This window comes from Vanellus vanellus, assembly GCF_965231255.1.
Source record: "Vanellus vanellus genome assembly, chromosome: 4".
Classification (NCBI taxonomy): domain Eukaryota; kingdom Metazoa; phylum Chordata; class Aves; order Charadriiformes; family Charadriidae; genus Vanellus; species Vanellus vanellus.
In genome coordinates, this window is record NC_138909.1 from 63,837,238 (window position 1) to 63,909,326 (window position 72,089).

General features: G+C 41.0%; 2 protein-coding genes across 2 annotated transcripts; one reads left to right on the top strand and one right to left on the bottom strand.

Annotated features, from left to right (window-relative positions):
* Positions 1-2,237: 2,237 nt before the first annotated feature.
* On the bottom strand, positions 2,238-36,389 carry SEL1L3 (SEL1L family member 3). The gene is made up of 23 exons (XM_082482574.1): positions 35,946-36,389; positions 34,224-34,350; positions 31,303-31,424; positions 29,788-29,903; positions 27,023-27,078; positions 25,905-26,037; positions 25,175-25,307; positions 24,279-24,425; positions 23,648-23,859; positions 21,923-22,102; positions 20,112-20,231; positions 19,426-19,566; positions 18,305-18,367; positions 15,595-15,771; positions 13,888-14,015; positions 13,139-13,222; positions 10,580-10,670; positions 10,383-10,467; positions 8,196-8,305; positions 6,802-6,929; positions 4,997-5,099; positions 4,830-4,902; positions 2,238-3,515 (listed from the first exon to the last, which is right to left on the bottom strand). The coding sequence occupies exons 1-23, from the start codon at positions 36,214-36,216 to the stop codon at positions 3,349-3,351; spliced, it is 2,967 nt and encodes a 988-aa protein (XP_082338700.1). The 5' UTR covers positions 36,217-36,389; the 3' UTR covers positions 2,238-3,348.
* Positions 36,390-40,105: 3,716 nt separating this feature from the next.
* SMIM20 (small integral membrane protein 20) lies at positions 40,106-46,252 on the top strand. Its single transcript, XM_082482721.1, has 3 exons — positions 40,106-40,223; positions 44,376-44,432; positions 45,732-46,252. The coding sequence occupies exons 1-3, from the start codon at positions 40,115-40,117 to the stop codon at positions 45,767-45,769; spliced, it is 204 nt and encodes a 67-aa protein (XP_082338847.1). The 5' UTR covers positions 40,106-40,114; the 3' UTR covers positions 45,770-46,252.
* The last annotated feature ends 25,837 nt before the right edge of the window (positions 46,253-72,089 follow it).

A 72,089-nucleotide genomic window follows, 5' to 3' on the forward strand; every position in this document is an offset into this window, starting at 1 on the left:
ACTGGGAAGCAGCACCATGTGGGGGTCACGAAGCCACCCATGTTCAGGTCTGGCCTGCTGCTGCCTTGCTGCAAAATTCAAAGCTGAACAAACTTTTCAGCGTAGTTGCAAATTTTCCATAACTGGTTTTGACCACTCAGAGCTACTCAACGTTTTTCTTTTTTTTTTTTTTTTTTTTTTTTTTAAGCGAATCTTCACCTCCCTCCCTTTCCCAATCTGTAGTTGGTATTGAATTCTCACTTTTTTTTCATAGCACTTTGATGCATTGTATATAATAACTTCTCTCACTTGGTGTAAACTGCGTTAATTTTAGATAATTGGGCACCTGTTTTGTAAATAACAACTCTGAAATTCTTTGTTGTCTCTGATTTGATTAGCTGAAGATGATTCTGGGCTGAACCAAGGGAGAAAGAGAAAAATGGCCACGACTTGCATTGCTTTAAGTGCTACCTGTGCCGTTCACATGGTTGGACTTCTATGAAATGTGTATAAACAAGCAGCACTTTAGGTCTCTACTTGTGACTTTTTATTTCCTCACTCTCATCCTGACCACTCAGCATGGGTTGCAGAAACTATAAACTTCAGTGGTCTTGTTTCACTTTAAGAAAAACTTTTTTTTCTTTTTTTTTTTTTTTTTTTTTTAACCTTCTTGTGGATGTAGTAGAACTCTGTAGCTGCTTTGCCTAACTAATCCTCTCTTTCTCTCCAGGAACTGTTTGATTCTCTAGGTTGTCAAATAATAGCCCCCTAGATCTTATAAGGAATGAAGGATAATAATGTAACTATTATTATTTCAGCCTTAAGTATTGCCAGTTTATTGTGGACCGTTGCTTATCTTAACATACTTTAAGTATACTTTGGTAGAAGGTCTGATGTAATAGCTAACAATAAACAAAGACCTAACTATTAACTGCTGGCGTCAAGAAATATATTGCAACTTCAGCAATTGTCTTCTGAAATACAGATGTGAAATCATGTTTCTGGCAAACCTCCTCAAATTAGTTAATTACTGAAGTTGAGAACGTGGGCTTACTTTTTAGAGAGGAAAATGCAGTCAGGCTGACTGCTAACGCTTAACTCTGACCCATATGTACACAACCTAAACCACTGCTGCTCTGAGAGCCCCATGATTTCAACATACAGGTTGCAAACATGCCACCACTGACAAACTCCCACGGGATTAATGTTTCACTAGAGGCTTTGGTTTTGCTACGTACAACCTAAGTATATAGTAAAATACATCCTGCGCATGTAGCTTACTATAAGGAAGGGTTGTTGTGTGCATGTCCGAATACTTTTTTGTGACCATCTAACTGTATTTGGTACCTGACATCATGCCTACGTTGTGACGATTGTCTACTCATCTTCAAAGGCTACACTTGACTTTATGCAATACTTCTGGCCTTACCATCTGAACCTGCCCCAGTTTTAATGCAAATGCACGCCGTTTTCTTTTATTAAGTGATAAAAGTTGACAGAATTTTTGAAATATCTATGTTTGTGTTTAAGGGATTTGATATAATGAAATTTAGCTGCACAAGTTTTTGCAACTCAAAACGGACTCAGAAATGCTTGTGGTGTTTGCAACGGATACCAAAAGCACACCATGTAACCTCTGTAAGTCAACAACGGTTTAGCATGTAGAAGTGGAGTTCCTTTGTCACTTCAAAATACCTATCTATACATAAAGAGAACAAAATACCTGTCTACAATGCTACTAAGAACAAAAAGTACTCTTTGCACTGTTCTTGCTCACATAAACAAAAAGCTCAGTGATGTGGCACAAAACTCGCTTTCAGATTATGAGGGTGGATGGGGGGAAAAAGCTTCAACATCTGTGTTTTGGGTTTTTTTCCCCTTGCTTACTCAGTGGAACTGCTGCTTCAAAGCATCAACTCTTCTCTGAACACCATTGAATGTTCAGTTTTCTGCAAGTGAAACATCCTGATGGTATGTGTATACGTACAGTTTTTTTTACATATATCATCTCTCTTGAAGGTCGGAGGTTTCTTCCTTTTGATTCATTCTGAATGAACTCCTGTGTCTTGACTGAAAAACAAAACACACTCCCGCAGGTCTGCTCTGTGAGAACACTCTATTCCTCAAAGAAAGCAAGGGTTGATCATCCCATTTGGAGATAAGAAAACAGATATCTAAGTAATGTTCTTGAGAATTTGCAACAGCAAGATATGACTTCACCTGACAGGTGCTTTAAAAAAAGTCCTTCACATACAGGCTGAATTAGAAAAATATTTTTATTTACAAGAGTAAATAATGTAGTGCAAGGAGAGTGGATTTAACCCTCAATAATGCATAGATTGATGCAATTTGTATCTGTGATCTGCCTCATTTTGCAGAGGTGCACGCACACCTGCTTTAAAGGTGAGACCTTTGCTGCAGCCACTTACCAGACAGCTTTAAATCAGACAGAAGGCATTTGCACTCCATACTTGTTATCCGTATATCCCATCTAACATTCTTCAGATAAACTGTCACTTAAATAGGTGTCTTAATTTAAGAGTTACCGTAGAACATGAAATAAATCCTGGCCAATGTTATCTATGGAGGAATCAAACAATAAACTGTTCATTCACTGTGTCACCTGTTCACACTTAAATATTCTTATTTATTCATTGAGGAAGCTACTTTCTCTAATTAGTGGCTCTTGGCAGCGCAGGAAATGTTTTGTTGTTCACACTTGTGAAACTTTGACCAAGGGTTAGCCAGCAGAACTACTACATTACGATCCTACTGCAAATCTTCCTGGTGTTTTTCTTTCAAAACAAAACACTTCTCGCACAAAAGAATTAGGATGGAATATAAAATGCCAAAAAAGTAATTATTATCACTGCAGGTACCAACATCCTGGCTGGTGTGTCATGGACCTTAGAAAGTGCTGGTGGTTGGATTTCACTTTTATCTAATTTCCATGCTTCCAACATGAAAACTCTGGTAACTTCACGGGTAAAATAAGCTCAAATGCAGTAAAGGCAATCTAATGATATATTAGATATGCGAGTAAAACTTCTTCATCAAAACCAGTGGGAGGTTTGCTCATTCTTCAATTAGGCAAAGACTTTGCGTGTTTTCTTTTAGTCCTTCAATGAAATACAGTATGAGCATGTGTTGTGTATAGTGAGATAATCTGCATTATCTGTTTGGAGTGCAAAATAAATTACAGGGATTTTTTTCCTCTATAGTGGAGAAATCAGATCAGTGAATTTCCCTACTTTTGGCTGCTGGACTGCATTATTAATGCCACTAATAGGGTTGGTTACCAGTTCTTAGATTTGTAGTTGTTCATATCCCACCTTCCCAATGGGATGTGAACCTTAAGAAAACTACACTTCAGCTTGTAACAGGAGGATTCTGAGTGGTTGACTCCTGCTGTGCTAAATTGTTTGAAAAAGTAGATTCATCTTGCTGTACGAGTCTGGTGGCATCCTCGTTACTATTCTCTGAGGAAGAAGGTTCATCTGACGATGGTTCTGATCTTGTTCCAGGAGAATTATGGGCTTCAGAAAAACATCAAAAGAAATTATTAAAAAAGACCCTGCTGTGTCTAGGAAGTCTATTCATCAATATTTAAATATTATGTGGACATAAAATCACATATAAAGAATAATACTTAAAGGTTAGGAAATACTGAGAGAAGAATATCTGTAACTATATACTTTGTACATATGTAGTATGATTCCCAAGTTACACAAATGATAGTAAGGAAAGAAAGCAGGGTTTCAGAGCTGTTTCCATAGTGAGCATATTATTTGCAGCTACACGTCTTAAATGCTATCTAGGAATTATAAAATTCAAATAATCTTTTTATATTTAATGGTATTTTTTTTTCTTTAAATATTATTCCCTATAGGTAGTCAATGTGGAAAGTAATTTTTTCTCTATTTTATTATAGAAATATGTCTGAAAACAGTATTTTCTGGCATAAGCTTAATCTGCCTACTGGGGTTAAACCACGACATAAGAAAATGTATTTAGCGGAAGAAAATCTTTTCACAACTGGTAATATTTATTTCACAACTTCCCAATCAAGATCCTGCCTTGTGATTTGAAATGAAACACTTGGTTGAAGCTGGCAATGCTTTTTAAATGATGACTCGTTATTTTTGCAGGTGATGTCAGGGTTGTTTTTTTTTTTCCCCTTTTCCTGTGCAATCTAGTTTTGTCTCTCTTTCAATATGGTAAGAAAATAATGGGAGTATTAAGAGACTGAAGTCTGGCATTTGGTTTTCTGTCCCTCAATATTCTCTGTCCCATCAGAGAAGGCAGGACATCCAGCAAACCTTTCTAGTTTAGGACAGGAGGAGTCTGCAAGTGCTGATTGAATGTATTTACCGATTCTGGTACTGGTCTGAAGAGGCCAAACTGCCTCCTCCTAAGTTACCCCAATGTACTAGCTCTCTGAACCTCAATTTTTCTCCCACCTTGTATCTGAATGGATCCAGTCATGTGAAACAAGGAACACAGTCTCATCGTGTATTGTGGAAACAACATAAGCAATCAAAGTCATGTAATTGCTATAATTGAATGTTGAGAGATGGGAAATAATCTCTTATTTCCAGCCATATCCTCCTGCAGTTAATGTTTTTATTAAGAATCTCCTTTACAAAGGGAAAGTCTCCAGAAACGAACAGGTTTAAACTTGCTTCGCTTCATCCACTCCTTTTCAATGATCAGAAAATGACTTGTGTGTCAAAAGTTGCTGTTCAGAGGTACCTCTACCAACTCTAGAATTCCTGCTTTTATTTTGGAAGTTTTTACTGAAATAAAAAGATCACTCTTCTTTCTTTCATTTTACAGTGACAAATACTTACCAGATAGAGACTGAAAATACTGCACTGCAAATGCAACCAGAATCGATAATAGAAAGGTTCCCATGAAGTAGATCTGTGACAGTAAGTTTAAAAACATAATTAGAGCTGGGTAAAACCAAGGTAGTGCTCCAGATGAACTGTGCATGTACCGAAGGAGCAATACATACCAGAGTAGATTGTAAAGTATTGCTCCAGAACACTCTCATGTGAAAATAAAGCAATGCTAATGAGCATGGACTAATTGATTCTTGGTTACTATTATTCCAGCACCTACAACAAGAAGATTAAAACAACTAATTAGGCCTCATCTACAGTTTTGTGACACGTGTTGCCTGGGAATCTAAAGTGGCTTTGCAGCAAACCTCAGTAACCCAGAAAAAATAAGCATTATCATCACTACGTCACAGATGGTGAAGTAAAAACTCATAGAAATACCAGATTAACTCCATTGAGCATAGAATACCTTACCCTAGGAGTATATTTTTCATTTTCTTATCAGTCAACAACGGGTCTAAGCATCCAGCCTACCCTTGCCAAGCAGTCATAGTACAAGGTTGTACTTAAGATGATTTGTTCTAACTAATGTGAGTCAACAGCAGTAGGACTGGATTTAAGATTAGATGTACAAAATTTAGATGCCTATGCAGGACACTGGTGCCTAAACCACCTTTAGAGACAATGCCATCAGAGCGTGGAAAGTGCTTGAGCTGACCAGTTATGAGGTGTCTGTTGTGGGGTGAGCTGAGCAGCTTTCTCAGTTCCATCAATTAGAACTTCAACTACTAGGGAAGTTTAGACAGCTAAATCACAGGCTCCAATTTTAAGCTACAATTGATTCTTTTCTACCAAGCTGAGGAGGGAGGGGTGAGTGGGGGTAGGGGGTGTGTATATATATAATTTTTATATTGAAAATTATATATAAATTATATAATTTATATATTAAATTCTATATATTTTATATACATTGTAAAAAATTACATGCCCTTCTGGACAAAAGTGTATGATAAAGGGAAAACCCTGCAGCACTGTCAACTCTGCAAAGCAGGTGGATTCAGCCCAAGTGAAGGCAGAATTCAGGCTCAAGCTTACAATCCCAGACAGCCCAGCTGGTCCAGAAGCCCTACTTATCTGACTGGTAATTTCATATGGAGTAGAGATAATTTAGGGTAGAAGTTCAGGCTAACTGCAGCGAAGAACAGTTTCAGCGGATTGTTGGTGAATCAACAAATGAGGTTTTAATATTGGTATTCTCTCCACTTTTGTTTGATCACACAACACTCAGTAGCAAAACAGAAGATATACCACTCATTCTTGGTTCACAGGCTCATGTATTAAGCATTAGCTCTTCCTTCTTTAAATATCTGAAAGGCAATTCCACAAATCCACCCAATATTGTGTAAGCTTCCCATTCCCACTGTGCTTTCCAATACATGGTAAAGGAAACCTAAGTTCTGTACCAGAACTTGAGGTCTCTAGGTGCTCTGTGCATGAACAGTGCTGGCACAGGCAGTAGACCTGTAACATTCTCACTTATCTATTGTGCCGCAACATCTGTCCCAGACTGGAACATCTTTGCAGAATAAATAGGAAGGACTGCTATTATCCCAGTTACATACTTTTACATTCTGTATTAAATGACACCATATTTATCATTAAAATATTGTTTTGGACTGTATACAACTTGTCAGTGCCTAACTTGGGAACTTAAGTACATCAAATTTGTAAAGACCTCCTGGATCATTAAATCCAGTCCCTGCTATTTCAGGTAATCTCATATAATCAGGTCTCTTTAACAGGCATAAACTGAAATATATTTAGGTCATTTAAGCATTTCAAGCATGTTGACCTTAACCTGCCTTGAATCATACAAGTGAACAAAGTTAATAAATTACAGGAGTTGCTGTTCTGCAGAGTAAATGCTACTCACATGGAAAAACAGAAGATGCTGATTAAGGGGGAAAAAAAGACCCACCTGTAATAAAGTTCCTGAAGAAGTGAGGTATTACTAGAATGCAATGCCTGATCAATTTCCAAGTGATCCAGAATGTAGGAAGGTATAGAGTTGCCCTCTTCCATGACTAGGGCCAAATTAAAGAAACCCTAACAATGAAAAAGCACACACGCTTTTTAACTATTACATTTTCATATCTATATTTAAGGTCTACTGTAAGCATCAAGTATCTAAGTAAGAGTAACTGTCTTTTAGAAATTAATTTAATATGACGTGATCTTCACTGAGAGCCTTCTCTCCTAACGATATACCCAGGTAAATATTGAAAATGCAAAAGTATTAGCATTCATTTGTTGTGAAACCATCTGAAAAAAGATCTCAGCTTTCTCATTTTTAGTTGCTCTTTAAACACAGCCACCATATCAAATTGTAATCTTTTACCTACTAGGGAAATACAGACTGAAAGCAGAAATGGATTCCTGTTCTGTTACTGTTTAATGCCCCTCCACCTAGTTCACAGTTCAACAGCAACCTGAATAGTGAAACTGAGAGCAGAAATTTCGTCCAGACAATTTAAGTCCTTAATCTTACAGTTTTGCCTACTTGGACAAGTCTTAGGCATCCCTATGTCTCTTCAGAGCTATGAAGATGAACACACATGAGACGTATTACAGGATTCCCCATCAGTTTGGCTTTCATACTTTAAAGTAACTGTTCACGCATCTCTCCTTTGCTAGTTTAGCAGTAATGTTTTGTCCCAATAACCTCAAAACAGAACCCAACTATGCTACCTCTAATAAATTCACATACAAGATACTGTCTGGGGACATTGTCATAGGGAGAGGGAGAACAGAATTTGCACCCAGGACACTTCAGGAGGGTCTGAAGGCAGTAAACTGTGTTGAAACACCACATGTCTTTGGTACTGGGATATGGCGTATCTTTTAACTATAACACACTTTAAAATGAAATTGTTGGTGGAGTGACAAAATTCACCCTAGAATTCACTCAATATATCAAGGGAAATGGGCCAGTCTTTTTGTTTATATCCTAAAATAGCAGAGGATAGGACTGGAATACAACTCAGCAGTCTACTAATTCTTCCCCTTGCAGTAGCAAAACTACCAAGGTCACAACTGAATCAATTGTGCCGAGGTAAGGTAGCACTGAATTAGGCCATTCACCTTTTGCTTTCAAAACAGCCCGATTCTAGGACTGTCCATCTATGCTAGGTTTACCTTCTTTTATCATGGAACAGCAACTACTGATTCATAAGGTATTTTGAAATAATTGTAACTTATTCTAGCATGTTTCTTCAGTGCAGATGTAGCCAAGCAGAATAACCAGTCTCAGAGAAATCCTCAAATTGTTCTAAACTCTGATGTTTTATAAACACATTACAACTGCAGACCCACCTGTGAATCTCCCTCTAATGCAGCTTGTGCGTACATCCGCATTGACAGCTCAAGGTCTTTAGACTGGTTCTGGTAACCATAGTAGTAGAAATCACCCATCTTCAAATAAGCTGTGGAAGAAACCAGTAGTAGATCATTTAGAGTACTTGTAGAAATAGAATTAACCAACTATTAATGCGATAGAGAACTTAATAGTAATTCTACTTAAAGCACCATATTAAAAAAAAAAAAAGTACACTTTCTCTCTGGTTGTCTCTGTAGCTACTTTCCATCAGCCTGCCCACTGAAAATATTTATCCTGGACGAAATTTCTCATGGTTTCTCTTTAATGAATTTAGTGAACGATGTTACAAAACCTGAGACTGAGATTTCATATCGCATTCTTTCTTCACTTGCTGAATCTGTCTTTGGGCAACCTGTAGCCCTATTATTCAGGTTACCATACTAGCTTGATGAGACCAAAAAACATGCTATCTAAGCGTTTGTTCTGTACCTGTCACTATGGTGGCTGATCCCATCCCAAAAGTTACAGAACTTTGCTTATGATAATTTCATTACTTTCAAACCCAACCCAGGACAATGGTAGGTATAGAATTTTCCTGGTCTAGAAGGAAGCAATATCCAGCAAATATTTTGCAAACATCTTTCTGCAATATTGCACAGTAATGAAATGTGCCAATAGAATGGGCAATAACCCAGACAGGAGCAAGCGTGACATTGCACTAATCTATGCTAAAGAGTTTAAGAACTCTCATGATCGTGTCTACACTTATCTGACCTAAGTTTTCCCCAAATGGTTTGAAACACTTCTACACCTTGCCTTGTGCATCTATGGCAGGACCTAGAAATTCCACCTGTTTTACAGTGAACTATAGCAGAGGTCTTCCAGGAAGCAAGTTGGTCACTGACCCAACAGCAAAGGCAGAAAGACTACTTAGACAGGCTAGTACAGATGCAGAGTGGAAGGCCATGAATGCTGTAGTGAATCATCAAGAAGAGAGTTCCCCTCAACTATACCAACTGTGTCATTCCAGCCCTGGCCTGGAGAGCACTCCTGCCTTGAGGTCAGGTCACCCTGTGTTGCATTTGATACCGCAGCCCTGAAAATCTCTGCTGCCAGGGTTAGACTCTCCGTCCCAGGCCCTACACCGGGGATTTGATCCTCCGCTACTGCAGAGAGGGGTTTGAGGTAAATACTTATGTGAGGAAGTAATAAAATCCTTCCCCTGTTCAACCTAGCAAGTCTTCTCTCCTTTATTTGAATGTAATCGCAGTCTCACCCCGTAAGTCTAACCTTCAGAAGCTTCTCTAATGTAAGATTGTACCAGTAGATCTGCCAAAGGGTCAACAAAACTGCACCTTGCTAAGGCGTCTACAAACTCCTCACGAAAGCTAACAGGGTCTCCCAGCTCCTGTGGCTTCAGGCTGCATCAATGTGGTATTCAGTTTCCATGCTGCTGTGTATTTAAATGAATACCTTGAATTCTTTTTATACTCCACTTTTCCACAGAGCACTTAAAACTTTTTGTGAGACAATCAGATCGATGTTTTCAAATATTGAATAACTCTTTCAAAGGCACCAAAATGACTTACTCACTAAAGTCATAGATGTAGTAAAATTTAAGGCTGAAGGAATAAACTTTTTTTTTTTTTTAACAGAGAATCCTTTAGTTCCCTAAGGTAAGCTGTGCCAATGTTGATAAACTCTGTACCCTAACAGAAAAACTCATAGTAAATTAGATAAGGAATCCTTTAGCCTTCATTAGTTTCTCATGACTCAATTATGATATGGAAGTATATTTGCTTTTGGATTTTCTCTTTGATAAACTGAACAGCATGAGCTCCTAAAGTCTACTACTATTTTTTTTTTCTTAAACCTTGAGTCAATTGCTCAGGCTCCTAAATATCTTGCCCTTTCTCAGGGCTGAACTTTTTTATTTTGTTTTATTCAAATTTTACCCATTTTATGCCATAAAAAGGAAATTGTCAGAAAAGCTGTGCTGAAACACAACACTTAAAATACATTTTTTTCCCTCTGATATTCCTATCAAAACACTAAAAAGGAAATGCATAAGCAGGTATTATTCTTCCCTTAACTTGCTCACTCACATGGAAGTTGTAACAAATGTAGCTTTTGAAATTTAAAAAAGTTAAAACTAAAATTCAGAAAGAATTCTCTACACATACCAAATGACGGTGCATTGACTTGAGAGACAGAGAAATTGTAGTATCTCCAAACACAATCAGTTGCTAGGTATTTCCTTGCTAGGTCCTGGAAAGAAAATAGTTGATCCATTCATATCACAGTTAAGAGACTAAGATCACATTATTATTAACAAGTGTTCCTTTTAGGATAAAGAGGAACTGTGAATACATTTACTTACTGGTCTTTCTTCACAGATGTGTGCTAAATTTGACTGTGACACTTCAATCCCAGTTTCAGCTGCTAAAATGTAATACAGCAGAGCTTCGTGCCTAATGTTACAAAAAAATAAATTAGTAAAAAAATAAGAAAAATAAGATGCATTTTAGTTACAGTTAAAAAAAAAACCACACAATAAATTGATAAAATCACCTAAGAGCAAATTTTTAGTACAAGGTTTAGTACAAGGTTTAGCAAGAGGTTGGTAAACACATGAAACAGCTACATCTACTGGCCATGAGTGGAGTAACAAGCCATACTGGATCTCCAGAACTTGCAGCGCTTTCTCTCTTGCACTGAAGCTAGACCGGCTCCAGGCTGCGTTTACTCTAAGTGCAAGACTGATGATAAACTTGACTTAATATTAAGCCAAATTATCTACTCAAATCTTTCCGGTAAAACATTCTTAAAAGACTCTAACCTCCTCCACTTAAAAAAAAAAAATCTGTAATTAACTTAGCTGTCTATATATTTGTCAAACATTCATCTGAGTACTTCTTTGGTATGCTTTACCCTTTTATTTCTGTGACTTGTTTGTCTTGTCTTTTTAGACTATGGTCTCTTTAGAACAGGAATTATCTCTCATTATATTTGAATGTGTGAATAAAATAACAATCTCAGTCCCTCTATGGACTCTAGGCATCTTACTGAATGTAAAGCGAGTAATAAAAGCTGATTTTGCATTAGCATATAGCAGTATAGCAATTCAGTATCACAGTACAGTGATACAGCACTGGTCATGATTCCAGAGGAGAGCACCTCTTTCTTGTGGTCTACCACTCATCTACTCAATATTATGAAGACTAAGCATTCAGAATTAAGAGGAAGTGTTTAAAATCATGTGTTTGGTTTTAAAATTACAACATTAAAATACACTTGGTGTACTTTTTACCTACTAAAGCTTCCTGTTAAAGGGTCATGCTTCCAGTGGTTTTCTCCACAACACGAAGCTTAAACCATTTTCAGGGTTCAATGGTTTGTTTAACTGAAAGCAAATATGGTTAAATACCCATTTGACTTCAAGAGTAGGTGCTTAAGCAAAGAAACTTTAAATGAAATTGTGAAAGCAGTTGCCCGTACAGAATTAGCAGGTGCAACCTCCTGTTTCCCAACTGCTTCTGCAAGATCGCAAATTCTTCCTTGTACTTGCCCTGAAAAAAAAAATCTGGGACAATAGAGACCTGGCACCACAGAAGGAATTCAGGATACCTAAGCTGGGAAGTTAGTTCTTCTGATCCTTAAGTCTCAAAGGGCAATTCAGAAAAGAAACTACATTTAAGGCCTCTAAATAAGTGTCAGAAAAGAAACTACATTTAAGGCCTCTAAATAAGTCTCTGAAGATCAAACTACCATGACTAAGAGGTGTGTAGAACACGTGGCTGCTAACAGCAACGACTGAGGAACACATATTACTTAGTCTGCTTGGCAGTGTAACAATTTACCCCTGTGCAAGATACATGAAAAAAATCTTTGGAAGCATAGATTTCAACCTGAACATACTCCTAAAACCAGAGATGACTAGGACCAGTTTTTATAAGTAACTACCCATACACTCCCAGTCACTGGCATCTCAAGTAGGACTCCAGCAGACTTTTCCTCCTAGCTGTTGAGACCAGACTTCCCAGGATCTTAATGCTCTACTTGTCACGTGCACAGGACTTTCGAGTGACTGTACGCATAATGAGCTGGGTAGAGTTGCAGGCTCGTACATCAGAACGTGCCACAAAAACATTAACTGAGAGTTTTTCAGTGTTGAAAAGTGAGGTCAAGTCTCAGGAGAAATGCCTGTGACAAACTGCATAAAAAGAAACTTCTAGGAATAGGTTACTCCAAAACAGTCCACTGACAGTTTCTTGTAGATCTCCTAAACCTGAAGCACTAATTAAGTACTAGCAGGGGGAGGTTGCAGGCTTAAACAAGCCATTGTCTTAATCATGTATGACATTCTGAAGCCTGCACATACAGTATCTGATGCTCATGCCTACAGGTCGCTGTAAAAATGGAGCATTAACCTGGAGGCTATTTTGAAACCTCTCAGTTGGCTCATCGGATATTGTAGCCATCTGTTATACTTTACAGAAAAAATATCATTAATCATATACAAAAAAAAGAACAAATCTAATCTAGCAGCCTGAGATTTCATTACATGGAATTATAAAGAAGAGAGAAAACAAAGTATGATTTTTGGAACAGAGGGAATATAAAAAGTGAAAGCTGTTCCTCTGGCTAATCCAGTGCACGTTACATGCTACAGACAGCAATCACACATCACAATCACAGACAGCACAACACTATTTCACTCTACAAACTCCCTCTTTTTCACTTGATTCTATCAGAACTATTGAATTATGCTTTGGGTCAACTCCTCCTTCCCTTTATGTCAATGGGCGTTTTGCTACTGATTTCAGTGGTGCTGCTATTTGTGTTTTCTTGAGGTGATGGCCCAATGTTAATTATTTCATCATACTACAAAGTAAGTGAAAAATAGAAAATGAACCTGAAGAGAACAAAACAAACATACCATGAAAGTTCCAGATAAGCATTGAGAGCTTTTCTGATGACATGACCTAAGTAGCCATTCTTCTCTGCAATGTGTTTTGCCCAGCTGTAGACAAGAACAAACCACAAGAAATGAACAGGTGTGCTCCAGTAATGTTATCCCAACTCACACTGACTCAAAAGACACAAGAGCATATGGGATCACCTTCTGACTTCTTCCATAAAACAAACGATGGGATTTCACAGTAATTGATGTATCAGTCTTGTAACTGTTGACTGAATGAGAACATTTATGTCCTTTCACCTCCATGAGCAGAGAAATCCTATGTTTTTTTCTTGGCAAAATTACTTTTTTTTTTCTTTTTTTTTTAAGAAAACAAACATAAGTTAATAAGTACAACAACTAATTATCTGCTTTTTTCTTGATGTAAAACACCAGTCCTACCACATCAGGAGCCTGATATTTCTTGAAAATCAAATAAGCATGGCTTTGTTAGATACAACCTCTCAGGGTTGTTCAATACAATCTCTCCGAGTTGCTCCAGAAAAAAAAGTACTAAAAAGTACTCAGCATCTCTCAAAATCTACTGTTTATTTAAATAATACACATATTCATGTGTATCAAACTTTACTGCAGAAGAACCTTTTGTTGAGGAGGTAAGCAGCACGATGAAGTACAAGATACTTAGACTATGGACTTAAAAATCACCAATAATCAAAATAACCCCACCAGAAAAATATTTTCCTTTAACAAATGGCTTCATTCCTTACATTACAGCTTTTTCTGGATCTCTAGGGAAGTCTTCCATATTTCCTGTGATGTAGTACAGAGAGCATCGTAAAGTCCCTTCTATATGTCCTCCTTGGGCAGCTTTATAGAAATAGCGTGCAGCAACTGTCTGTGAGGAAACAAGACACAATTAGCAACTCTGCATTATTAATGTTTATAGAGTTTCATTTCCTGGGACTCATTTCATTAAATGAATTAAAAGAGGCAATTGGCTAATGAGGGCAAACCAGTTTAAGTGCTTTTAATGTGTTTCGGTGAAATGAATTCCTTTCTTCTAAATTTTTAATAGTTTGGGCTGGAAAAAGGATTTTAAAACCATAAATTCCGGTAATGTACAGAATGTCAAATAGAAAAGCGTCTAAATGTGTAACTAACACCTGGTAGCATACCAGTCTTGTGCGCACTGACAAAAGTAAAATCAGTTATTCACTAGTAGGGAGATTAATAAGGGATCCTGAAGAAGAGACATGGAACAGGACCTCCTGCACTGGCGATGCTTAAGTGAAGGCTGGGGAGCAGCAGCAATGCTCAGTATGTCCAGCAGTGCACAGCCACAGTGCTCAAGCCTCTGAAACTGGTTTATAAAAGATAACACAGGCTGAGTGGGCAGGGCCAGAGCCGCAGAAGCAGGAGGGCTGTGTGACTCTCCATGTTTTACCCTCAGAAACAGTAATCTGTAATGTAAATCAAAGCAGAATACATCCTGAAATAATTTATTTCAGGAAAATTTTAACCATAGATACTTGTTTTCTGTGAGTGAACATGGACTTCAGAGTGCCCAGCACAGCCATAACAAAGTACTTTTCCTTCCCCATGGCTCTGGTGAATAACAAAATCTGGGCGCTTTTTGGTGTACTCTTACAATCAGTCCACTCTGAAATGTGTATTTTGGTCCCCAGAGAAGGACAAATGCACTTGTTGGCAGGAGAAACGCTCACTGTTTGGAGAATATCCAGGCCTCAGAACACACAGGCCACACTGGAAACATATTTTAGCTCCAAGCACAAGGTCTGCTTGCATTTATTACAGCCTATCTCACTATGTTCGTGCTGTCAGTCGTAAACTACCCAGTTAATTAAAAGAAATATAACCAAAGTAGACCATTCCTATTAGGGGAAAATTAATTTTGCACATGTCAATGAGAAAGGTAATAAATGGGCTGTGTCACAGAAAGACAAATTGAAATACTGCAGTCTACCAGGACTGTATTAAATAGTTACACTTGCAAGTCTGGCTCGAAGGTCTTTCACTGCATTTCTGAGGTTCACAGAAGCTATGTGAATGCAGCATAGCTGTTCACGAGATCAGGGACAAGGTTTTGCTGCTTTCATCTGTTATGGAAAGCATCCTTATACTTTCCAATCTAAAGCTGGGAGAAACCCAAAGGATCACACCACGTGAGAGCACACACTATCCCGGCTGGTGTGACTGCAAGGAAGAAAGCTAAACCTGCACCTGCTTTGTTTCTAAATTAAAGGAACACAAACACACGCACGTAGGTATGACTGAGGTATCTGAGTAACATCTCTCTCTCTAAGCAATCTGACCGAATTCCTCAGTATCACCCTTCTTTGTGATAAAAGGTATCGAAACCCAACTCAGAGTGAACACAGCAGTCTCAAGAGCAAAGCACAAACTTCTAAACTGGGCCCTAATGTAAGAAATAGTACTATTAAATATTTACTCACTTGATTTCTACCAGGTACTCCAGGATAAATCCCATCTAAATAAAGGACACCGAGGTTGTACGATGCATCTGGATTTCCCATTTCTTCAGCAATTAACCAGTGTTTGGCTGCTTTTCCGTAGTCTCTTCTAAAATTGTGGTAATACCATCCCAATCCATTCACTGCCTGGGGCAAACCCTTAGGGAAGGAGAACAGCAGTCTCGGGTCACATGTTTGATTCCATTTTGGGTCACTTCGTAATTCCAACCTGCTCCTTGACTTTGGGTGCTCTCGTGACCTTGCCTAGATTCTAGGTGCCTTGCACAAGGATCCAGCCAAAATTACACTGATTTAGGACTAAGGGATCTAAAAGTTTGGTGGTTTTTTTTTCCCACACTCTTCTTCCTCATGGCCTCACATTGAGAGCAAGAAATCAGACTCCAGTGTGATCTTACTCTGTAGAGTTTCACCTGTGTCTGCATTCATATTTGTACTTGTTGACAAGAACAAACTGCGACTGTCTTTCACGTGTTTCCTCTGCAAAGCCAAAATGGGGCACCTATTCTCATGAACACTCAGAACCTAGTTGAGAGGATTAGCATTAAAAAAACCCCTTCTTTTAAACTAGAATGTTTCCCTAAGAATAAATAGGAAGCAACGAACACAGAAATTTGCAATGCAGTTTTCAAAATGTATTTCACCAACGTCATACAGATCTGCTTAAGATAGTGCTACATGCTATTACTAAGTTGCATCTTTGCATCAACAATTACGGATCAAGAGGACAGTTTTTATTTCGGTTGCAATGAGTCACTGTCTCCTTACATAAACTGGTGGATCATACGGTGGCTGTAACTATGGCAGCAGTTCAAATTACTCTGTACCAATAAACATGGACATACTATTTACTCCTATTTTATAATGTAAGTTTAATAGAAACCATGCCAGAACGGTGACATAAGGTAAAAACTACCTAAAAAATCTCAGTGCAGAAATACACGTTATTTGCTTGCTACTATTGCCTTCTACACTGCACAGTCTCCTCCTGTAATCTCTGCAGAAAGAACTACATGTTACTGGCACTTACAGAGGTGCTCTGGAAAAGGATTCCTTCTCCTTTCAGATTTAAACAGTGTTACTAACTTACCCATTAAAATGCAAAAGCAGTTAAGCTTTTCAACAATTATGATGTTATTTTTGTATAGAAAATGTGCACCAGAGCATAAAAACATAAGTATATGGGTTCAAGGAGAGTAAGGAAATTGTTGCTGCTAGGACACTTCCTGGAATCTGCTCCTCAGATCCTGAATCAAGCGAATTTCAATCACACTGTGAAAGCCACTCGATTTATTCAAGCCTTTCCCAAACAGGCAGTAGAACAGGTAGCGTCTCCTGTTTCAAAAGGATGATAGAATCGGAACAATTCCTTTCTGATGGTGGTCAGCAGCAATTGCTGGTCTATTGCCATTGTCAGTAATTTAACTAGTTCTGGTTCTAGAGCTAGGAAGGTATTCAAGGTGTAGGTACTCCTACATTTTTATACTAAGGACCAGATATGGCCTGGGTAATCTGACTGTGCTAGATCATTAAATAGAGTGAGGCTCCTCTTCTCTCTGGTGCCTGTCGATGTTTCCCCCCCTGCTATGGAAAAAAACAGAAGGCTTTGGGACATCCAGGTCTTCTCCCTGAACTAGAGAAGAGCTGGCCAGAGAGATCGCATAGTCTTTTTCCAGTCACCAGCACCCCCTGGAGGAGTTCTAACTCTAAGCAGAGAGAACTAGCCATAAACCACTACAGTTCAGGGGTGGTGGGACAGGAAGCCACCACTGCTCTGCATTCAGCTCTTGCGTTGCAGGAATGCACCATCACTCATTGCAGACTGTGGAAGTACAATCCAGACCTTGGTTTTTACTCTTTTTCATTCATGTTCCAACTTTAAGATGCTCTGTTTTTACAGCAAAGCCTGCTGGCATGGATTTTCAAAGATGGTAGTTATCCCTGGCAGGCACCCCTCTGGAAAAACACACCTAGTATGATCTAGAAAAAAGTACTTAGGAATATGAGGCAAAAACATACTCCTGGATCAACTATTCACTCTGTAAGTCACTTAACTATCATCAAGTTCCAAAAGATATAAGTAGAGAGAACTCTTATTCTTCCATAGAAATTTTGGCGGATTTTGAGTGGTCATCTGGAGAAGAGGAGGCTGAGGGGAGACCTTGTCACCCTCTACAACTACCTGAAAGGAGGTTTTAGAGAGATGGGAGCTGACCTCTTCTCCCTGGCGACAAGTGATAGGACAAGAGGAAACAGGTTCAAGTTATGTCAGGGCAGGTTTAGATTAGATGTTAGGAAGCATTTTTTCACTGAAAGGGTTATTAAACATTGGAATAAGCTGCCCAGAGAGGTGGTGGATTCACCATCCCTGGAGGTGTTTAAGAAAAGGGTAGATGAGGTGCTTAGGGACATGGTTTAGGAGTGGTGGTGTTTTTATCAGGGTAGGTTAATGGTTGGACTTGATGATCTTAAAGGTCCCTTCCAACCTCACTGATTCTATGATTCTATGATTTTGTGGAAAGAGGGCTTTCACCATTCATAGTGAAGACACTTGGAGAAGCAGCTAGTATTCACACAGAATTATGGTAACTTGCATTTTATATAAATCAGAGGTCATTATTATTATTAGCACCTGGTATAGGACTTTTACAATAAAATATTTATTACATTTTACCTTGGCTGCTGCTTTCTTCATCAATTCCAAAGCAAGCTTTGTATTCTTTTTCACACCTTGGCCCTAGGAAATGGTTATGTGAAACAATCATTATTCACAAATACAGGCTGATGAAAATTCACATATACACATTCAAAATGCATTTCAACATTGACACTATTATTTACTAGGTGTTATTTGGCTTTAAACAGCTACAGCAAAAAAAGCAGCTTTGTGCTCACCCTTCATTCACAGTGTTACAAAATCTCAATGATTCAGTCTGGGAAAAATTATTTCACCAGTCGATCCAAGTGATTTTTATGGCTAAACAATATCACAGATCTTTAATTTTCGACAACTACGGAAGAATGAATTGCACTCAAAGCTACATAGATTGTTCATGATTTGGCAATGAGTTAGAGCTCTCGGCTTTCCTCAAAAAGGATGTCAGAGTGCCTCCAAAGGAAATATGCAGATATCATGCTGATTATGTCCATATAAATTAATTCCAGACCTGGGTAAACAGACTACAGGTGCTCAAAATTAACACAAGCAAAACTTAACCAAGCATTTTGTAGAGAATAGACCTCCACTGTCAAAGGAATGAGATGAAGACCCATGGGTTCTTCACTAGTATCTCTAACCTTTAGTAGTGTTAAATGTCTTACTGGTGACACTGCTTAGCTGATACACCTTATTTGACTCAGGTAGGGTTAAGCCTGAGTTTAGCCTCTGCAGTCTACTGCTTCTAGCAGTAGAAAAAATTCCCAGAGACCTAATAAAGGGCATTCTAGGAAAGGATTGAACTTGCACCTACACCTCTACACCAAGGGCTATGCCTACCAACTGGTTAGATTTTTGAGGTGACAAACCATTAGGAAAAATTAGGATCCCCAATTCAGATGGTATTTTGATCCTGAATCCAGCTAGGAACAAAGTGACTAAAATGCTTTTAAACTTGCCCTTTTTAAAATTTTTGTGCATAACTGGTAAAAATCAGCATTAGCTTCATAACTATTGACTGATTTTCAAAATAAATCTAAAAGCACTTCCACACACTCTCATAGTGTGTCACTGAAGATTACAAACATGCATGTCACAGGAATGATTTTTTTTAAGTGAAAATATGAAACATGACTTACCTTAAATAACACAATGGCATAATCATATATTAACACTGGATCTTCTGTTTCTATGGCACCCTTTGCATACCATTCTATTGCAGCTTCAGGATTTTTTGCCACTCCTTGTTGGCCCCAAAACAGCATCTGAGCCAATCGTTGCTAAAAGAAAACAACATAAACATGAATGTTATAAATGCTAGTATTGAAACTGGAATTGCAGAAGCAGACTTTTGCAGGCTCAAATGGATTTTAAATATGTGAAGAAATTAGTTATACGTCCTCTACAGTTTGAAAACAATTGGTTATTGGGAATATTCAGAGGACTTCCCAGTGGTAAAATGTACTGACATTAAATCTACATCAGGGTTATTTTTTATGGCTGTCAGTACCACAAAAGTCTGACTTGATTTAAGTGCAGATGTAAGTGATAAAGGCAGATTTGACATATGCAAATGTCTCTGTATTACAACATATTGCTGCTGGTCTCAGATCAGCAGCAATAAGTGCATCTTGCCAAATACAAGCCCAGGGAAAATGAACCGAGAAGGAGGTTGATAAGTCTTGACAACTCTTCCCTTTTGCCTTGCATCATTGTTATAGCTTTTTGCATGGTCACTGGATATTTTCAGACAGAAACATGGGAAATAGTTCAACTTCATAAAAAAGAAGCAATTCTGGGTGGAAAGAAACGTATTACTTTATACCTGTGCAGCTGCATTTCCTCTTGTTGCTTCATGTTTTAACCACATAAAGACATCACCATTTTCTTTTGTTTGAGCTTTTAGCAGTTCATCATCCATCAGCCTTATAGTTTCAACAAATGCCTGAAGAGTAGGTGAACAGAAAAAAATTATTACACGATGAATTCATACATCTGCCACGAAAATGAAAATGTTGCCCATTTCCTCTTTATCCCTAAAACTTTGTCATCAATTCTGGGTTTTAAAATTCTCACCACTCCCTGCTGGCCAGTGCATTAGGAACCATCCTTATATCCAGTGTAAAAACCGTTTACTGCTTCGGTACAGTACAAAACTTAAGTCCACTCTACACTGGAAAGATATGCCATGACACCGACAACTGAAAAAAAAAAAACCCACTTTTTTAGTTTTAAATGCACTTAATAATAGCAAAGAAGTGCTTTTAAGCCTTTTAAGGCTTTTTAATTTCTATAGAAATCTCTCTTAAAAGATAAAAAAAAATGGTAGCAGGAACTTGATGAAGACCTGCGCTACAGCACTCTTACCTAGCTGGCTGTATGCTGATTCTTAGTCCGTCAGTGTCCTGGTTTCAGCTGGGACAGAGTTAATTTTCTTTCTAGTGGTGGTGACTTCAGATTTGGTATGAAAGGAATGTCAATAATGCATATTGTTTTAGTTGTTGCCAGGCGATGTTTATATTTTTCAAGGACTTTTTTCAGCTTCCCATAGAGGCTGAGAAGCCTAGAGAGAATGATGGAATGGCCAATGGAATATTCCATACCATAGACACCACACCCAGTATATAAATGGGGTTGGCCGAAGGGTGGTGACTTGTGATCACTACTCAGGAAGGTATCAATTCACCAGGCAGTGAGAGTGACTTGTGTCATTATTATAATTGTTATTATTGTTATTTTCCTTTTCTGATATTGTTCTATTAAACTGTCTTTATCTCAACACGAGTTGAGATAAAGACAGTTGTTTGGTCTTTTTTTCATCCCTTCCCCTCCTTTTCTCCCTCTCCTCCCTTCCCTTCCTGAGGGGGGCAACCAGGGGTGAGTGAGCGGCTGCATGATCCTAGCTGCCATCTGAGGTTAAACCGCAACATTCAGCAGTCAAAATTTCTCTATTTTTTGTACAATAATAATTCTTTCTGATAAGCCAGGATCTTAGTACTGGCCTACCCTGAGTATTCTTTACAGATAAAGTTGTGTTACCTCCTATTTAGCAGTTCATTCGAAAATCATTTTAATGTAACTTTATCTCATCAGACAGTTATTTAACAGCCAAATCTTTACATCTGATTATAGAAAAGGTGTATGTATGGAGAGAACAATTCATCTTTTGCATTAACTTCATGATGTGTGGCTACTGAAACAGCAGATCACTGCTTAATAATAATAACAACAATTAAGCAATTATTATTGCTTAATAAACAAATCCAATTATATTAATAATTAAAAATCTGAGTGAGGAATTAAGGCCCAAGAATAAGACTTAGACCTAAATGAAAACCAGGCATGTGGACAATTCTGAGGATTTAAGCCTAACTTTGATTGGTTTCCCCCTTGCTAAGTAATGGAGTAGTGATACTTACATATAATTTGGGGGATTTTGCAACAATCATAGTCATAGAGTAGTTTGGGTTGGAAGGGACCTTTAAAGATTGTTTAGTCCAACACCCCTGCCATAGGCTAATATTGAGCTAATATTTGTAACTCAAGACAAAAATGTTCTAGCTACATAATTGATATTAATATATGAAAAGTCATTTGCACAGAAAACAAATTCAGATATACTTATAACTCTTTTACCTGTTCCCCTTTTATAGTGTGTTGATCCAAGGATGTCTTTATTGCAATATTACTGTAATAAGCATATGACAGCTCCAAATCAAGTGGATAGTTATTAATGCCTTGGTAATGTTTATAGCCAAGATTCATCACAGCAAGTCTCTCATTCCCCTGAGCGCCAATCAAACTGTACAGCAGTCCCTGGCGAAAATCAACAGACATAAACAAGAGTGAATTCATTGTATGTCTCATAAGTTTAGCACTTTGGTGCAGATTTACAGGGAACAGAGTGTTCATACTGGCAGCTGATATACTAGCTATACCATGTAAACAGAGTTACAGAATCAAGCACAGCCCTAAAGTAGTTAAAATGTCTTCTATATGTATAGAAAGAATTGAAAGAAAAACTAGACACTCTAAATACTTTTCAAGTATTGCACTTATTCTGCCACCACAAAGTGTGCAGCAATTTTTTAATGCCACTTTATTATATTGTTAACTATACTCTGACACTTTTTATACTCAGCAGTGACTTAACTAGTCTCGCTGATGTCAACTGGAGTTTTCGCATTAAATTCAGTGGAAGCATATGGAAGTTAACAAACAGCATTTGAAAATCTTATCCTACGGATCTGACAGGACTAGAACGATGAGACTTGTGCCTAACAAGGTTTTAGCACAAAGCTCCGTCAAGATACATGTTAATTGGTGCTAGAAATAGTCTAAGTACCACACATTTGCCAAAAGCATTTTCAGCACTACTATTATTTTTCACCTGCACAGTAGCTAAAACAGTGGTGTCCCATCTGCACTGGATATTAACTTATTTCCTACACTATCTGAAGTGGATCCAATAATGAGATTACTTAGCCTCCAAAATTAGCACTAGGTATACTCCATAATTAGGGTATAAAGAAGGCTCCTGTCTAAGGTTTCTTGTGTTTGAGAAACTGAAGTGAGCTTGGTCTCAGTTTGGCCTCTCAGGGGTTGTTCTGATTTAGTATCCTGTAACAACATTAGGCAGATCTGCTACTCTTTATGAGCGCTTTATATTACGCTATTATATCACAATTAAATATCTGTTGGCAATTTCAATATAGCCTTCTTCCAGTGACATATAAACACCTCCCCTTTATTTGACCTTGCAATGGAATTGCACGGAAACATTTCAGTTATGCACAACCTGCCTAAAAGGTCAGGAGTTCACATGCTCTGCAGTTGCTCAGCTGAAGCATGGTCAGGTTTTTCTCCAAAAGAAAACTCTTCTACTTTGGTTACCTTTAATCATTTGACCATAACATACTCAGTGCCACATTTCTGCACACTGTGAAATGGGACTTGTTTCCTGACCATACTATGCAACCTTTCCACTTTTGGAGATTTGCCTGACATGAGGCTTTTTTCATACCCGTCTACAAACGACTTGAGGGTTATTACCTCATCCTACCTCCTCAGTGATGGGGAAAAGCTGTTCACTTTACCGACATTTTCAGGTCTTACTAAATCACTGATTTCCTAGTTCTGGATAAGCAGGATAAAGATTCCAACCATCAGGACTTCATAAAGACTTCACTGCCATCAGGCTATTTAGGAGTATCTGTATTGGGGAATCCCTTCAAACACAGCCTAGATCCGGAGGCTCTTTCACAGTTTTTAATTAAATTGATCATAAATTCATCCATTTTCTAAACTGCCTTTACAGACAATTAATTTCACAGGCATAACCAAACATATTAAGTATACTACCTTCGTACGATCCACAGACACACCGAGCCCTGTTTCAAATATAACTGCAAGGAAATAGGAAGCCTTGTGGTATCCACAACAACTGGAATCCAGCAAGAGAGGAACAGAGGAGCCCATATTGCTCAGGCCATCAGCCCTGGACAGACCCTTTGCAACCTTCTCAAATATCCTCCGGCCAACTTCTAGAACTGTATCACTTCCATCTTCTAACACTAAAAATAAAACATAGGATGCACAGTTATTGCAAATGTTAAAATCAAGAAGTGATTTCCCCTCCTTCATTTAATCAGACTGGGACAGATTCAGTTATTTCTCATGCTGAACAGTATTCTCAATGCAGGCAACCAAGATTCCTAGAGATACAAGGTACTATTGAATAGGAAGTGTGAATAAGAATCAAAAAGACTGTCGCAAAGTAACTAACCACTAAAAATGTAAGGATGTCTCTGTTTCCTTCTACATAATAAGCCATCCTTCATTTGCAGCACAACACACAAGCCACATGACAATCCTTTACTAAGTTAGCTGATATGAAAAATATGTATAAAACATGAACTGAAGTCAAAGCATACTAACTTACATGACATATATTGTGAAGTTATTTGGGAACAATAAAATAAAATATGATTACCATCTGGAGCACTGAAATCCATCTCTTTTAACAGTTTGAACAAAGTGCGGTGCTTTTCCTTGAGCTCTTTTCCCCACATGAAGGCATCACATTTGGATTTTTCTCCATATTTGTGAATCAGCTCCAAATAATAGTTTTCATAGTAACCTAAAGAAAACAACACATTTAAGACATGAAAGCTGACTTGAATGGTCTTTAAAACAAGCTTCTGGTATAAAAAAAGAGATGTTTCTAGGGTAAACTAAAAATTAATGGACAAGATGAGCACATCCTTAACACAAAGTAGTGCTAAAAACTCATACAGCTAGCATAGGCCCTTTACAAATACATAACGTTTCTTCTACTCTCTTCCATACTCTGGTCACAATGCATGCAATCAAATTCTAATTGGAAACATAAGCTAGTTTTCAACTCACACATAAGCTATGTTACTGTTCCTTCACTAAAGTGGTTGCTTTGGTATAAATCTGTCAATTACTGCACATTAGGCAACTGTGGCAGAGACATTCTAGCAAAACTCACGCATTTTTGGAAAAGGGCTTAAAATACATGTGCCTTTAGGGTCATTTGGGAATGAAATGGAAGACAGGCAATTGAATAGCTTACATGTAAACTTAAAAGTGTTTCTTTGTCCCTTTATGCACCTCTCTTAATAGAGAAGAGATATCGAGAACATGATTTAAGTTTGCATTGCATGGCACAAAAGTCTTCACAGGGACAAATCCAGAGTTTTAGCTAACAGTAAGAAGGCTAAACGCTTCAAATTGCCTTTTTTCTTCTTATGGATGATTTAAAGTTCACTTTTGATGACCATTATCCAGATCCTGGTAAAATGAAAGAAAGTGGGTCTCCAAAGATCACAGTTTAAAATTCGTATCTCATAGATCAACACTTACAATTTCTTTGAGCTTTTTCGCCTTGGCTTACAATATATCTGTACTCATAAACTATTTCTTGAATGTCCATACATCTCTCGTAGTAGAGTTCAATTTGTTCCACTGTTTCTTTGTCATGAAGAGGGTTAGAAATCTATAAAAAGGCAAATGATGGATAAATAGCATCTACAGTATCTGTTGTTGTCTATGCTTGGCCAGAAAGAAGTGTTGTAGGCACATAACAAAAGGAAACAGATTGTTTACTACAATCAGCTTATCTGGCACATCATGTTAATGTGCCAGGCAACCTGATGCTGGCCACAATAGACTACAACTTCAAACAGTCAGCATAATCCCAGAAACCATGGATGAACTTCCAAAATTGACCAAGCCTACTGGTGACTTTTAGCACCAATTTCAACAAACCCATAAATTAATCAAGCGTGTTCAATACTGTATCATCAAAAACTCTAGGAAACAAAGCAATACTGGAAGTAAGTCCTCAAATATAGATTTAGGAACACTGCTTTACATATTTGCTTCTAGAAGCCTTATCTTTTAGCATTGGAAGTGGTAATTAACATTTCTAGATTTCAACAGAAACTGATCATATTTTGATTATATATCCCCAGGTACTATTATACTTCATAGCAAGTTTATCGCTTGGCCAGAGCTTCAGTTGAAAAAAGCCCAAACACATCCATAGCTGGCTGCTAATATTTAAACACTTCCAAATACTGCTTTTGTTTACCTGTTCTGTTTCCAACACATTGAGACGATAGTATTTCACAGGTCCAAAGAACGCTTCAATACCATTTACATATCCGCTGCCTCCAAGAACAAAGTATCCAGCAGTGTCATCATAATAGAAATCTTCCCTAAAACTGTAGAAAATGAAAGAGAAGTAAGCTGGCTACCAAGACGTACTATGAAAGAAAAAAAGAAATTTGTATCTCAGAATTTCTGTAACTGACAGCCTAAAACTCATTGGCAGTATCTTTTTCTCTTCTCATCTGTTTACTCTCAAAATCTACTCTGCAATTCAGTGTGATAAATTCTGGAGTAAATTTAACAAATGCCTTGTCTACAAACATAATAAACCAGCAGGGTGCTTTATTTTTCTGACCTGTAGTACCTTCTGGTGTTTTATGCATCATTACACAACCTCAAAGATTTCAGCTTCACCTCTTCCTTGCACTTTTCTAAAACTGGCATATGAAAATTTAAGTTATCTTTCTCCTAGAGTTACTATCTACAAATTTACAATTTCTGGTTTGTAAATCATAGCAGAGAAGGAACAACACTGAATTCTACCATGCAATTTACTGTTACATAGTTTCCATATTAAAAGATGGGGCTTTTTTAATTATTTGCACAAGGAAGAGTTAATATTAAATTACAGTGAAAGAGAAGAATTAAAGATCCATTTAAAAGAATTTATTCGGTTGCTTAGAATAAAGGATAAAGCAAGAACATTTTTGGTAGAAATTTTGCTCTCTCCCTAAACAAAGCAGATATCAATTTCATTGGTGAAATCCTAGCTCTCTCACAGGAACAGCAAAATGTCCCTTGACTTCAGTAAAGCCAAGACTTCATTTGAAGACTGATCCTAATGCCACTGACCTTCCAATCGGTTTTTAGTGAGGGTTATCACACTCTAGTACTAGATCATGCAGCACGTTAACTCAACTATCTCATAGCATTAACAAAATTATTCAGTGCATGCTCAATGCAAGCACGGAAATGCAAACTGGTTTTGTAAGCATAGAGTGGAAAAAGACCCCAGACACAAACTTGTGCTCTCCTCTCATTTTCCATATCTGAATACATAAACACATATTACTCAGAAAAGGGTAAAATGCTTCTTACTTAAAAGACTGGTGATGATGTCTTTTCAAATTCTTCCCAACACTGCTTACTTCTATCTAAAAGAATACAAAATATTAATTATAATAAATGAAATATTACAAGGCACATTCATTAAGTCACTTCAGCTTATTGCATCTCCTCTGCACTAAAGAGGATGGTGTCATATATCTGATACACATCAGAAGAGTTTAATGGAAAGCTTTGGCACTGGTCTGTCCTGGCCAACCATGAGCGACAAAAAATAGCACAAATAGCACAGATGTTGCCTACTACAGCTATTTCATTCCTGTGTTCAGTTATGAGACATCTGTACTTTGCTGAAGCTTTTATTCTTCCAAAGTGTGAAAGGCTCTTTTGCTTTTATATAGCAGAGATGCTAAATGAAGACAATATTGATCTCAAGAAATTGTAGCTTACAGGCAAAGAATGGCCATAAAGCTAATGTAACAGGCCATGATTTAAAAATCTGTGTTCAAATCCTATTTCTATGGGAGATGTACTTTCAGTAGACTTTCAGTGCCAGAATGGTTAAAGGAATTCAGATGCTTGAGAAGGAAGACAAGATAAGATTTTCATACATGTTTGTATTGTAAAAAGCTGCCTAAGAACTCACAAAACAATCCTGTAAAATTTTCTCAAGTGCCTAGGTATTTTTAGGGATTCATCCGCATCTTCAGATGCTCTTAAAATCTGGCTCTTGATTTCTTGATGCCTCAATTTCCCAACCCTCCCCAATTTATATATTTTGTCTCAGATCATGCTGGACTAAATGTATCTAAATCAATGGAAGTGAAATAATCATAGAATCATTTAGGTTGGACAAGACCAACTGTAAAGTTAACACTGCCAAGTCCACCACTAAACTACGTCCCTAAGTGCCACATCTACACGTCTTCTAAATACCTCCAGGGATGGAGACTCAACAGTCTGGGCAGCCTGTTCCAATGATTGACAACCCTTTCAGTGAAGAAATTTTTCCCAATATCCAATCTAAACCTCCCCTGGAACAACTTGAGGCTGTTTCCTCTTGTCCTATGTCTTGTTACTTGGGAGAAGAGACCAACCCCCACCTCTCTACAACCTCCTTTCAGGCAGTTGTAGAGAGTGATAAGGTCTCCCCTCAGCCTTCTTTTCTCCAGGCTAAACAACCCCAGTTCCCTCAGCCGCTCCTCATAAGACTTGTGCCCTAGACCCTTCACAAGCTTTGTTGCTCTTCTTTGGACATGAAGTGCCTGAATAAGAAGATTCTTCTGTACCTTTTGAGGATCATAGCATTTAAACCTTACTACAGGAAGACACGTCAATAAGATGGAACTGAAACACAGCTTTATCTGTTCCAGAGAATGGTTCTAAGTACCGATATGTTTTAAAGTTTGATCCTACTTCCTCTTTTTTTCCACCAGAGTGCTCATTAAACTCTTCATGGCTCCCTTATTTTGTCCAGAAGTGGATATTTATTGACCACAGGTTTTATCTCACACCTGAATAAATTCACTCTGCTCTGTGATGGAAGAATATTTTTTCTTAATCTAATCATACAAGCAATCCTCAAATTTCCAACAAGTCAAGACTAATATACCCTGTATATTCACAGTAACTTTCACATTTGCACCTGAAACTGAGCTTCATAATCCATGGGCTCTTCCCTTTCCCAAGAACTTAAATTATACCTACAATTTAAACAAATTAAACAATTTCAAATTTTCTGCTTTTAAGCAGAAAAAGGCAGTTCTGATTCTATAAAACACTTTTTTCACTTTTCCTTTTAACAATATATTTAAAAACATATTATATTAAAATTAAATACACGTTTCTACCTGATTTTCTTGCAAGACAATCAATCTGCTCACCACTTACATACTTAAAAAAGGTAGGGTACAAAAGGAATAGCAGTATTTTAGTCTGTACATTGCTCTCTCAGTACAGCATTGTTTCAGCTTTATCAGTCATTTAACTCATACTTTAAATGTGCTTGGTTGTTCTTGCCATTAGAAATTATTTTTACAATGCAGAATGTAATCTATTCAAGCATTTTCAAGGAGAAAGAAGTTGAGAAATAGAAGACAAATTTTTTATTATTTTCACACCCTAATATCTTAATAGCTGGAGGTTCGGACAAGAACTTGAGCATGGAGCCTGTGTTTTCAGAGCTGCTTTTGGAAGGTTTTGTGAAAAAACAGTTGTGATTTCTTAAAATGTAAATTATGTATTTTATTTACGAGAGGAATACTGCAGTATTTTTTTTTGTCTTTTACTGGTAGTCAGTCCTATGCCACTTGGTCAAATATGCAAATTTTGGAAACTGCACATGCTTCCTGTTAGCTAACACGTCTATGCAAGTGGCATGCTACTGTACAGAAGCCCAGACACTTAAATTTTCATATCAGAATGGTCAAAACACCTAAGCATCCAAGTGCAAACTCCCTCAGAGCTATTCACACCATGTGACTTAAAGTATCTCGATAAGGTATCTAAACCAGGAGTCCTGGTTGCCTGTACAGTCAATAGTCTCTGAAGAGCAACTGCAGCCACTGCATGCACAGTGATTCTAGGCTCTTATCTTACACATCTAAGTTGATTTCCCAAAGTCGGATGGTCTGAACATCCCCAGACAATTTTTAGTTTTAGATTTTTCATTCTTTTGCTATGCGAGCATATACAAATTACAGTACTTCTCTCAGCCTCAGCTATTAAGGGGTTTGTCAGAGGCATAATCAAATTAGACAAATCTCAGCCTTGATCCTATAGTTCAGTAGCATGCATACCTGTCCACCCTTAAAAGAGATATCCAGTCGTAACCACTGCTTCAGAGGAAGGCTGAAGCTAGTTTTCACTGCAAGGTCATCTCCTCTCATGAGGTGCATCTGAACGTGCACACAACCTGACAGAGCAACAAAAGAAGAAAAAGGAAATAAAACACCACAGAAATATCAACATTAAGAATGGGCTTCCTAATGTATTATGCACAGTGATTCTGTCTTCTTCATCCTCTTCATCACCAGCAGAGATCTTGGCACTCACCAAGCCATACATCAGCTCTCAGAGAATCCCAGGGAAATGTGCTCCACATTTCAGTTATGCATCTCGATACTAATGCCCAGGCTCCCACATGAAACCACAGATTCGAAGCCAACTGTCTGAAGGATAAACACACTAAACTTAGGGAAGACAGGGAGGGTGACATAGTTGATCCCAGACACCAGAAAGCAGGTATGACTTGCAGCAAACAGCAGAAGGGAACAGCAGACAATGGTATCTACTCAACACTCAACAGCTAGCATGTGAGCGTGCAACAATCAAGCACAAGATGAGTCTACCCTCCACCACTTGGACCTCCAGAGGCTAGGCTCATGGTGTGAGCTCTTAAGACTAGAACAGGTTATGATAAACTAGTTTAGACTGAGAATAAAACTGGCCACAAAACCTCTCCAAGCAAATCTCATATCAAGCTGATAAATCCCAGTTGAGCTGCCATTTTTGTTTGTTCTTCAAAGAAAAGTTTCTAAGGGACAGATTAATTATCTAGATTGGTTACAAGACAGAGAAAATAGAAACAGCAAAAATAACATAGAGCGAAACATGAGTTGTGAAACTTGCAAAGAAGGGGGAAAAATGTAATGTCTTATGAGAAAGCCAGGTGTGCACTCTTAAAACTGCACATTTATTTCCCCTGTGAGCCTGCCAGCCAGCAACCAGCTGCTGAATTTCATTCTCTATCAGAGGCTGAAGAGCCATCTTCTGGCAGGAATGTTCCTCTACTGCAAGTGTTGCTAGACTGAGATAGTGCTACCTCTTAACTTTTTTTTGGATCAGGAAAATAGACTGTGCTTCTTGAACACTACAGTATAGGCAAGACCTTGATTCATTTGGACTTCTTCTGAGGCTATTCCAAATTTTCAAAAATATTCTTGTAGCATGTATGTAAGAATTGAGAACAATATTAAAATAATACTTCAATAATAATAACAAAGGTTGTTCATTGAGATAACTGTTAAATCCCAGTGTACGTTCCTGACCTGTAAGATTCAACCTATTCTCCTAAAAAGCAGAAATTTTCTGAAGTTAACCAAGACTAGATGCTATGCAACTATTTCTCAGTTTTACCCTATTAATTTAGTAGCTGCTTCCTATTGAGACACTATAGTAAAAAAGAAACATTTTGCAAGGGATCAATTTCACCAAATAGGTCTGATAAATATATTTATGAATGTTATTCCTAGGCACAGATCTATAAAGACTGTATTAGAACCCTTCTGAAGGCTGATAATAATATCCCTTACCTTCCTCACTTAGAAATACAGCAGGAGTACTATACATTTCTTTCGGATCAATAAAATAGAGTATACCACACAGATCCTTTTCACAGTGACGGAGTAAATATAGCCAGATTGAAACGGTGAACCTGCATGAGCAAAAATAAACAAAAAATCCACTCCTGATGAGAAAACTCCCTGTATAATTTAAAAAGCATGCATTTCACTTTAATCTAGCAAACCTGTTTCACACATGTCATCTTCAGAACAGAACACATCCTCTGCAGTGAAAACCTTCAGAGCAACAATACTTAAGACTCTTGGATCTGTGATCTCCTTTTAACCGTGCACTTTTGTGGTACCGAAATGAGAGGAGAGTAAGGGAGTGTTATCTGAATGAATTCCAGAATGCTGGGTCAGAGCTACTGCCAGATCCCACATCAGTAGGGAACTGAAAACACAACCGAGACAACTTGGAGCCAACCTCCTGCATGCAGGCTACAGTACAAAATCCCCAAACGCATGATCTTGTGATCTTGATTGTGGAAGCCAGTAAAAATTAAGCTATGTCCTCTATACTAAATGTCAACTGTGAAAATGTGCTTGGGAGAAGCAGTTAAAAATGAATCCAGCCTCTGGGTAGTACAGTCACAGAGTTATCACAGGATAAATAAAGGTGGAGTCTGTGCAAACTATGGAGCAGTGCAAAATAAAAACCCAAAGACCTGACAACGCTATCTATTGAGAAATTTCTGTACAAAGCTGGCTGAGGCACTAAAAGAAGAATTTATATCAGAGTATCAAATTTTAAGGAGCTCCTCTGTGCCAGACTAAATCTGCTTTGGTGCTGTTAACAGGAACTTGACCACTTATTTCTGTAACATTTCCATAGCATTTAAGCCAATGCTGAATGCCTTTGAAAACTACCTCCAATGAATGTACAACCCAGCAAAGCATTTCAATTATTATCATCTCTGATAAAGAAGTTCTATTTTCTTAGGGACTTTTAGAAAAAGATACTATTTTTGTATTTCTATAATTAAGAAAAAATATAAATATTTGTTTATAATACTGCGGAATTGGGTCAGCTTAGCTTGTTTCTCTCTCAAGAAATTGCTAAACATACAGTACTTTGTATCTTTTCCTAAACTAAACCAATGTAGGTCTGAAAGCCTAACACCTGCTCTCCTGCTTAAAAAAAATAATGCAAGAGTGGTGAAGTTTTCCACAGTAGAGCCTACACCTTAAATAGCTAATAACACCATATCTTCCACAGATGGTACACGGATGAGGTAGAAGGGTTTGTAAATCATGATCACTTGTAAATTGATCGCTATGACCTTCAGGCAAACACTGTGCTTCCAGAAATACTGCTTATGCTTATATATCACTCTTTGCATCTTTCATTTCTGGCAATACAGCAAACTTAAATGCCACAGTCTCCATTTAATCCTTGATTGCCAGACTGAGCACATAGCTGTTCTGGACAAATGTCTTGGGACAATGCTGACTCATTTCACACACCCCAGTGCTGCAGAATGCCATACAGCATGAGTAGTCCCTTGCAGCCCATCCTTGCTGCAGGCTGTCCACAGCCTCAAACGACAGCTGTCTATCTCCAGTCCTCTTTCTTTACAAATCCCTGACTGAAGTCAAATGAGTAACTTCAGTTAGATCCATCTGCTTTTGTTGGCCTTTTGGCGCAGCGGGGAACCACTGCTCACATACGGACAGCTGAAGGAAAACTCTTTCTCGTCTTAACAGTTACCCCAGGCTGTCATGCAACCGCAATACAAAGGCAATGCTTTACGTTAACACTGGTGACACCATCTGAAGGCAAGAAAGGGTGGAACTGTGTGGAGCAGGTAAAGAGCAGCATAACTTCATGCCATATATTCTCAAGCCAGAGCTCCAGTGCCTCAATGCCAGAAGCAGAATGCAACCATGCTGGTGAGCAAAGGGCAGCAGGCTGTACAAACCAGGCTGTCACCCATCCTAAAGAAGCCAGGAGCTAAAAATTGCTCTGTACTTATGGCTTCAGAGTCTGAGGGCTAGTAATTTGTATGCCATCTGTGCTATCTGGCAAGTGTTCTTTGGCACTCTTCTTGTGGTCACAGGCCAAACACAACCAGCAGACAAGTTCTAGTTGCTGCAATCATTCCCTATTTCTGTAATAATGATGCCAGGGTGACAGCATCTGGTGGAAGTGAGACATATTTATACATCTATATATACTTTTTCTTCTAAAGTTGTAAAATACAACTGAAGAGTTGTGACAGTTTTGGGGAGGGGGAGAAGAGTAGAGAAAGATGATCTTCACAGAGTGATTCCTCTGTAACTGAATGGTGGGCAGGGACTAAGGGGTTTTACTCCTCTCCAACCAGGAGTTTACACAGGGATGGTGGAAGAAATAGTATAAACTCAAGCTGGAAGGCCACCTAAGGCAGGGAACTTCATCACTAAGAGTTTGTCAGCTGCAAAATAAACTAGAGTGTGAATTTATAAGTAAAAAGCAGCTCCACACTGCTTACCCTCACAAGAAACCCTACTCTGCACTTGGTTTGCAAATGATGTTTGAAATGCAGATCTCTCTGTAATGCAGAAAACCTCAGGCTAGCTAGTCATGAGACAGCAGTCTGATAATGACAGCACGTAACAGCTAACTTACCCTCCTAACTGTACCTGAGTAGCACAGTTACACCTAATGTTGGTCTCTTACACAGCACTGCACTAACACGTACCGTAAGTATCTTTCTGTGGTTCAGCTTAATCCCTTCCAAAACTGAAATCAGACAACAGGAGGAATTGCTAACTCATTTCATTTTCAGCCTTTTCTCAAATTAGTAAGCAGCATATCTTTAATTCGTGGTATAGCCTAAGAGTTTAAGTATATTCTGTAGCCTTCAATAATCAATTACAGCCCACTTCATTTATTTGCCTATACTTACATGGGATAATCAATCTGATGTTGCCTGACTGTCTCAAGTTCTCTGTTTTCAAATTGTTCAAATTTCTTCACGATTCCTGTTTTCTCCCCACTGGAAGCATATATGAAGTTGAGAATCTGGACACCATCTGCAAAATACAATCTTTCTTAATCTGCCAGAAAACAAGCATTAATAACTAGTTAATTAGTTCACACTTGTACAGTCAAACATTTGAATCACACAACAGATTAAAAATTAACACAAACCTTCAGTAATTCCATAAATACAAGTTCACTCACTGTTATTAAACACATTACAATCTTGGACCAAATAACCCATGGGAAAGTGAAATTGACTCCATTTCCAGCTGGTATTAAAAGCAGGGAAAGAACAGACTCATTTAAATCTAAGATACTTAAAGGACCAGTTAGTAAGGAAAAAATTTTCATTTATGTTATTTGTTTAAATCTCACCCTATCATTGGTTATGCCTACATGAGATTACTCCACGGCTCTTGGACTTGCTCTCCATTTTCAGCTCTCCATTTTATACTGTATGTATGAATAGATACCAATTCTGTTCTTAACTGATATGCATAATCCTGTAATAAATCTGATAATGCTGTCCCTGCTAAGAAACAAGAAAAAGATCTTCAAGGCCATTATGTATCATCAGCTTTCCTAGAAAAACTCCCAAAACAACAACTCCCCTCAAAACCCAAGCAATTTGTTACAAACTTATTTTAATAAATCTGAATAAAATGTTATTTCCTCCTATTTCTTGTTATAGTGTTTTCATCTATAGTATAATTAGATAAAACACAAGATGTTCACACTGTTGTGAGTGTGTTGTGAGATCACATGCTCTGCCTCCAGCAAGTATTTTAGAAAGCCCCTGAAGGCAGCAACATCATTGCTTCCCTGTTTGTTCCAGTGCATTTACATGCCAGTGTAGTGAAAACAAATGACACAAATACCATTATGGGATTTTCAAGGAGAGAATCCTTTAGAAGCAAATAACCTTTTTGCTTTTAGGTTCTGCTTTGAATATATATTGAGGACAAAAATAATTGTCAGAAGGTCTAAAGCTAGAGATAGGCAGACAAAAAAAAACAACCCAGAACTCTGAGAAAATCTAGAAAGCAGAGTTGTGACTTTCAGTAATTTACACAGTTGGGCAAGACACTTTTTTATTTCAGACTACTGATTTTTAAAACAAAAGTGATTGTCCATAATGGCTTTGGGACAAAAGAAAAAAAAGTACTATATAGTTTATTGCACTATAAAGACTTAAAAATATGTTTCTGAGTGTGTGGCTATCATCTTAAGCAGAAGTAGACTACTATGTGAGAATTATATATGTAACAACTGCAGGACCGACTCTGAAATAATTCAATAAGGGACTGAACAACTCTTTCTGAAGACAAAGGCATGATGTCCGCTGACATCAGTGGGTTTTAAATAAAGTTGTTTGAATACACTTAGAAAATAGAAGGCCATGCTGCTACAAATCTCCAGGCTGGCTGTGATGAAACAAGCTAGCTCCGAAGGACATGATGACTTCAGTCATTTGCAACTCTAACTCCACAGTTATGAAGCTTATATATTCAACAATGTTGGCCAAGTAAATCATTCTACATAACATTTAATATTTACTACAGTTATGCACTTTCTAACAGCTTACTAAAGGTGTTACTTGGGTCCCATTAGTTTCCTTGGGGAAAAATAGTGACATTACACCTACCGCTTTCATGAGGACACTGAGGTATCCTGTTTGCCTGGAGCATCCACAAATAGTCAGCACCCCACTGAAGACAAACTTTGTGGTCCTTATATGGGCGTTCAAAAGGTGGAACTGCTTCTAAAAAAGTGTAATTCTTGGCAACTGCATCCTGGTAGTCTTCATTTTGCTCAACATCATAGCTGCTAACTGATTTGTGACTAATCCATGCATATAATATCACACTGTGCACTATTATTGAGTTTCTGATGATATAATCATCTCTGTAAACCATGATGCTTGGAAATTTCAAATGTACTTGTCGGGTTCTGCTAACATAAAGGTTTTTCTCATCCTTCCATCTCCTTCTGTATACTGGTACACCAGTCCTGAATTCGGAGGAAGCTACTGCTTCCAAGTTGATGATACAAGGCTTAGAACATAAATACCGAACTGAAACCTCAGAGTTGTTAAGAACTTTCTTTTCTAAAATGTTTAAATGAATGAAGTCCACATAATCCATGTTTTGTTCAAACTGTGGATTAACTGCTGTTGTCCGTAATGTCTCCTTTCCAAAGGATGGCACCAAAATCTGGAAAAGAAAACCCAAACCACAAAACATGTTAAGCAGAGAACCTAAGTTTACGTGATTATCCTCACAGCAATAACAAAATACTGCACAAGCAGGTTTATATGCTATACTCAAACTCCAAAATACCAGGATTTTTTCACACAGCAAGCAGATGTGGATTACTGAATAGCGACCAGCAAGGCTGTAATGGTAACAACTCCCCTACACCAAGTTCTCAAAGTTACATACATGTCTACAAACAAACCTTGTTTACAGGGTGTATCCTTCGGCCCTTCCGCAAGTGGAATCTGGTCTAAGATACTGACTTACACACGTCATGCTATTTACACACGCTCCTAGGATCAGGACTAAAAAGCATATACTAAAATGTACTGGCATCTGTTCATCGTATTATTGTTCACTTGTGCTGCAACAGCCTGATGTTTCTGTATCTTTTTAAAGTTAGCTAATTTTATTACCTCTTATGGAGGTACCCGAATATCAGAAGAACAACAAAGGCAGCTCACAGTGGTTTCCAGGGAATGAATAAAATGTTTAGGAGCTTATTACAGAAACATTCCCGTCCTGAAGATGGACTCACAAACCTGAGCAGCAAGACCAGCAAGCAGCATTTGCTGGTTTTGATCTCTACAGCTACGTACGTTATAACGTACTCTGAGAGTGCGTGTTTGGATATACACCATGATTATCCTCTATGCTGAAGTTCTTGTCTCTAAGGCTTCAAACAGCTTTTCTTCTTTCTGCTCTGCAGTCAGCGTCCGGCTTGATGCACTGCCAAGGATACTGAGGATTACTCAGCTCAGAGGGCCAGCCACCAGCACAGCACTTCTGCCAGGTCCCCTGATCCGTCTAAAATATTCAGAATTGTCACTTTGGATTACCAGGGAAGCTGGTTGTTAAGATTGCTTATATTGAGAAGATCTGTCTTGGGTGGCTTTTAACTTTGCTAAGCTTAAACAAATGGAACTGAAAATTATCTTGGATATCCACCTCGGATTAATGGCTTTTTCACTACGATTCTCAAAATATTTAAAAGCTTCATCCAAGTTGTTAGTACATTTCTAATTATCGGAATTATGTGTCATGTACCTGGAGGACAAGACCTTGCCCATGATCCAATATAGGAATCAGTAAATATATAAGGCTAGCTTCAGCCATGCTTTCCCTTTACTGCCTTAGTACCTGTTCTGCAAAATGGCTCCCACAGGGTTATTCAAGAAACTTTTCTTTGTATTCTTTGGTGCTTGGGTATTAGTTGAGACATGTGCTGCAAAAATGCAGGAAGCACGTTTGGGTCTGCTTTTACACCACACCTAGCAAACCCTTCAGGAGGCTCATCCAGGAAGGAGCGCGGTGCAAAGACCCCTGAGTGACCTGGCACCGACACAGCTGTGGCAGAGACTGCTGACAGTAAAGTCTTCCAGACCACAGATGAGCCTGTTACCACCTGGTTGCCTCCACACAGTGGTCTCCAGCGCACTGCATAGTGTGCGCATTATCTAAATGTTCCCACTTGGTGAAGAACCCTAGTTCTTCCCTCCCCATTATCTCTGACAAGGCAGAGCTAATTATGTATAATCTCTGACTACAAAGTAGAGCGAGGATGAAAGGATTACACAATGAGTGTGATTATGAGATTTAAATATAAAAGTTTCCCAGTATAGTAAAGAGGCCAGCTATGCTAGATTCCAAAAAGTTACCGTAAACTAGGCAGAGCTCAACAAGAAAGATGTAGAGGCTTCGTTGTGTGGGGCAACTTAGCTAGAAAAGCCGTAAAAGATTTTTTCTTGATCTTTTTCTTAAAACCTGCTGAATGTGAAGGAGTTAGCCTAAGTCATCCTATCAGATGTTGGGATAAAAATCACTGTGGGAGGCAATCACAACTAGTAGGAAAGTGAAAAATTTCAGTAGCGTAATATTACAGAAATGGTAAGAAACCGTTCTTTCACTTACTGGAAAAAGATCTCAGCAGGACCCTCCCTGAGGTCACCCCCGCAGAAATTCCACATAACCCTGTGAAAGTGCACCTGTTTGCACAAAGCCCGAAGATAACCGTAGTCCTTTACGTGTCAACACCCGCCACGTCATGCTAGATTTTAAGACGTGTGAGAAGGAGACACGGCAAAATGGGTACTGATCTGCTCCCAATCAGCATCAGTATCGTACAGGCGTACAAAGACTTTAACTGGAGTTTGTGTTTAGCAGCACACAAAAGTAGTTTAATCGATGCCCCTAAAATGCAGTTGTTTCCATAAGCCATTGCAGCACCATCCTCACACATGTGCGCGTAAGTGGCTGCCAATGGCACCCCCCTTCTTCCAAACCCAGAAACTTAACGTCATCTAGCGCAGAAAGCTCTTTAACAGGTTGATTTAACGACCTGACATTCCCTAGCTCGAGAAGGCAGCGTAACCCTGGGGGCTCGGAGAGGGGGGAGCCGGGGCAGGCCGGACAACCACCGGGTTGGCTCCGACAGGCGGCCCCGGGCTCGACCAGGCGGCCGGAGCCAGCCCGGGCCCGAACCCGAACCCGAACCCGAACCCGGACCCGGGCCCGAACCCGAACGCAGGCCGGGCAGCCGCAGCCCCCCGCGCTCTCCCCGCTCCACCACCCCACCGGGGGCTGCGCCCTCTCCCTCTCCGCCCCGCCCCGCCCCGGTCGAGCGCGGAGCCCCGCCGTGAAGCCGCAGGGGTGTCGGGCAGCCCCCACCCGCGGGGCTCACCCAGGGGCGAGCGCCGGGCCCGCGCCCTCGCCGCGGCCACCATCTCCCGCCGCGGTGGCGGGCAGGGCCGGGGCTCGGAGGCAGGTGCGGGACCGGCCGCCACTCACCGTGAGGAGGAGGAGGAGAAGGAGCAGAGAGGGACGGCGGCGGGGTACGGCGGGGGGCTCAGCCGGGGGCCTCATGCTGCCGCGGCGGCGCTGCCCAGCGCGGCCGGTTGTGCGCGGCCGGCCCCGCCGACAAGGATGCGGCAGATCCGGCTTCCTGGAGGAGGGGCCGCCGCCCGGGCAGGGCAGGGCAGGGCAGGGCTGGGCCTGGCCCGGCCCTGCGCCGCCGCCGCAGGTGCGGAGTGCAGGAGAGGTCCCGGGACCTCAGAGCCCCCCACGCACCTCTGCACCACGGGCACCGGGCGGCGGCTCGGGAGCGGCGGGACCGCCGGGGGAGGGCCGCGTCCTCCCTCCTGGCGGCAGCGTGGCTCTGCCCCCGTCCCCACCCTCACGCCTCGGCTCTGCGCTGCCCGCTCGGGCCCGGCCCTGCCAGCGCTGCCCCCGCCCGGGGCTGGTCCCTCCGCTCCCGCTGGTGGGCGAGGCGCGGCCACGGGGCAGTGCCTCCTCAGAGCCGCCGTGTGCGGGGCGGCGGGGGCTGCCCGGGAGGTGCCGCCGTTCGCCTGGCCGGGGGTGACACAACGAAGCGCGGCGGGGAGGTAACGGGACCGTCCCCGCCTCACCGGGGGGGGCGCCGGCACCGGGACATGCCCCGCCAGCCCGCGCGAGGGCGCTACCTGCCGGAGGGGGCGGAGTCCGCAGGTGCTTCACCGCTCTGCTTCCGGTGTGTCCCGGAAGCGGCGGCCTTACAGCTTCCGGGTGGGGGCGGCCGGGGGTGATGGCGGGGCTGTCTCGCACGCTCGGTATCTTCGGCGGGTTCGTGGCTGTGGTGGGGGCGGCATTTTATCCCATCTACTTCCGGCCGCTGCTGCTGCCGGAGGAGTACAGTGAGTGCCTGCGGCGAGCGGGGAACGGGCCACGGCCCGGCTGCGAGCGGGTTTGTAGCCCGGCCGGGCTGCGGGGAGCGGCAGCGCGGGCGTGTCCGGGCTGAGGGTGCGCTGGGGGCTGCCGCTGGGTGAGCAACGCTGGAGAGGCTTTCCACTCGCCAGAGGGATCCTTAAAAAAAAAAAACCCAAAGCACGAAACCTCGTAGGACTCCTGTTTGAAGTTACTGGCTGGCATGTGGTCCAGAACACCCGTTAGCTGTTTTCTGAAGCGATTACGAGAGTTGAGATGCAGTTGAGGAAGTTAAGATCGGAGGGAAGGAGTATCTCTGTATCTCTCCTGTGAGGACAGGCTGAGAGAGTTCAGGTTCAGCCTGGAGAATTGAAGGCTCCCGCGAGACCTTATTGTGGCCTTTCAGTACTCAAAGGAGGCTTATAAGAAAGATGGGGACAGACTTTTTAGCAGGGCCTGTTGTGGTAGGACAAGGGCTAATGGCTTTAAACTAAAAGAGGGAAGATTCACGCTAGAGATAAGGAAGAAACTTTTTATGCTGAGGGTGGTAAACACTGGCACAGATTGCTCAGAGAGGTCATAGGTGCCCCATTTCTGGAAACGTTCAAGGTCAGGTTGCATGGGCTCTGAGCAGCCTGATTGAGTTGAAGATGTCCCTGCTCATTGCAGGGGGGTTGGACTAGATGACTATTAAAGGTCCCTTCCAACCCAAACCATTCTATGATTCTATTAAGTTTTTTGAGTTATGCTTTCTAGCTACAATTGAAAAGTTTGACTTAAAAACATGGTAATAGATTGTTTACCAATTGCAGTAATTTGCTAGAGCTGGTCTCACTCTGCAGAGTTTTCTCTGAAACTGCTGAGTAAAACCCCACTTCCCTGCCAGAAGCACAGAAAACCCGCCAAGGCCCACAGCTGACCCTGTGACCAGGGAGCTCTCGAGCACACGAAGGCACCTGAAGGTCGGGGTGCGAAGCCTCAGCAGCTGCAGGCGGACACTCCATGCCATGGGAACGGTAGAGGGAGTGCCCGTTACTCTTGAACATCTGTTAACCACTGCTGAAAGAAGTGGGGAAAAGTTCTGGTGTAACAGCCTCATGTCCTTGCTTTAACTTGTATAAAGCTAAGCAAGCTGTTGGAGATAACTTGAAGGTGCACATGGTTAATCTACTGAGACAACTAAAGAGATTTCTAGGAAGGGAAAAAACAAAAAAGGAAGAGGGTAACAAACTTACTGATCTTCTTGGAGGAACTTTAGCTTTGCATCAAAAATGAGGTAAAAGCTAATTTGCGAGCAAGTTTTTATTTAAGGAAGCTATGTTTGTGAAGTTGGAAACTGCCCACAAAGATAGGTTTTATACTTTGTGTTCCCATTTAAAAACCTTATTCTTAACTCATTTTTGCTTATGGTGCACTTTCCAAAAATATAATATTAGAAGTGTGACCCAGCATTAAGGAAAGAACAAAACTAGTGGACAACATCCTCTTTTGTACTTGTGAATTACATGAACAAATGTTCACCAGCAGGTTAGTGATTTATTTTTTAAAATCTCCATTAGCATGTAAGATGGGCAATGCGCAGTTAGCAAGCGGTCAAACTTGCTATTTAATACCTGATTCTAAACTTTACTTGTTGCATGCTGCTCAAACTCTCCTTTGATGTCACCTTTATGAATTTCCTATGTGCTTTTCTTGGTACTCATTGCTGCAGAATGAGAGAAGCACAAGCATTCGTTACCATAATACTTTAGGCAAGAACATGGAATCTGACAGTTGTGGTACTTGAGTGGAAGTATTTTAACCTTTGGGGTACAAAGAATTTGATTTTTCAGAGTACAGTCTAGTTAGCTGTTTGACAACAAAATTTCTATAAAAGCTTATACCCCTCATTGGCTTGAGCTGTGGATGAATACTCAGTAGTTCTGCGTTTTGGGACACTTGGATTAACGTCACATAGTAATCCTGCAAAAGGCAAGAATGGATTTTAGTTCTCTGGAGTGACATTCAATTACGGAAACATGAAATGCTATCTTTTCTTTCTTCAATCTTATTTTTCTTGTGTATCTCCTAAATTCTACACAAGTGAGGCACAATACATTCAGGAGGAAGACTTTACTGCACAATTCTCACACATCTTCAGAGGAGTTCCTAGCAATTTAACAAATAAAATGGAAGATACTTGGAAAAACTGTATGTAATCAAATTGTTAATATGTACCTTAAATTGTGCACACAGAGGTTTGACTTAATTTCATACAGAAGTGCTATCATTTTATAGGTTTTTAGTACCTCAGTTTGTGGCCTTGATGTTTCTAATATTTTTCCTTGCCGTAGCTAGCTTTAAAAAGGACTGTTTCCTCATATGAAACACAGTTTATTGGCACTGTTGGAACTTTGAGATCTTCAGCACAAACCTCTTCCACTTGGATTAATTAAAATGACAGGGTAGACAGCTTTGGATTGATATTGGGGAATTTTCACAGTAGATTTTGTGATTTTGCTCAACTGTGGGACTCAGCTCTTTCCCCATCCTGTGAGGTGGCTGTCCTCTCATCAAGACTGGCTCTTCCTCATTGTCTTTTTTTTGGCTTGCCTGCATTCCAAGTTGTTTCTCGACCCCACCCCAGTCTCCCTATTGACTGTTCCCTGTCCTATCTCTATATGTTCCCTGTCCTATCTCTTATCTGTTACTTCTCTGCACTCATTTCTTTGCCTGACCAGTTAACAGCTCTTCCTGTTCACCTCAAGTGTGTTCCCATATTACCATTTTGGTCTCTGCCTCTCTTCCGATCTTAGTCTCCACCTAAAACTAAGTATCTTTCTCATGTAGCGATAGGACAAGGGGGAATGGCTTTAAACTGGAAGAGGCCAGGTTCAGGTTGAACATTAGGAAGAAATTTTTCACTTTGAGGGTGGTGAGGCACTGGAACAGGTTGCCCAGAGAGGTTGTTGTGGCCTCATCCCTGGAGGTGTTCAAGGCCAGGCTGGACGTGGCCTTGGGCAACCTGGTCTAGTGGGAGGTGTCCCTGCCTATGGCAGGGGGGTTGGAACTCGATGATCTTCAAAGTCCTTTCCAACCTAAACCATTCTATGATTCTCTTCCATGGCCTAGAATAAGTCTGATTCCTTGCCCTAATTTATTCTGTTTTCTCTGTCTGGGTTTTGTACCTTATCTTTTAAAATCAGACAGTTCCCTGAGATTTTTGTCTGCTAAAAAGGATGGAATGGCAGTCACCGTGCTCAGTGAACAGAACTGGAGATCTGCCTCTAGTGCCTGTCCCCTTGCAAGCAGAATCAATTACTGTGATCTGCCTGCTAGTTTCTGGTAGCATCAGGCTTGTACCTAGACAGCCTAATAACATGTAGTGCCTGCGCATTCTCAGTGAGGTAGGATGATGAAAAGTTTCAATTTTAAGGTGAGCTTAGTTCTAAGTTTCCACTGAGAACATGCACCCTACAGCTTTTTTAAGGCTTAAAAAATTCAGTGGTGTGGGCAAAAGACTAATCCAACTGAGCTTTGACTTCTTGCTTCAAAGTACCACAGTGGTAAAGTGCTTAACTGGAAGGGGGGAAGGAAGAGGGGCACTTAATTAGGGGAAATTATATAGTTTTGTCCATTTCTCTTCTTGGAAGTAGTTGAATCTTTCAAACAAAAAAGAAAAGTCTGAGGCAGGCATGTTGTATGGAAAGTATCCCTCTAATACTTAATTTCCAAAGCAGTAATTTTGTAGATGCTGTCATGAAATCTACTTGAGATAAGATGCAAGATGCCTGAGAATAGGGATCACTGGTTCTGGAAAGAATAAATCATTTGAAGAGTTTTATGTTGAACATATAAATGATAGCTCCTTAAAGTATTAGTCATTCCATAAGTGATGGGATCGTGGTAGGTATTTTGCATTTCTTATTAAACAGTAGTCATTACTTTAAGATTGTTATCTGATTGCTTGTAATCTCTCAAAACAGACTGTTAGTTTCTCAGTGAAGTGCGAGTACAACATTCACATTGTGTAGGTGGATACTCACCAGAATTTTACCGTGTAGCATCCAGAATGAAAAAAATTTCCATATTTGATTGCATGCAGTCAAGATGTCTGGTATTTTCTTTTTTTTCAGTGGTGTTCTTTATGTTCTGTTTTCCAGAAAAAGAACAGTCAATAAACCGAGCTGGTATTGTTCAAGAGGATATTCAGCCTGCAGGTATACTTGATTCATGTGTTTGCATTGATAGTTTTAAAGATCTTCTTGAAGTAAGACCTGAATATTTATATAGGTTCAAATAATAGTGAAGAATACATATATAATAAACTTACCATGAAAATATTTTTTTTCAGGCTAATTCTTCACTTGAAAACTATGGATTTAATAAAACTTGTTTAAAATTGACTTAATTGGCCAAATAAGTTGTAGAGATTCTGTTATCTTCACATTTTCTTAAATAGATGCCAGTTTCCACACCAGAAATTAAGTTCTGAACCAGCTCAGAGCAAACAAGAACCATGGGTGGGCTGAGCTCTAGCTGTAAAAAATACTCTATTGCACGCTGGTTTTGTGGAATACTGCTTTACAACTCAGCTGAAGCATGGTTTGTGAGTGCTTTGTCAGTACCTTCCGGCCTTATGGGTGGAGAGGGAAGGCAGAAATCCGCTACATGTAAAGGAAAATTTGGAATGCAGTGCTAATAGCTGTTTGATCCCTGCTGCTGCCAGTAGAAGGCGTAGAAAAGCATATGAAGGGAATAAAAATTAAAGTATGGCACACCATCCTTAATAGTTCATTGTTTCATAGGTAATGGAACTGGTTATTCATTATGCAAGGTTGGCACTTCTCATTTAAAGACATGAGAGTGCTTGTCTTGATGAAACAGTTCATATCTGAGTATGTTAAAGGGTAACTTATTCCTATTTTTAGAAAAGTCTAACATCAGCAGCAGGAGAAAACCAAATAGGATTAATGCCATGTCCTTACTACACATATCAGTTAAATCATCAGTGCAGGAATTACTTTCCAGGAAAATGGTGAAATGCTGAAGAAGAGTAGGAAGGGTATTGTGAAACAGAAGTCTGGTAAACCTGCCTTTTTAATTAAACATTAAAGAGGACTGGATGGGCTCAGAGATGCAGGTACTTGACGACCAGTTGTCCTCATTATAACTTTTTTGTCTAAATTTAGATGCTGATGAGAAGTTACGAGATCCGCTAGTTGAAAGTGAAATCTAGACAAATTCAAGTGCAAGGTGCAATTCTAGATGGTTGTTCCAACAATATTAGAACACCTTACCTATGGATGTGATAGATTTTTCCATTATCTGAAGCTTAAGATCAAGATGAGGTTGTCTTTCTAAGTAATTTTGCAAGCTTAAACAGAGGTGTGAGTTCCATGCAGAAATTGTTAGGTTCTTTCCTTGTTTTGTACAGAAAGCTGGAGCAGCAGACCTGTTATTTTGTTTCTCCAACAGTCTAGTTATGAACTGCTGGTATTCTCATATTTGATTTGTAGGGTTAAAAGTGTGGTCTGATCCATTTGGAAGAAAGTAATGTTGGCGACTGGGTGTATTGCAAGGCAAAACTGAAGATGGACATCTTCAGCTGTTTCTTCTTTCACTGAAGTGTGTCTTTGGGTGTCACTGGAGAAGAATTCGGAATATGCTGTGTGGGCACGTGAGGAGCAACAAACGCTACTGGTTGGAATCCCAAGAGATAAAAATGTGCTAGTTTTGACAGAGGATGCTGGGGCACAGTGCACAGACTATTAGAGAGCTGAATGATTCTTGAGTTTAGAAGTGAAATTTTTATTTCCTTGAGAAAAGGGAAGAGGAATTATTTTTGTGGTTAACCTGTAAACACTTGTAGAATAAATTATGAATAGAATAAATCATGCAGACCGCTGCAGTTTCCTCCCTAGTTTGAGAATTACTATTTGTGGTTTTATTATGAAAACGTGATAGAAGTATATACTGACAGATCAGTGCAGAGGATATAATGTGGTGAGTGTAAATTTTTACATTAAAATTTCTTCCTTTTAAACCAATGTGTATTTTTTTCATTTGTTCTTCAAGTAGTTGTGGCTGGTTAACGTTGGCTGGATGGATGTAGTTTATTGCCAGTTAAAATAGATTTGGATAGTGAGAAACAAAAACCACAAAAATTAAAGTAACACCTTCCCGCTGCCTCCCTTTTTCCAGGATAAACTTCACTCCTGAGTCCTGTTTCCTTCCCCCGGTCCCTTCAGTGGTGGATGGAGGGGTTACACTCAGTTTCCAGCAGTTCTTCTGCTCCTTCTTCCTCACGCTTCTCTTCTGCTCCTGTATGGGCTCTTCATGAGCTGTAATTCCCTCAGGAAATACCCAGCTGTGCTGGTGTGGGTTCCTCCCCAGGCTGCAGTGTCAATATCTGCTCCAAGGTGGTCTTCTCCATGGGCTGCAGGGAAATAACTGCTCTGGCGCCTGGAGCACCTCTCCCTCCTTCTTTTCTGACTTTGGTGTTCATACAGCTGTTCCTCACTTTTTTCCCCTCATTCCTCTGCTTGTCTGTTATTTTCACAAAGGTGCCACCCACTTGGCTGCTGGGCTGAGCTGTGTCGTGCAGTGGGTCCTTTGTGGAGCCAGCTGGAACTGTCTGTGGCTCACAGGGGGCAACTCCTGTAGCCTGCCTTCCTTCCTGCCGAAACCTTGACCAGTACACCTGATACGAGAGGTTAACACCAAATGTTGGGGTGGAAAAGCAGTTACTTTAAAAAACCTTTTTTAAAAGGCACTTTTTCATGGTAAGCATAATGATCATTAGAACAGGCGAGTAATGAATTGCCCCTGCTGAAAATCTTTACCCAAATTGGATGTCTTTCTTAATAATAGGTTCTGAATAAACTATGTGTTTCCAGATTTCAAAAGAAAGAAACAGTCTGTAACATATAGTTACAGTCTATAACCTAAACAATATTGTTGTTGAGTACAGGTGTAGCATGTACATTTAACCTGAATATATTATCTTCTTTTCTTGATTTCTTTTTAGCATTTCATCATGGGATACAATATTTTAAAGACCATTGCAGGATTGTGTGTGTTATGAAGAACGTATGTGCAATGAGTGTTATTTATAAAGTTAGCAGATGTTAGTTTGTTATTTTTTTCAGACATCGCAGTTTTGTTAAGACAGATGAAAGACTTGACATTTAGAGTGTTCTTTTCCAAACCATCATTCTGTTACTTGCTACTCCTTTTCTACGTGTCATCATCATCTTTCTCCAACTCGGACACGTTTCTTCTTGTGAATTTTTTTTTTTTTTTTTTTTTTTTTTACTGTTTTATTATCACTGTAAGCATTACAGGATTTTTGGTTTGCTTGCTGGGAAAATGTGACCATATTTGATTTTTTTGAGTTCTCGGGTGATTTCACATGATGGCTGAAGCCAGAATGAGTGTACACATTTACTGTAAGGATGTTGGCAGAAGTTTCATTGCATAGCATAGTGCATCACTGTAACAAAGCTAATTCAGTGTTTGCTGGAAAAAGAAGAATCAATTAAATTGAAGAAAAAAGAGGTTTTTATCACTTAAACCTTTCTTCAGTGAGACTGCAGAAATTAAGGAACAAAACGTTATACTGATGGATCAGACAGTTTCAGCACAGTTGTTTCTTTTAAAATATCTTTCCAGCAGAAATACAGCATTACTTAAATGCAGATAGTCCATCTATAACTGACTAGCTGCAAAACAGAATTTTAGGAGAAACTGGGAATTGTTCAGTAATGCTGCTTCTGTCTCTTGGTGACACAAATGCTTCAAAAACCTACATCGTGGTAATGTGAAACAATTATTAAACCAGTCTTTCAGGATAAATGATCTGACAGAGGATATTAAGTTACTTACTTTGGAATTAGGAGATAAAATGATCCCTGCTACTCGTTTACTTTGTGAAGTTGAGCAATTCGCTGAGTCTGGATCTTGCCTAGAAAAATGTTAGATGGTTTCAGAACAGTGGCTGTGGCTGGCAGGTGCTGAGCCTTTTGCCTTCATATTACTTAAATGTTGCAAAACATTTGAGTACATTAACTCAATTATTTAGCATTTGTAGAACTGTACATGTCTGTTGGTCATGATCTCTGTCTAGTTCATTCCAGTGCAAAAATCAGATATGCAAATAAGCTTGGTGAGTTTTGTAATTGCCTGTGCACAATTTGCAGTAGTGCATATCTGTAGAATACTCCTGAAGTGAATCTAAACTCTGCAAACGGTGTACATTGGTTTTAATGATCGTCACTTCTCATTTGCTGTGTTCCACCTAATAAATTGGGCTGATTGGCCGTGTCTTTAAAGTGTTAGGATAGGGAATGTCTTTTTCAAACCTTTGGTATTCTGTCTGGATAAAACTAATTACTCTTCTTGGAAATCAATACAGAGTAAAACTGTTTAGTCAACAAGGAACATACTGCAATAATTCTGGAGAATTTACACTGAAATTGTCTATTATTGCTCTGACATTTGCCGGTTGCCTGGAGACTTACCTGGGACTCACGTGGGAAGTGCTAATCCTGCAGCTGGCTTTCTGGGCTTCATGACACTGCTTTGTTCTGCTCATGGGTACCGGACATCAGCCTCTCCTTCTCCTAACTGCCCAGTGACCTGTGAAGTTGGATGGATAGCAAATTGTGCTCCCCAGGACACTTTCCTTATCTTGCTCTGGAAATAGGAGTTTTTCCTGCTTTTGTAGCTTGTGAGAACTATTATTTTTCAACACAACTATACAAAGAAGTTAGGTGTTTTATAATTATTCATAGTTTTATGTAATTATTATTACTTGGGAGGGACTAGTTTGCCTTTTGCAGAGGAACCGATTTGTGAGATTTGGTCCACCTGTCCTGATTGTTCTGATAGAAAATTTGGGACAAAACACTTGATAAAAATATCTTCTTAAGAGTGTTTTTAAAACAGTTATCATATCTCTTCTGTAGTATGAATGCATTTTGCTTATTTATTCTAGCTGGAGTATGAACAGCAAATAGAACCTCAGCCTTTGGAGGACTGGAGAAGTTTTAAACAGTGCTTTGACATCCCAAAGGAAACATCTGGTTGTACTAAGTTTGGGGCCTTCTGTTGTCTGCTAATAAGTTTTGAAATTATTAAAACTTGTGCCATGAAGAGCAAGTCTGGCATTTTTGGTCTAAACACAGCTTAGGTTTGAAGCATTAAAGACTGTTGATGATGCAAGGAAACACTCAAGCAGAAATGCTTCAGGAGGAGTAAATAAAGCAGAAGATATTGGCAAGTTGCCAGGTTACACACACGAGAGAGAAAAATGTTTTTTTTCTTGCTGAGTATTGTACTTCATGTGTTGAGATTGTTCCTGCTTCTGGGAGGGGATTTTTTTTTTTCTTCTGTAATACTCAAAGCACATTGAATAGCCTCGACTGATCATCGCAAATTTTTCTGTACAGGTGCCTTCCCACGAAAAACAGTCCAGAAAAAGAAGCCGTTCTCATGATTTGCAGTTTTCTAAACCAAAATAAATCACATGTATTTTCCCTTCTTGCAGTCTAGCAATAATTAACTACTCATTTTCTCAGTACTGTGTACACTCCTACTGACCTTCTTCGTGTTAACGTGCAGACACAGCAGTAAATGAAAAGCTGCATTGACTTTTTCTGTGGTGCCACACAGCCCAAATAATGTGTTTGCTAGGGGAAGGAAATTATTTTCCAGCTTCTGAGAAAGTGCTGCAGAATATACAGTTTCCATGTGGACAATGTATAACAGGAGAGAGCAAAAAGCAAAGTGCAGGTCAAAGCATAGCAAGGCTTTCATTTTCACATATTAGCCTATGTTCCGAGGTGTGTTTGTGCATAGTGCAGACTGTGGGCCTTGCAAGAAAAATGGTGCAGTGTTTAAGACACTGTCTTGGAAATTAGGACTGGTGTGGTCAGTTCCCTGTTCCACCACTTTTGTCTGGTAGCAGGTAAGTAATTTAGCCTTTGAGCTTCAGTTCCATCTGTAAAATAGCAATACTACTACTCCCCTTCCTTGCAAGACATGATGAAGGTAAATACAAGGGTGGGGTTTTTCAGTGTCCTAGAAAACATTTTGGGTTCTTGTATGAGAAGTTTTCTTCATGGTTAGAAAAAATAGGTCTGGATTTGTGTGGGAATCATATATTTTGGTTCCAAGAACTTAAAATACTTTGAAGAATCTTTTTCCAAGAGGAAGGAACTTCTGAAATGTCCCAGGACTTTATACTGCTGTAATATTATGCTCTGGATATGGAAATTTTATATTTTGGGAGTCAAACAGAAAACTTGCCTGCTTTTCACAATATTAATGGTTTTTTAGACGATCTCCAGATATGAGTATAAACTTCTACATGTAAGTTGAAATGCAACCCAATATGAACATTATTACAGTTGCACAAAAGAGCAAAAAATGCATCAGCTGTTGATACTGGCCCAGGTGCCACAGCAATTTTCAGTATTTTGACTTGCCACTTCCCTTGTCTTCTGTAACAATGGGTCCTCCTTTCTGACCTTTGCATGCCAAAAAAGTGACTAAAAGTCTTCTAAGAGAGCTGCAAGTACTGAGTGGGGGAAGCTGAGAGGCAGTTAAAGGAGGTGAGGAAGAACCAGTGATACTGCAGGGAAAGCACTACAGGGTCACAGCCCCTCCAAGGCTTCCTCCTGTAGCCCTGGAGGAGCACCTCAGAGGTAGGGTGGTGGATATGAAGAGGACATAGGGCATACTGGTCAGTTGAACGGGCAGGAGCATGAAGGACATAGGACATAAATCCATTGGAATACAGCCTTCATAGGCTCTGCTGCTCACAGAGAAAATAATTGGGATACCTCTTTCCCTCTTTTCTGTTTCCTCCCTAGCAGATCAGAGAGAAACATTTCTAAAGAAAGTTCCTAGTCAAGACAAGGAGGTTATCGTGAGAAGAAGGCATCTAAGGAGAAATGATATAACTGTCCTTCACTGTAGCCTACCTTGAGAGGTCAGAAAAGAGAATAACTTGGGTTGGAAGGGACCTCATGCTGAGAAGTATGTTTCAGGCCCCAGGTCACAGGGAAAGGTGCCTCCTTCCCTATCAACTTCTTCCTGTAATTCAGTACCTTGAATATCAGCAATACCAATCAGGGTAGAGGAGGAAGGTACTCCCATTGCTTCAGCAGAAATTCCTGTAGGAGGAGTCCTCCTCAGCCACCCATTCACTCCCAGAACTGGGTGGCTCAGGCACAGTCTAGGAATGTATTTTTTCGTCCACCCTGGATGAAAAGAAACCACGGTGGATATTAACCAGAAGCATTTGCTCCCTGATCTAATATCTGTGACTTTTGGGGTGCCAGTGATTGTAGCAGGCCAGCTCTAGATCCAGATCTCCTCCCTTCTACAGATAAGAGGAAGGTTCATACAGGAGCTCTAACTCGTGCCCTTACTGGCTGAACAGCACCATTAGGAGTCCTCTGAAGCCTGGGAAGCAGGTAATCTTGGTAACAGAATCTTCACTGTCTGCTTGTAGCTTCCTCTGAAATGAGCTCCGTTCCCCTGGTGCTTCTTATAGTCATCCTGCGTGTGGCTAACACAGGCTTGCTGGATGTCCCATATAACAAAGAATTTCTCATAGTTCAGGCCAAAATCCCATGTGCCACATCAAGAACTTGTGGGGTATTACTTCTCCCCGCATTTACTGTGCGTTTTTAATATGGGTTATGTGATTTTGTGGCCTCTGCTCCCTGCCTACCTCTCTGCCTCTGGATCAAAACAACGATGCCAGCGGCACCACTAGCTGAAGGAGCCTGGAAGGAGCTGTGAATGTCTAAGGGAGGCATTCCCGTACATGAAGTCTGGCAATCCTCCTAGTATGTCTCAGAATTGCTCTTAGTTGTTTTCAGCTGACAAGCTTTTGGTTCATAGCAAAAACTCTTGTTATTTCCCTATTGCACTTAGCACCGTTAAATTTTGTCCCATAGCTACCATTCCAGCTATTCTTTTGTGCTGACATTGCCTCCCAAGTTGTTTAATCAGAACATTTCATTAGTATACTGCTATTTTTGTGCCAAACAATTATGTTAAATTTGTCCTGGGACAGTTCTTTGAGGAACGCCACCAGTAAAATCCCTCGAGGCCAACGACTTCCCGTTTGTCATTTCCGCTTTAGCTACTTCCATACTTGGCTTACAATTCTTGCAGATACTAATTGTTTCCCATGTGACATTGTTCCAAATGCTTTGCTATTCCAGGTGGAATATATCCCCTGAATTTTTGCCATGTTGACAAGCTGGTTACCTGATTAAGTAGCAAGATTAATACTCTGACATGTTCTACATTGGGAATTTTCATTTGTGTCCCCACTTTTCATTACTTCGGTTTGCCATGATTCTTGTGTGCTCCTCTGGAAAGAATAACAGCTAGGTAGATGTTTTCCAAAAGAAGTCCCAGAAGTACCCTCGCATCTCATACTCTTTCTGTCTGGATGCATCGTAATGCATATAAAATGAAAGACTGGGTCTGTTAGAACTACTTAAACATCGTGAGAGTGACCTGCCTCTCCAGTCCAGGCAGAGAGGAGAGATGTTTGCTGCTGCTGGTTCCTTTCAAAAGCTCAGAAGTTTATATTCATCCTATCTCTGTGTCATTGATTATTGGCTCATAAGAACCAGGCTGGGCTAATAGAAAATGGCTGTAAACGTTGTACAAGAACACAAGGTTGGTTTTATTTAGTCAGAAAACCCAGCGCTCGTCAAACTTGCAGAAGAGTAAAGGCAGTTAGCAAGCCTTATTGACAAAATGTGATTAAGTGAATTGTCACATCTGCATTCATTAGCAAAAATAGTCAGGGGGATGCAAAAGAGTTTACACCTGGTTCTGGTTTCCACAGGTCGTTGGGTGCATATCACTTAGAGAGGCTCCTGACAAGGCAGGCATAACATCCAGATAATGACTGCTTTGAGGAAGATAAGAAGTTTCCCTTTTCTTCAATCCTTTGGAATCACAGAAGAGATAAAGGTAAAAACATATTATTTCAATTGTGACAATGGTTTTACTGGAATGGTACTGATAGCACTTTGTGATTCATTCATGAACTGTCACATCCTTTGGGAACTACCCGGAATATGATCTGTATGCTCTGCTGGGTCCTAGAAATTCTAAAGATGACTTACTTTATCCAATTACATGCCCTATTTACAGTCAGTCGCTTTGCCACACCCTTTTCCAGGAATCTTCCCATGATGGCACGTTCTAGCTAAAGTTCTGATCATCTCTAAGTCTCAGACGGGTGAAAGATATTTTGTTCCTGTTATTTTCTATTTTCCAAGATAAAAAAAGTTTGCATGCTACTCTCTGTTGAGACTATCAGGAATCTTCAAGACCAGGTTCTAATTCTAGCCCTAAATCTATGGAAGATTTTTCATCTTCTAGATTATTTTTCCCATCTGCATTTGCAGGCAGGCAGCTCCAATACTAGAAGTGTCTATGTTAGGTGTTCTGCTGGTAGTGCAGAAATGCTTAATCACAACCACAGTTTAATTCTGAAGAAGCATTTAGTATTACCTTGCTTAGGAGCCTGGCTCTTGTGGCAAATGTCTACAACAGGTATGAGGCTCTGTACCACTTAATTCTTTCAGGATTCAGCAATTTTGTCTCCTCTGCAGGTTTTGGGATAAATCGAGGGAAATATTCCTACTTATGGTATAGAGACCTTCTTCGCTCATGGTCTGTCTGTTCTGAAATAGATCCTGAGCGGGATTTTCAGATCCCAACTATCTGAAAATACCTTCTGGTATTTTCAAGACCATGTTCTGGGTGGACAGCCTTCTTTGTGTAAGAAACAGCTTATGTTATTTCTACTGCATAAAAGCAGTATGGAAATATTTATGTCTGCTTTGCTGATGCTACCTTGATGGGAACAGAAGTTTTACCATCTGTTCCCTTGTGTTAGTGAATGTGTTGACTATCCTGTTACCATTAAAATTCTTCCTCGGAAACATAGCAAAGGAGAGCCCTTAAAAATATCTGCATATTCTAAGTGCGTATTCTTTATGGTCAGATTCATATTAGTATTTCTGAGTTGAATGTCAGCTGTTATAAGTCTTCCTCATAATTCTAATGGATTTACCGTCTTGTGTAATTGTAGGAAACATCACAGTAATACTTTATATAAAGTAATGAAGGAAGGGCCATATCCACTTAAATTTGCAGAGGCCGCGCGTCTGGGGAATTACTATATTTAGTACAATGTCGGTCCACATATTTGCTGTTGTAGGAAGTGACAGAGAGTTTTTGAAGAGGAATTATGCATAGGAAAGGACCCAAGGCATTCCTTGGTCAGCGACACAAGCCATTGACTGGATGTATCTGTCTTGCCAGGAGGCTCCATTCAGCCTGCAGTATCTTCAGGGAAGTGCGAGGTCACGGTGAATTCTCAGTCTTTATCTGAGTAGGGGCTTGTCCAGTGAACACACTTGTTATGTGTCTAGAGTGCAAAGAAAAGCTAGAGAGCTGTATTTGCTTTTCCCACCACCGATGAGGGAGTGGTAACCAGCAGTTACTGCCTAGTGAGAGTACGGATGGAATGGGCTTTCAAAGAGGTGTTTGCGCTGCCAGGAGAGGCGAGGAGCTATTTCTGGGCGAACCGGCCAGCCATGCTCCCTTTTGAAGTCTCACTGGCAGGAGGGCTTTGGCAGCTGGAAGGCAGCCATGCAGCGGGGCACGAGTGATAATCACACCTCTCCGCACCCAGCACAGCAAGAGCCACAGTCACATTTGTGCAAACTCCTTTAACTCCCCAGCAAAAGAATGGGGGCTGCTCAGCCCAGTCCAGGACAAGAGAACCATCCCTCCAGTGCTCCTCAGTCCAAATGGTCTATTGATCTTCAGCCTAGGCAGTGTCACTAGTTCTCTGAAGGAGGACTACTACCATTTGGAAGCCCTCTACGCAAGCTCTTTCCAAACACTCCTCTCTCATTTCCCTTGGGCTGGAAGTCATTTTAGATTTGCCAGCTGGGACTCGGCCCCTGGGCTGATTCCAGCACCTGAGCCTAGTTCTGTGTCAGAGCGAGCTGGCTACTCCCGTGGGACGTTACAGTGTGCCCTGCCGCAGGTGGTACTCGGAGAGGTGCTGTCGGACTTCTGCAAGGAGGAGGTGGGAAGTGACAGTGGCAAAGCAGTGATTTTCAGCTCCTTCTGATGTTTATATCCTGGTGAGTGAGTGGCATGTTTAAGAATATTCTTAGCGCTTGTAGCGGTAGCAGGAAGTGATATACTATTTGCTTTGCCTATGCCTTTTGTTCTGAATTTATAATATCTGCGACTAAAGATATAGTTACGCCTGCACCCCAGAAGAACCCCCAAAACAGAGACTAAGCAACTGGATAATTGCCCGCTCCTAAGTGTCGGAATGTAAAATGAAACCTCTGGTTTTGTATTTTCTGTGCTGCTTATTTTCTAGTCAAAGCAAATTGCCTTTTCATATAAAATACACGGTTCAGTCTCTATGGAACCCTGTCTTTGTATTCTTCTTGTGCGTTATTATTATTAAAAAAAAACAAAACCAACCCAACCAACCAGTAGCCTGAGTGATCACAGCTGAAGAATGCAGACTTTGTTCCCAGGAAGGTAAAACAGAAGAAAAATTGCATTCAATTCCGTTATGTAACCAAGAAAATAAGTTATTTCAGAGAAGAACGGTGCTAGATTTTCCCTTTCAAAGGTATTGTATATAACTAACATAATTAAGTACAGAATTATTCACAACCAGGAACAAGGATGTTTGATTCACTTATTTTACAAAAAAAAAGGGTCCTCAATCTGTCGAATGTCATGCAAATAGCAATTGAAGATTGTTTCTGAACACGGATAATGGGGCAGAGATTGGGAAGTTATGGGACGAGGAGAATTGTCTCACATACCTTGATGGCAACAGAAAAAGAATGGTTTATCTGCCGTCGTGTTCGTAGCATTCAAAGTCTGTTTTATATTCAGAGCTCTCGCCAAACATTTGCTTTTCCCAGTTTCTGGATTATTTATCAGCTCAGACTGACATAATAAGCTTTGGGCCCGTGATGTAAGTCAGATGTCTAAAAGCTGACCTTGTATAGGGAACAGTGTGGGTTTTCCCAGCCTACCCAGCCAGAACTTGGCCTGTCAAAGGTGTCTGCCATGAAGGACTAGAGAATTAATGAAGTCTGACCCTTTTCTGTGGAAGCTGCTTTTGAGAGTGATACTTCTCTGCTGTGGCTAGTAAAACTGGGCCGGCATCCTTTTAGGATCTTTCTTCAGCAGAGTCACCTCTTTCATGGCTACCTGTTATGGCTCCTTTTCCAGCAGCTTCCACCCGACCAGCTGGTCTCAGCGGGTCCCCCCAGCACAGCAGGTCTGAAGCTTTTGCTCGGGGGGTGGCTGCTTGGGGAGCTAAGTGCTGTGCCGTGCATCCTCACAGGAGGGAGGAAGCTTGAGCTGTTGGGAGGTATGTTTCTCTGGGTGGGTCTTGACGCGCAGGGAGCTGTGCGTGAATTTGCAAGCCCAGGCACAGCCGGCACCTGTTTTCTCAGGTGTAAATTCCGGTCCCTCTTCTATCAGTCAGTGTTTTGTAGGCTGAAGAATTGAAATACTCTTTGAGTTGTGCTACTGGTCCCACGTGACTGAGGAATTCCTGAGGAAGCCAGGCGTGCTTAGCTACAGGGCTCACAAAGCACCTGCCCTGGAGGAAGCCAGCTGACTCTGCGGGTGGTTCTGGGCACTGCCTGTAGTTCATATATCTCACTGTGCATCGTCCTGGGTGACACCTTAGCTCTCAGCTGTTTGCTTCCCCTGCTGTCTAGTGCAAGTACGCCCGAAGCTGTGTGCCTGCAGGGAATCTCCCAGCAGGCGGGGAGGTAGCCCTCGGGGCCTGTCTTCTGTGAACTTTCCTTGCAGACACTTCTGGACTCGGACAGTGTTTCTTCTACCCCAGTCCCTGGGATAGAAGTCCTAGGTGCTAGCTATTGCGTGCTTCATCTGAGAAATCTCTTGGCTGTTTTTGTGACCTCTCTAGGGATGTCAGGTAGAAATGCTGGATCCCAGCTTACACCACAGTTGTGAGGCTGTACAAGCATTTGCTCCAAGACTTTATCATCCATTGTTTTTTCCATTATAGTCTTGGACTCTAGCGACTGCAGAAACATTTGACCATACCCTTAAGACAAAAACCTCAGCCCAAAATGTACTTCTGGGAGGAGGCTAAGCAAACCTTTCCTGATAATCTTCAGAGTAGTGCATGTGCTTTATGAACTTGTGTACAACACCACTTGGTGTACCAGGAAGTCTCGGTCTGCTGCCCCTGACTTCTTTCCTTGCCTGCTATAGGAACGATATATTTAAAGTAGTCATAATTGCTTTTTGTGTTTATCACCTGAGATACATGAGCCTCAGTGAGGATGCTGCTCCTCCTGCTCCTTTACAGTCTTTTCTGCTGTGGCCAGTTTATTCTTGCAGAGTTTGCTGGGTAACTAGTCATAGCTTGTTAAGATAGATGGTTGCACTTGTGCTTTGCCACCTGTGCTTCTTGAAGACAATGTTGGGCTCTGCTCTCTTAGAATGATGGTTCATCATCCTCTGTTGTGGTTGTGACAATACTCACTCCTCTGTGAGCTTTCATGCCTGGGTCTAGGTAGACATGCTGATAGTTTAGTCCCATCTCTGCTTAGGCTTTTCAAGACACAGCAGTCCTTTGGGAGAAGACTTATGTGGCCTGCAGGAAGCGTAGTTACTTGCGTACTGAGTATCTGCCTAAGCAAACTGCCATAGGCTCGCTGGGGTTACGTGGAGAGAGCATGGCTGGCTGTAAGATCTCATGGTGAATCAGCTTGCAGGTGATACTGGGTTACCTGGTGGGCAGCTTGCTGCCATGCTTTTTGGTGGCCTTTCTGTTGGCTGCAGCTTCTCTCTAGGCACATCTGACTGGACCTGCAACCAGCGTGGGAGTCACGGAACAGAGGGACGTTACAGTATGAACGCAGGTGCTGCCCTCAGGGAACGTGGATGAGAGTGAGGCGTGTGCTCTAAGCAAGACATCTTCCTACGTGGAGTAGGGTAAAAGGCCCCTTCAAGTCAACCCAAACTTAGGAAGCATTTTTTCACTGAAAGGGTTATTAAACATTGGAATAAGCTGCCCAGAGAGGTGGTGGATTCACCATCCCTGGAGGTGTTTAAGAAAAGGGTAGATGAGGTGCTTAGGGACATGGTTTAGAAGTGGTAGTGTTTTTATCAGGGTAGGTTAATGGTTGGACTTGATGATCTTAAAGGTCCCTTCCAACCTCACTAATTCTATGATTCTATGATTCACATTTTCGCTCTAGACTCCAGCCTGTCCTCTGAAGGAACAGATACACTTCAGAGGGACAGATGTACCGCGTACACTGACGGAAAAGATAAGGTCAACAGAGCTTTAGGAAATTAAGCTTGCTATTTAGTAAATAAATACTTCTAAAAACAAAATCCCTAAGTAGCCACAGTAACCTTGTGATCACCTTACTGGGCTGCAATGCATATGGCTGCTTTGCGACAAGGGATTCTGCAGGATGCTGCTTTATAGTATTAAATGACCTTAGACCCCTTCAGAACAAAAGAAGGCATATTAATTTATTTTTTCATGGTTAACAAGCCAGTGTTACTGAACAGGTTGTCCTAGTATTTTCTTTGAAAAGAATGCTTTTTCAGAATGAAAGAAGTCCTTACCCTGTTCCTGCCATGATAAACGATCAGCCTTAGGCTCCAGTTCGGCAAAGCATTTATGTGTTTACTGAAATGCTGCTGTCAATGGCATTTACGCATCTGTTTAAAGGTAGAAATGAGAACTTAAGAATTCGCTGAATCGGGGCCTCGGTGGTAATGCTTTCAATTGTAGTGTAAATCCAGTCTTCCCGTTCACCAGTAGATGGGGCAAATGAGCCTCCTTATAGTTATTGTCAAGATTTTTCTGAATCCAAGGTTAAAATGTAGCTGTCGTTGGCTCTTAGTCCAACAGTCTAGTTTGAAGGCTCTTTACCTTTGTACTGTAAGGGTAAATTACGTACTTTGACGCAACTAGACTATTTTCTTTACAAACATGTGTCGTAAACAATTGTTCTGTTCCTTGAAATTCTGAGATTTAAAATGTTGTTCCTTTCTTTACACAGGGATGGAAACTAATCTTTTGAAGGTTTTGTTGTGCGAAGATATCAGAATGAGTGTTCCCTCCCCAAAACTAGCCAATAGTTAGGTGTTTACATCGCTGACGGGGATGCAAAGGATCCAAGTTTTAGTCCCTGGTAGTCTTCCATGTGCCGGTAGAGTGTACCAATGACAAGATCACCTTACCTGCCTTTAGGTCATCTTCTCCAATTCTCTCCTCCAAAAGCAGTCGTCACTCGTACATTTATTGGTGCACCAGACTTGTATACACTACATGAGTGGCCACATTTGCCTTCTGCTTACGCTTCTGGCTTCCTGTTCACACTTCATGTGATGTACGTATCCAAAGAGAGACTAACTCTCAAAATAAGTCAGTCCCTGGATTACTGCCTGTTATAAGGAAAAAAAGCTTTTTCTTGAACATGTAGAAATGTAGAGTCCACAGTTTCCCTTTAGCCACAACCAGACTTCTGCCTGTTCTTCTACACATTAGCTCCCTAAGCGTGCTCTGCTGTGTCCCCACTCCTTGGAGCTCAGCTTGGTAGTGTGAGTCCTGGAGCTGGTTGTGTTCTTGCAGGCAATGTGGTGCACGTGCATGAACCATTTGCTGCCTTACACTCCATGCCGTACATTCCTTATAACTCCTGTGAAGTTGGCCTTTTGTGGGGCAGGAGCTTCTGCAGGTGCAGAGCCCAATGACGGTGGGGAGCTTCTGCTTGTCCTATAGATGACATATCATTGTTTGGTTAGTTGGGTGTGTCTTGCCTTTGTGCAAAAAGCCCCCACTGTTCAGCCTTGAGTAAAAGGTATTGATATACCTATCCTGGTTTATTTTTCAATGGGGCAAGCTTCCTGAGATAGTTGGGTGGAGGAATGAAGAAACCTCTATCTGTATTAAACTGGATAAGCCAGACAAACACAACATGCTAATATAAAACAAACCAGCTTGGCTATTTTTTTTTTTTTTTAAAAGAAAAACAAACAAAACCCACCACAACTCTTTCTCCTCAAACTTTCAAAAACTGAATCGGGGGGGAGTAGATGTGAGCCTACCTTCTCAGATATGTAGGGAAAGCCTCAGCTGCTGGGCTTTGACTAGTTTAGCATGGGGAGCTATGTGCCTCCATCTGTCATTACCCGTTTGTGATATCCAAAAATTTTCTGAGGGTGGGAGGGAGTACTGAGAAATTCTTGGCTGGATTAGCATGACTTTGTGCTCTTGCTTGAAGCTGTTACGTGGTTAAAGCTGAGATGGGTAACACTGAGTATGGAGGGGGACAAGGTTTAAGCTGGTGTAAACTGAGAGCAGCTCCTTTGCAGACAGTGAAAGTAACCAGACTACAGACATCTAAACTGGTAAGAGTCTGGTTCACCTTCTCCTAAAGTACGTTGTACAGAATCTGGGCATACCTTAAACCGTTCCATATTTTGGAGGACCAATTTGTGTTACCTTTTCCTCATGTCACTCAAAGTTTGCTCCGGGTTCTCCCTCTTTCACAGCCTCAGGCCTCATCTCTAACGCTGCCTCCTCCACGGTGAGCAGCCTGACCCAGACCGGGCTTCTCGCAGCCAGATTCCTACAGCCTGCCACAGTTCTGCTTTCTTTACTTTCCGTTCAGTCTACTGACAGTCCTACTGCAAAAATTCCTTTGGCTCCTGTCATATCTACCTTTGCCTTTGAATGTTTTCATTGGCTCACTATGTTTTGAATGAAATGTAAATTCCTCAGTGCATTTTCAGCCAGTGTTTGCGTTTTGTTCATTGGGTGTTTCTTGACCATCTGACATCCTCTGACTTCACCCCTATCCTTGTGGTCTTCCTCTCTTTATTTTCTTCATATCCTTCCCTGTTCCTGAAGAGATGTTCTCCTAATAAGCTGAGCAGTGTTACTAGCACTCAACCCCCCTACTTTCACACTCCATTCCTGACCTTCCTTCAAGAGCCGGTCATTTTTCTCTTAATTTTCTGCTTTGTGGATGGAAAGAACTGCTTTATAAGAAACGTACTGCTCCCGGGGTAGGTATAAAGCGTGGCTCAGACTGCCCAGGCTCCTCAGGAACGTGGGCTGTGACACAAATGCAGCGTGAGGCAGCTGGAAACACCTACAGCACGCGGTGGTTTATAGTAAGCCAACTGTTCAGTGACATGCTGGCCTCCGAGGAAAGCTATGCGTGCTGTTAGCCAGAGGTTTCTCAGGAGGATTGAGAGTCTGTCTGCTATTTGGCTCCTCACGGAGAGCAGATGTTCCGCGAGAAGGTGAAACATGCAATAAATGACTGTATTTACTTGAAGCAAATCAGAGCCCAAGAAAAGGCAGCGGTCCAGCCAAGTGTGTTTACTGCTGCAGGAATGCTTTTGTGCTGATGCAGCATCTTTCACCCAAAATCTCTGAACATTCTGAAAGGGCTAACAGAGGTAGGCTAATGCCACTGTTTGCAAACATTTTTGAGCCAGCTTTTTACTGCGTGTTTTGGAAACTGCCATCCATATAGTCTAGACTGAGTTTGGTACTGCTATGACTACTTGGTGGAGTGTTCCCTTAGCTGCATAGATGGTTTCTGCAGCTGGTGCTGAGCTGAAGCTGACGCAGCTACCTGGGTAACAGGACATGAGTGGACCACTGCATGGCCAGCTCAGGTAGGTGCACGTGAGCTGTAGTCACCTGAGTGTAAAGATGCATTTGTCCTATTTTTAGGAGGAAAACCCAAAATCTAAGCTCTGGACTGAAGACAAAAGGCAAGTCACAAAGATGCGTCTCTCTCTTCTACTGCTTCTTCTGAGGGGAGGGAAATGGAAAAAGTGAAATACTGAGTAGGTTATCACTAGTAAAAATAGGCTCAGGCTAGGTTGTGCCATGTCTGCCTGCTGAGTGAATGTTCAGCTAATGTCTAATGCAGGGAAATGTCCAATGACCCAGAAGGGAGAGAATTAGTCTCTTCACATGCGTGCGTATTTTCCTCATGGACCACCAGATAGCTCTTTGGATGCTTATTTCAAGATCCAAACATCACTTGTTATTTTTCAGTGACAAACAGAAGAGGACTGTATCTTTAGCCAAGAGCAGGGTGTTCATGCAGGGATTTCATATTGTTTTTCTAGTAAAGAATGTGTTGCCAAATAAATATCACCTGGTTCTGGCTCCATGCCAGGGGTTAGGCGATGAGTTAGGAGCAAGCAGAACTGCACTGCCCTGAACAGTGTCTAGCAGAGCCCTGCTGGAGGCCCATAGCTACAGAATGACTGGGGGATGGCTCTTCCTCTGCAATGTATCCCCAGAAAATTCTGGTGGATGGTTCCTCTGTGATGGTGTGGTGGTCCTCTACTCGCTTTTCCACACCATGCAAAAGGGGGCAATCTCTGAAAATTCTTGGGATGGACAAACAATTCATGTCCTTCCCACTTGTTTGCTTTTTTACTGAGCAACTTGCCGTGTTCCCTTCTCCTTCTTTTGCTCAGCTTGCTCCCGGTGGCTTTCTGCGGACATTTTCCCCAAATGACCTTGCTAGAACCAAAGTGCAACAAAAGGCCCTACCCACTTTCTGCTCTGAGTTCCTTAACTACAAAATGTTTTCAGTCTGTGGAGAGGGGTTTTTTCCTCTCTCTTTCATTCTCTCTTCTCTCTGGCTGCCCACAGTGACAGCCGTATCTGTTTGATTTGAGGGAAGCCTTGCATGTGCTCTGACTGGCTCCTTCTGCTAATAATTTGTTCTCTGGAGCCTGTTGCTGCACTGTGTAAATAAATTTCACTGTTTAGTACTTTCCCGTTTTGTTCCCCTGCTGCTGGCAGAGAGTTGACCCACCCTGTTTTGTTTTTCAAGTTTATCTTTCTTTGCCCTTCTTATATGAGACAAAATCACAAGATTAAGTTAATAAGAATGCATGCTTTTTTTTTTTTTTTGTTGTCTTGTGTTGCACTAAATGTTCTGCATAAAACAGGAATTCAAATGCAGCTGACATCCTGGACCAATACTCAGTTTGGTCCTGGGACAGGGAATAAGACTTTATCCTGCTTCAAAAAGTCTGATGCTGTGTGCTGAATAGACATTGTCTCCGTATGAAAAGCATTTTTCAGCCATTCTGTCATGTAAGCTCAGCCTTTTTATAAACAGTCTTATTTGGCCCATTCCGTGTGTGTATGCTGCTAGAATGACCAGGATGTTTAGCACATCAGACTTCGCTTTGCAGTGGTGAATGTAGGTACTGGAAGTTCTCCAGTTGTGGTAGTATGCATGCCCCTGCAACCTCTAGCTCACTGTAGGGTAAATATTTAGAGTGGCTGAGCCCAATTTGGGCTCTGCGCTGTTTTAACTAGATTGTTCCTGCCTAATTTAAAGCTGGCTTATGCATTTCTCCACCACACCAGGATCACTGCTGGGTACGCGTACCCCTAATTGGGTATGATGAAGGCCACAGTCATGTTTTTCATGGTTCCAAGCCTGATGCTTAAGAGCACTTGAGGTTGTTTTTACTGTGTGAATGTGACTGCATGTGCATTTTAATACAGGGAAAAACACACTGCGATAGACTAATTGAGTCAATAGCGTGGTTACATTTGCCTACTTTCTTGGAAATCTTCATCATTCCCGTCTTCCTTGGGATAAATGAAAGGAATCTATCAACACAGATGATATTATTTCTGTATATTTTGAATCCTTTTATAGCATAAATAGGTTTCAAATAACATAAATCAAGCAGTTTTTGCTTTCTCTTCCACTGATTTTGTCCAATCAAAGGACATCTCCATGCCCAGGGTAAAAAAGGCAAAGAGAAACTAGCCCTTTGCCATTTGCATTTTACAAACCAGAACTTGAACAACAAAAAAAAAATTACTTGAAGGAGGGGAAATTTGTCACCTTAACATTGCAAATGATGTGAAACCAGAATGTCCTCCCACCACAGCATGTGTTTGTGGTGGGTAGGCGGGGGAGATGCAGGGAAGAGGTGATGGTATAAAAATACCTTGTAAAAAAAAAAAAAAAAAAAATGTTTGGCTAGGGGAGAGAGTTTGTCACTTCAGCCAGACTAGAGGGGGGAAACCAGACAGACAGGGGGCGGATGAGGGGGGAAGAAATTATGTCACTTCTGCAAGGTAAATAACTTGACAAAGTGTCTCAGAAATAGCAGTCAAATAATTAGCATGAGAAGATCAGATACTAAACAAGTAGGTGGCCTAGAAAGTTAAGAGGAAGGAGTAAAAGCTATTTAAAAGAACTAGGAAGGCTGTAAGAAACAGTTAAACATGTGGCAAATACCGAGCAGAAGGGTGACAGGTAAAACCCCGAGATAAAGTGCACGAATTTGCTAAATAGCCACTCTTCCTGCACTTTCATGAACTGCGAAGAATGATTTATTTTTTTTTTCTCATTTATCCTTATGATAATTCAAGCATGCCCAGTCTAATACAGACCAGGGGCTCTATAGGGTAACATGACTGCTAAACGCAACTTCGTAACGTATTACTCGCGTGTGTCTCCCTGCACGGGACGTTTCCCTCTGGGTGCCATATGGAACAGCTTGTACACTCCACAGCGTCCAGTACCGCCCAAATGCGAGCAGACACCAACATGACCACCCACAACGGCAGCCAGGGTGGAGAATGACAGTTTGCCTTGTCATGCTCAGGGGGAGTCTGGGTGCTGCAGTGGGACACTAACATCTCCGCATTTTGGGAGCTTTTGGGTGAGGGAGCCGGTGGGAGGGAGGGTCAGGAGGGACGACACTCGGTGCCCCTGCGCAGTTCAGGTTGGCAGGAGCAGCTGTCAGCATTGGGAGGGCAATCTCTTTCCTATGTGCGATATTTATAGTTTTTATTTGGTTTTAATTGACTTGCCTCAGTGCTCAAGAAGGCGCCCAGCCGAGGAGGAGTGGGTGAGTATGTGAGGAAAGGAGAGAGACAGAAGAGGTGGGGAGAGCGCAGGCTGGTGAGGTGCCCTTTATGTCCGGTAATTTGTCATCCAGACATGCATTGGCCTATTTTGTGGACAGCTTCAGATGCCATTCTCCTTGCTACTTCTCCTTATTCCCTGTTGCTTTAATCTCTGGAAATTTAAAAGCAGCTTGTATGGATCTCTCCATGAAGAGAAGGTGCTTTGCTTAATCATACAAAACCCTGCCCTCCTGCTTTCTCTCTTATTTCGCACGGAAGTAGGTCATTCTGCTGCCTCGGTGGTGATTTTTGGTGACAGGTCATTCTCGCTGCCCCATGGTGTGGGACCTGCAGGGTATTTCAGCCGAGGTGGGGCAAGCAAGGCTCTGGTCCTGTGCGCAACGAGTCGGCCCCTCTTGCGAGGCCTTATGGCAACCTACCCCCTGTGCTGACAGACGGGCTGGTGGGGCTTCAGAGAGGGATGGGACTGCTTTCAGCACAGACCGGCTTTCCAGCGTGCCACACGCTAAGAAGTTTGTTGGTGTCCAAATTGCAACCAAGGGCAGAAGAAGATTCAGCTGCCTTCTCCTCTGACCTAAAGCGTGTTGCTGAGATCTGTTGCACAGGGTGGGACTTTCCACTAGTAGGTGTTCATACAAATTTGGCTATATCTGGCTATTTTCACGTGTCGGCGTGCAGTCATTTCATACTTGCATTCCACAGAAAAGCAACGGGTATTTTCCCCCTTCAGCAAATTTCAAAGAAAATACACTAACAAAACATTGTTAGAGAAATTTTGCACGCTCCAGTCAGCAAACTGAAACCTAGAATACCTTCTGAGACCCTATCTGTGCAGCTGCCTCGGTGCTTTGTCCTCCAGGGCTGACTCAGGATAGCTGTGGGGATTAGCAGTCTGAGTTCCCTGACTTACATGCATGTAATATTAACGAAATATTTTGGTGGAAATCTAGCTTTTACATTTCAGATTTGTTTCGTTGCACCAGTTGGTGGATTGAAACTGCCATCACAGCAGCTGCCTGAATATCATGTAACGCAACGTGCCTTGATGCCTTGTCATATTTCAGTATTTGCTCACAGCACGAACAGTCCCAAGCATTGTGTTGGGTTTTTTTATGAAGGTCCAGAGTTAGTGAAATAGAGACGATCTTTTTTCCTCCACTTTCTCACAAAACCCACCAGTTCTCATGCCTTACCACTACGCCTTCCTTCCACCAATTTAATGACTCACCCTTTACTGTGCAAGTGCTTAGGGGCGCTTGCACCATGATAAGAAATGCAATACAGAAAGCCTATGTAGATGCTTCTGCATTAATGTCTTCCTGAGTATACTGAGGTCTTCCTGAATATACTGAGTATATAATGCTATAATAACTGAAGAGTGGATGTTATAATAGTGAAAGCTAAGAGATGTACAATTACTCAAGGACTTCTTTGCTGGAGATGTTAAAACTAAAACCTAAAACTTTTCATGGCAATTCGGTACTTGGGATGAAACTCTTAGGGGAGTTTCTAATGTGTAGCATGCTATTTCTGATTAAAAAAAAAAAAAGAGAGAGAGAGAGAAAAAGTTCATTGCAGGGTGTTCAATAACCTGGTCGTTGGGTGATCTCTGAGATGTACAAAGCCACATTCTAAGTTCTCAGGATGAATTAGAAAAAATAGGAATATGAAATCATCTCTCCAGTATTGTAGATAAGTGTCTTAACCATTGGGCTTTTGAGGAGGGTGCATGAGTCTGATTTCCGTGGTTTCTTTTTGTGAAAACTCTCAGGGTCTTCGTTCAATTCTACAATTCTTCCTTGTCTGTCTGTTTTTTTTGGTTTTTGTTTTTTTTTTTTTTTTTTTAACCTGGGATTAAAAGTTTATCTTTTTGCAAAATGGAAACCTTGTTATCCAGCCAGCTAGAATAATAAAAGTTGGAGGTGTCTTGTGAACGTGAGGCAGAGAAAAAGAAAATATGTTGCTTCATTGGCTCTGTGTGAGAGGAAAGTCTGGACTTCATTTAAAAGCCAAATGTAAACATATTTTTGCTAATTTTGGCTTGCGACGTATCAAGATTTGACATATTCTCATTTCTCCTTGTGAGCTGCTAAGGATTCAGACCAACTTTATCGAAATCTACCTTTGACAGATGACAGCAGGATTTCATGAGTGATTCCTATCTCAAGGCAACTGCCCCTTCTCCGCAACCAGCAAGTGGCAATAGGATTTTAAAGGAAGGATATCAGAAAGCAGCTCGGTTTTCTCACTTGTCGCGGTTATTTGTTTCTGTCCTGGCCAAACCACCAGAAGCAGGTTAAGGATGACACAAACTAGCAACAAATCAGGGGGTGGAGGACAGAGCATGTGACAATGCCCTGGCTATGGTGCAAACATTTGAGTTACGTTTCGAAAGCCTGGATTCGTGTTCAGCAGAGTTCACGAGTGATAAATAAAAGTCTTCGACGATAACAACCAACAAGCTCAATCTCATTAGTGTCTACCCTTCAGAGAAGAGGCTGGGGCGAATCCCATCGAGCTGCGATTTGGTTCAGTGCACTGGGGAAGGTTCCTAGAAGCATTCCCCCAGCTTCTTCACACTGTGCACTGAGGGGAAAAAAACAACATTTGGCAATTTGTTGTCAATATTTGTATAACTCCTGATGCCACTAAAACTGCATATGCAGGCTTTAAACTAACAAAAACAAAGCCATGGCCAAGCTGGAGAGCTGGATTTGTTTCCATGCACAATTAGGTTTATTTGTTTAGGTCTCATTTTATTTGCTTTCAGATGACTCAGATAGGAGTATTGCAATCCTTTCAAAGTGAAGTAGTGTTCTGTGTATTTTGGGCTTTGGGCTTAGCCAAATGTGGAAAGAATTGGCTGCTCAATAGTATTTTCCTATCCAGAGGTTTTTCAAACTTTTGAGAGGAACTGAAGGAATGTCCCTTCCATGCCAGGCTTCCCCCCCCCCCCCAACCTCCCCCCCCGGCTTTCACAGTGTCTCTCCACATTATTGTTAAAGAGTACAGGAATTTTAAAACACTCCTCAGTTGTGCAACTGTTAGGAACTGCTCTTATTAATTGCTTTACCATTATGCTGCATGCTTAAATTCTCGCTGGTGTCATCCATAACGTGCTGCTGTGAGTGCCTTTTAACCCATTCCAATAAGGATACATGGATGGCGCACTGCTCAGAATCTCCCATCCTGCTAGACCAGCTCTGGGTTTGCTGAAAATTATTTCCTGCATACATGAGGGGATATTTACATTTTGGCAAGTAGCCAAGTTTTCTGCTGGGAGTTAGTCACTAAGGGCAGATTATTTTCCAATGGACGTGCTTGCACGCTATCGGTGTTAAGAGAATTCTCTCAAGTCTCAGTACCGTGGTGTTTCTTTATCTCTCACCCCCAAACCCCCCCAAAATGAAAGAAAATAAAAGTGCAGGGTCTTTTGGTCTCTTCTGTCTTATATGAGTAGGAAGCAATGGCTTTTAATTGGTGCTTAAGGCACCACTGTGTTTTTGAGGGGATTTTTTTGTTGTCTTTGTTTTCTTCTTCTGATAATTTTGCTTCTGGAAAAGCCTCCTTGGGTGATGTTTCAGAAAATGTAGACGATATGAACAAACCCGAATTTATTCCTATTTCTATGAAACATAAAGATTAAAGGATTTCCTGCACTCACCAGAAGTATGCATCTGATTTATAGCGTTCCTTAATGCTCTTCCCACTCACACTCATAAAAGAAGTATAGTAACAAAGGCTAATAGACAATCTATTTTAAAGCTTGCCCCGATAAAACCAAACTGGAACTTTATTCAGTCTTAAATGTCAATCCTAAAATTTGGAATGTTTTTCTAATCAAGAACAATAAACGTGGAAAGTGTCTCCGTGGAACGGAGCCGCAGCTCAGCACGCTGCTGGCCCGGTGCTGCACGCACGCTTCAGGGGCAGATGGAGTCTGCACATCGCGTAGTCCTCCCGGTGCAATAGCTGGCTTTGCGAGACGGCTTGACCCCAGGAGGGACTGAACAATACTTAGGATATGCGATTTGTTGTTTTGGTTTGCTTTTAAGAGGATAGGAACTCAAAACATACCTGTGGCAAATAGCCCAATCGAGGAAGGATTTAAATTGTCAAATAGAGTAAAGAAGAGAGGAATAATATAAATTTCCAAGCCTGTGTTATAAACTAGAAGAAGTAACGAGGTGGGCAAGTAGTTTGGATGGTGCCTCGAGATCTGTTCCATGCCTACAGCGCTTTGTTACCCTCTCTCTAGCTGAGGAGAACTAAGACTGTCCAAACAGACAAAACCAATTTAGTGGCCTTACTTAACACAGTATCCCTTTTTAACGTCTTCAGGGCATTTTGACATTGTGGTTGCAAATCCTCAGCTACTCTCACAACAGTCCAGTCAGTGTGCAGGCTGCAGCTCTCCTGCCCTCTTTTTTCATGCACTATTCCATTACGTGCAGTTCTTCAAGTCTAATCCAGGACTGAATAAGAATGTGGACTTCAGTGAGGGCTGAGAGGAGACCGGACCTGTCAGAGGTCAGGTTCTATGGGCTAGTATTAAATACATAATTTGATTATCAATATATGTTGTTGGTGCAGGACACTGAATGGATTTGGCTGCTGTTGAATAGTAAACATAAAATTAGGTTTTCTACACAGAAAATGGGGAACCATTCCAGATGCCTATCATTCAAGTACATAGAAAAATGTAAAGACAGTGTGCTACATTATAGCTCCCTCATCACGTAAGAGACTTCCTATATTAAACTGATTTTTACCATGTATGGGCTCTCTTTGTTGCTATGTACAACTAAGTGGTAAGACAGAGACTTTTTTTGGCACGTTATACGTACCTTTTGTGTTTTTACTTATACCACACTGTGAGCTACAGCTGGGCAGGTGGTGATTTCAGTCTAAGATGGTTTTACCCCTTCCTTCCTGCAGATGTGTAGTTCAAGTATTGAGACTTGTGGGCTTACCACCGCTTCCTGATGTGCATTACAGGTGAGCCTGCAAGGGGAAGGAGGCCCTGGGGAAGAAAACTGGGGGAAAAGGACTTTAAGATTTAAAAGCATCAGCCTTGAAGCTACAAGGCAGAGTCAGGACATGGAAGGAAGGCAGACTGCACTTCCTCTTCCAGGTGATGAGGGACTTGAAAAGTTTAGAACTAGTTAAATCTTACGGTAGTGCCAAGCACAGGTAAGATGGTGCGCACGTTAGTCTTCTGTTATCCTATCCCTTTGTTCTTTTTATCCCTAAGATGGAATTAGGTAAGTCTGTATCTAAATGTATGCTTCTGTTCAAGTTTAGGGTAAAGTAAAATAGCTCACCTTGAAACATCTCTGGAGGGGTAAATCTCATAGTCCAGATGATACATGCACACTTTTCACCTGTTGTAAAGTATTCCATCTCAGCTGAGGGTGGGTAGGAGGCGGCTTCCAGCCATGAAGGAGCAATTTAGGTCACCTGAATGTTAAACATACCCTAATCGGTAATGACAGCACCAAACGCTGGGAAGCAGGAGGGGGAAGAAGGGTGGGGGAAGATGAGCCACCAGTGATGGTCTGAGGACTGAGCATGGCAGTTGCCAGAAACTTGCCCTGGTACTTCTGACACTGGATTTTTCTCTGTATCTGAGGCTTGTTGCACATAATTTGACTCAGTCTCATAAAACAGAGGATAAACTTCAGACTGTTTTGACCTACAGGTGGTACTGTCTAAAAGCACTTTTTTTCCCCACTAACGCAGGTCAAGCTTGTCACCCAAAAATCAATTATTTTGATAACCCATTTGCTTGCTTCTTTGTGATGTTTCACTTTCCACAGATAGTCTTTATTACCTTACCCTGTTCATTTTAAACAGGACCTTCGATCCAGCTATGATTAATAACCTTATTATGGTGATACATGTTTACTTCCTTATTGCTGCATTTCATAAATTTAAAGTTGCCGCCTTTGAACTTTATACTCTTCAGCAAAGTAAAACGTACCAGACGTCCTCATTCCAGCAAATTTTAGTATGCTGCTTTTCTTATTATTATTCACGTCCTTATACCTATATGTATGGCTATGTGGTCGCTCACCAGCAGATATGGGCTCCCTCTGCCTGTGCTCTGAGCTGCGACGGTAGTTAGCAAGGTGCAGAGCCCAATTCATAAACCTGCAGCTGTGGCTTAACACTTCTCTAACATGGCTACACAGCTTCCAGTCGGCCTGGAGTGCCAAAACATCTGTCTGCAATGTACCTTGTAAATAAACCCTGTGTGAGTCAGTGCAGTGGCTTCCTAGAGAGAGGACTATTAGTGTGCGATTAAGAAGCGCGTGGAAGTAGCCTGTTTATGCCAGAGATGGCACAGGCTTGAGTTAGAAGTCCGGTAGAGCTAAATGAAGTCATGTATGCAGGTCAAGTGGACGAGACTGTGCTCACAATATTGAACAATAAGGCACAAATGAAGGTAAAACTGCATGTTGTGGGATGACAGGATTGTAACTTGAGACAAACCTGCGGATACGGATGAGGAGAAAATGGCACCCCACAGGCGGGGAAACCCTCTCCCGACCCTTTCAAGCTGACGTGCAGAGCAAAATTGCTGGAGAAGGCTCTGATTCATGGTGTTTGCCCTTTCTTCTCTCCATGACTCTGTACCATCACTCTGAAAGGCGGGGGCGGGGGACTAAAACAGCGTGGAAGTCAGTGGCACCCGTGGTATTACACTGTCTGCCCGCTGTGTGGGGAAAAGCCGATGTGCCGGAGAGCACCATAGGTCTGTGCTACAAAACCTGCTCGTACGAGGGGGTGAATCTGGGAGATGTGAAACTCTCTGGCAATACCTGGCTATGCATGG

Coding starts and splice junctions, on each gene's coding strand:
- SEL1L3 (XM_082482574.1), bottom strand. CDS start 36,216: ATGGTTTACAGAGATGATTATATCATCAGAAACTCAATAATAGTGCAC. Junction 34,351..35,945: donor TCAGTGTCCTCATGAAAGCG/GTAGGTGTAATG, acceptor TGTATTTTGCAG/ATGGTGTCCAGATTCTCAAC. Junction 20,232..21,922: donor ACACTATAAAAGGGGAACAG/GTAAAAGAGTTA, acceptor CCTACTCTTCAG/GCATTTGTTGAAACTATAAG.
- SMIM20 (XM_082482721.1), top strand. CDS start 40,115: ATGGCGGGGCTGTCTCGCACGCTCGGTATCTTCGGCGGGTTCGTGGCT. Junction 40,224..44,375: donor GCTGCTGCCGGAGGAGTACA/GTGAGTGCCTGC, acceptor TCTGTTTTCCAG/AAAAAGAACAGTCAATAAAC. Junction 44,433..45,731: donor AGAGGATATTCAGCCTGCAG/GTATACTTGATT, acceptor TTTGATTTGTAG/GGTTAAAAGTGTGGTCTGAT.